The sequence below is a fragment of the Phyllobates terribilis genome, unplaced genomic scaffold (genome assembly GCF_046119375.1).
Source record: "Phyllobates terribilis strain yellow unplaced genomic scaffold, ASM4611937v1 Scaffold_5__5_contigs__length_657084704, whole genome shotgun sequence".
NCBI lineage: Eukaryota > Metazoa > Chordata > Amphibia > Anura > Dendrobatidae > Phyllobates > Phyllobates terribilis.
In genome coordinates, this window is record NW_027362765.1 from 253,237,058 (window position 1) to 253,309,146 (window position 72,089).

The 72,089-nt window shown below is 45.1% G+C and overlaps 1 protein-coding gene across 2 annotated transcripts; it reads left to right on the plus strand.

Moving 5' to 3' along the window:
- Positions 1-26,102: 26,102 nt before the first annotated feature.
- On the plus strand, positions 26,103-49,582 carry TSEN54 (tRNA splicing endonuclease subunit 54). 2 transcript variants are annotated; one of them, XM_073684051.1, is made up of 11 exons: positions 26,103-26,262; positions 28,927-29,091; positions 29,690-29,753; positions 36,181-36,264; positions 36,905-37,003; positions 37,401-37,453; positions 38,849-38,935; positions 39,444-40,039; positions 43,019-43,079; positions 46,737-46,853; positions 49,246-49,578. In XM_073684051.1, the coding sequence occupies exons 1-11, from the start codon at positions 26,252-26,254 to the stop codon at positions 49,394-49,396; spliced, it is 1,488 nt and encodes a 495-aa protein (XP_073540152.1). In that variant the 5' UTR covers positions 26,103-26,251; the 3' UTR covers positions 49,397-49,578. The 2 variants fall into 2 exon arrangements, with proteins under 2 accessions (XP_073540152.1, XP_073540153.1); XM_073684052.1 differs by lacking the exons at positions 26,103-26,262; positions 29,690-29,753 and having other exon boundaries at positions 49,246-49,582.
- The last annotated feature ends 22,507 nt before the right edge of the window (positions 49,583-72,089 follow it).

The following is a 72,089-nucleotide window of genomic DNA, read 5'->3' on the forward strand; positions in this document are numbered from 1 at the left end:
AAAGGGAGGTAAAGTCCTGGCCACCTGGGAGGAGGACTGTCGCAGGGATATTAACCCGGCTGAAGGACACCTTTGATACCCGCACCTCAGCCGAGATTAAGCTTAGATTCTACGGGTGCAAACAGCGAGCACATGAGAATATAAGGGACTATGCACTAAACCTACAAGAGGCCCTGAGAGCCATTAAGCAGACCGACCCTGACGGCGTGGGAAACGAGGACAGGCTGTTGACCGAACAATTTATAGAGGGACTATATTGCAATGCCCACTGAACCCAGTTGCAGGCAATGGCCTTACAGGATCCTCATCTGGACTTTGCACAGTTCAAGGACAGAGCCATCCGGGTGCTCCGAGAACCGGCACCGGGTGGCGTTGTGACCCACAGGCGCCCTACTACCGCTTACCACCAGGAGGCGGCGCCCTTGTCGGCAGGGCCTGTGGGAGCTGACGCGCAGGCTTTGAACAATGACCCGGCTCCAGACCTGCACCATCAGGTCCAAGAGCTAGCTAAAAGCGTTGCTGCGCTAACCCGAACTGTGCAGTCTTTACAGGTTTCTGCTCCAGGGAAGATCCAGCTGGCATCCGGACCGGAGGACATCCCGTGGCGTCGACCAAGGAGGACCCCACCGGCCAGAGGAAGACCCAGCGACCGATACAACGAGGACGGACAACCCATCTGCCGCCGCTGCAATCAACCCGGACATATGGCAAGGTACTGTCCTTTAAACTGGCACAACCTGGGGTAGAGGGCCAACCCCTAGGAATAAGATCACCAGGCCCATCGAACTGGCGTGACAAATACGTGGGAGGACGTCCAGTCTTGCCTGTGGTACTGGATGGCATTCCTATGAGTGCCCTACTTGACACCGGGTCACAGGTCACCACCATCCCGTACGTGCTCTTCAAGCAGTACCCGAATGACTCGGATATAACCCGCTACCCTGACGACGACTTGAGTATCATTGCCAGCAATGGTCAGCCCGTGCCGCAGATCGGATTTAAAGAGATGACCATTAAAATCGGTAGAGTCGAACTGGCAGCACAGGGACTGATCATTGTAGACATTGACAAGCGCGAGAGTCACCCAAAGATAACTCTAGGAACTAATGTGATTGAAAATTGTCTTGCAGAGGTGATTTTCATTTTACAGCAGGTTGCCAAGAACGCCAGCTCCGGCCAGCAGCGAGTGCTCCAAAAAGAGATCCGGGCACTGATGCGGCGGCAACAGGTGGAACTCTCCGGTGGTGAGATAGGAAGCGTGAGAATGTGTGACCCTTTCCCTATTGCCATGCCCCCGAAAAGTGAAATGATGATTTGGTGCCGGGCAGCTATTGGTCTGAGAGGTAGAGATTACCAGGCAATGGTAGAACCAGTCTACTCAGACAGTAGGCCCACCATTTTGACGGCACGGGGGGTGGTTGATGTACGCCATGGGAGGGTGCCCGTTCGCATAATAAATATCGGGAAGAGGGAAGTATACCTGCCCCGGTATGCCACGCTAGCCAAATTGTATACCATCGACCAAAATGCTGTACAGTCAGTGGAACCCTTGCCTCCATCTCACCCAGAGGAAGGTAACGGCTCTAAGAAACCAATGGAGGACTGGTGTCAGCAACTACATTTGGGAACTGACTCCACTCCCTCACACCAGAAACAGGGAGTCTATCGGGTGGTTCAAGAGTACGAGAGAGTGTTTAGTAAACACCCGTTAGACTTCGGGCGAGTAAAGGGGGTAGAACACCACATCCCCACGGGAGACCATCCTCCCATAAAGGAGAGATACCGACCCGTACCCCCTGCACACTACTCCAGCCTCCTTCATGTCTCTAAGCATCCCCTTGGCGTGTTGGTAATCAGGGATAGCTGTAGCCCCTGGGCAGCTCCACTAGTCTTGGTTAAAAAGAAGGACAACACCATGAGAATGTGTGTAGATTACCGGAAAATTAACCGTATCACACACAAAGATGCGTACCCCTTACCAAGGATAGAGGAGTCTTTGGCTGCTTTAAAATCTGCTAACTTCTTCTCCACTTTGGATCTCACTAGCGGGTACTGGCAGGTTCCTGTAGCAGAGGCGGACCGGGAGAAGACCGCATTCACCACCCCGATGGGACTTAGCGAGTTTACCTGCATGCCGTTCGGACTCTGCAACGCACCAGGAACCTTCCAACGATTGATGGAATGCTGTCTGGGACACCGAAACTTCGAGACGGTCCTGTTATACCTGGACGATGTCATCGTCTACTCCAAGACCTACGAGGACCACCTGAAACACCTGGCAGAAGTGTTCGAAGCCCTGGCAAACTACGGCCTAAAGGTGAAACCCTCCAAGTGTCACCTCCTGAAACCAAAGGTGCAGTACCTGGGACACGTGGTGAGTGCTGACGGAGTGGCTCCCGACCCTGATAAGATCACCGCAATTAAGGAATGGCCAAGCCCCTCCAGCGTAAAGGAAGTGCGGCAGTTCCTCGGGTTGGTAGGCTACTACCGAAGATTCATTCCCGGTTTCACCAAAAAGGCAGCTCCTATGCAGGACCTCCTGATAGGCCAGTCCAGGAAGGCCAAGAACCAGAAGCCACCCTTCAGATGGGAGAAGCTGGAAGAAGAGTCCTTCCGCCAGCTGAAGATGGCCCTCACGGGGGATGAAATCCTGGCGTACCCTGATTACAGCCAGCCCTTTATCCTCTACACCGACGCAAGTACCGTCGGGCTAGGAGCCGTACTGTCCCAGATCCAGCAGGGGAAAGAACGGGTAATTGCTTACGCCAGCCGAAAACTGCGACCCACCGAAAGAAACCCTGAGAATTACAGCTCATTCAAGCTAGAGTTCCTGGCAGTGGTGTGGGCAGTCACCGAACGCTTTAGGCACTACCTCGCCTCTTCCCGGTTCACCGTGTACACGGATAACAACCCGTTGACACACCTGGATACGGCAAGACTCGGTGCCCTGGAGCAGAGATGGATGGCCCGCCTGTCCAACTATGAGTTCACGATCAAATACCGGGCAGGACGCTCCAATACCAACGCGGATGCCTTGTCCAGAATGCCAAACCTACCGGACGTAGGGGAAGATCCAGAGGAACTGGAAGAAGTTGAACTCCCCGCGTTCCACCGTCATGGGACTATCCAGTATTCCCACCGTGTAAGGGGTAAGCAATCTGCTACGTTCAACCCCTTACCTCATTACAACTGGGCGGAAACGCAAGACAGTGACCCCGCCGTCCGACTGGTGAAGGAGATGCTGACTCAGCCAGATGCCCGCCTTGACCCAGACGCTCCGGAGGAGGCCAAGCAACTGTGGGTTGAGAAGAGTCGATTGTTCCTTTACAAGGGGAAGTTGTGCCGCAGAATGGTTAACTCCCGGACGCATGAACTGATCTGGCAAGTAGTGGTGCCAAGAAGAGACGCGGCTATGGTACTGGAGGCATACCACAACGGAGCTGGGCACTTCGGATGGAAGAAGCTGGAGTTCCTGCTGCGCGGGCGGTTCCATTGGGTAGGCATGAGAGGAACCATCGAGAGGTGGTGCAGAGACTGTGGCCCATGCAACCTAAGAAGGAAGGACCGTGCTAGCCAGAAGACTCCCCTACAGTCCATCGTCACCAAGCAGCCGTTGGAACTGGTAGCCTTGGATCATGTAAAACTGACCCCCAGCAGAAGTGGCTACGTCTATGCGTTAACCATCGTGGATCACTACTCCCGGTTCTTGGTTGTCGTCTTCGTCAAGGACTTAACGGCTCAAACAGCAGCTAGAGCCTTCCAGCAGCACTTCTGCCGTCCACACGGATACCCAGAGCAGGTGCTGACGGACCAGGGACCTGCCTTTGAAGCGGAGGTCTTCCAGGAGTTCTGCACTCTGTATGGCTGCCGGAAGATAAGAACAACACCCTATCATCCACAAACCAATGGACTCTGCGAGAAAATGAACCAGGTGGTGATAGACCTTTTGAAAACATTGCCCCTGGAAGAACGCAGTCTGTGGCCTGAGAAACTGCCTGATCTGGTGGACCTATACAACCACATCCCTGTAGGTTCTACCAACTGTACCCCGGCTTACCTAATGAGAGCAAGACCTGGTAAGCTGCCCGTTGACCTGGATATGGGAGTCCTGACACCCGAGGACACTTCACCAGAAGCAGACTGGGACACAGAGAGGCAGCAGCAGTACCGGAAAGTACAGGAGAGCGTGGAGCGAAGTCTCTGTCAAGCTAGAGAAAGACAGGAGAAGACTTACAACCAGTATGCTCCCGCTGTTCCCCTGGTACCTGGAGAGCAGGTCTTGAAGAGGAAGAGACGGCTCCACAAGTTGGACGACCAGTGGGAGAAGGACCCGTACACCGTACTGCCCTCAAGCCATGAGAACCCGAAAGTCTGCACAATCAGTAAGGATGGAGGAGAAACCACAGCCATTATATCCCGAGATCACCTGAAGAAGTGTCCCGAACAGCTACGGAACCCTGAAGAAGAACAGGAAGACCCTCGACCCGCAGAGGAAAGGGAAGATATGGTCAGTACTGTGCTCGGAGACTTCCCTCGGTCTTGGACTCAAGTCAATGGCGCTGTTGTGGTACCCGTCCTCACCTTCCTCCAACCAGCATCTCAAGTACCTACGGAGAAACAGGTAGAGCTGGAAGAGCAGCCGGTCCAGGAGGCAGAAGACCCCACACAAGCAGACCAGGAGGATCAACCCTCTGCTTATAGTGAGCCTGCCGTGCCCCTAGTGAGCCAAAGATCTCGTAGACAGCTGCCCAGTTTACCTTTGACAGCCCCTACACCCTGTAACTCAGGACCAGTCAGTCAGCTCCGTAGGTCTACTAGGGTCACTAGAGGCCAGTTGCCCGTACGTTGGAGGATTTAAAGTGCTCAAACTGTTTTATTTGTATTTACCTGTTTATTGTTGCTTGTGAATAATTGTGTATTTCTAGTTATTTTATAGGTGTCGTTTATGGATTATCCGGAATCCTTTGTACATACCCCTACCTGGTTACGGCTCCCTGTTCTTTGGTGGAATGGACACCCTTGTTTTCTTCAAAAAAACTGCACCCGGTTGCGGACACGCCGTGACCATCCTAATGTGTTTTTCTTTATTGTACTGTTTCTGTTTATAACTTGTTATGTTTACAAAAGTATGTTTAGTCCCGGAGTACTAAATTTCACTAGGGGGGAATGTGGCACCCCAGGGGTCTGGTTTCCACAGTAATAGCAATATTACGTCTGAGAGCAGGTGGGAGGTCTCCTGGTCAGGAATCCTATGCATTCCACACCTCCTGCCCAGTCCTGGGAGGGGAAGAACTTCCCCTATATAAGACTGGGGCTGAGGCAGGGTTAGAGAGAAAGAAGAGAAAGAGGAGAAGAGGAGTCCCAGACAGAGACATAGTCTGGTCTGGAGAGGAGCAGCTATAGGAAAGAAAGATCAGGAGCTCAGTGGGAGCAGTGCTAACAGGAGTCAGGGGCTGGAAGCTGTAGAGCTCACCCTGATTGAAGAGTTCTCACTGGACCCGGAGTCCGAGGCTGTGGGGACTAATCCTTACCCAGCAGCAGAAACCGACCGGCAGGGGATTTCAGGTCCTCTGGCCAAGAAACCCGAAGGCACGGTCACACGCAAGGGGCCAGCACCGCCGTCGTGGAGCGGGAGCTACCAGAAGGCCCCGAGTCACCGGCCATACGGGTGAGCACCACACGGTACACTCAGGGACGTGGGCTACTTTTACCCGCCTCTAGCAAGGTAGCCAGAAGAGTACAATTAGTTGGGGAGGCCTACAACTCCGCCTGGCCAGGGGAGATCGCATCTGCTCACGGACTGACCAGGCCCCGATCGCTAGCCAGTACTCCGGGAGGGTCTACCTTTGTCATCAGTAAAGACCCTGAACTACACCGCACCGTCTCTGAGTGGTTCCTGCTACCTGCATGCTATTCTGCTACCCCCTTCAAACACGTCGGCTGCCCTGAGGCCATACCCCTCCCGTTGGGGGTTATACCATCTACGCTGCACAATCGTACCACCGGCCTCAGCGGTCTGCCCTGCAGTGGCGGCCTCATAGCCGCATTCAACGGGTGGCGTAGTCAAACACCGTACCATCTTCTGCTAAACTCTGCCACTCAGCTTGACTCCCTGGGCACGGACCGGGTCACCGCCACGAGACTACTACCCCTATCAGATCCGGCTCCGGGTAGGCTCCCGCGTGCGCAACGCTGCGCGACTCAGGCCCAGGGGCGCGTCATTATCATGTACTCAAGGACATATGAAGACCATCTAAAACACCTGGCAGAGGTATTTGAGGCATTGTCCCAGTATGGGATGAAACTAAAACCTTCCAAGTGCCACCTGCTCAAACAGAAGGTTCAGTACCTGGGACACGTGGTCAGCTCAGAGGGAGTAGCACCAGACCCGGAGAAGGTCACTGCCATTCAGAAGTGGCCTGAACCAAAGAACATCAAAGAAGTACGTCAATTCCTGGGACTGGTCGGGTACTACAGGAGATTCATTAAGGACTACACCAAAAAGGCAGCACCTTTACAAGATCTCCTAGTAGGACAGTCCAAAAGAGGTAAAAGTCCCCCATTCCAGTGGGGCAAAGAAAGGGCTGAGTCCTTTGTGTTAATGAAGGAAGCCCTAACCGGTGAGGAGATCCTGGTTTACCCCGACTACAGCCAACCTTTCCTGTTATACACAGACGCCAGCAATGAGGGACTGGGAGCTGTGCTGTCCCAGAAGCAAAACGGCAGAGAAAAGGTAATTGCCTATGCCAGTAGAAAGCTTCACCTTACTGAGAGGAACCTGGAGAATTACAGTTCCTTCAAGCTGGAGTTCCTGGCCTTCGTCTGGGCTATAACCGAAACATTACCTAGCCTCAACTAAATTTACAGTCTTTACCGACAATAACCCCTTGACACACCTGGAGACAGCCAGGTTGGGAGCCATGGAACAGCGTTGGGTGGCAATTGTCGAATTACCAGTTCACAATCAAGTACCGGGCAGGTCACAAGAACACCAATGCTGATGCCCTGTCAAGAATGCTCCACCAGTCGGACACCGAGGATGAAGTGGATGACCTAGAAGAAATTGAATTACCTGCTTTCCACAGAAATGGAATGGTCCAAGAGCAACACATCTCCAGAAGACGTCATGGTAAGACACTAAACCCTCTACCTCATCACAGCTGGAAGGAGACCCAGGACAGTGACCCGGTTGTCAGCCTCATCAAAGGACTGATAACCCAAGAAGGTTCTCAACTGGAGAAGGATGCTCCTCCACAAGCCAAACACCTGTGGAATGAGAGAAGCCGGCTGTTCATCTACAGAGAAAAGCTGTGCAGAAGGTATGTCAACCCCAGAACCCATGAAATGGTGTGGCAGATTGTAGTACCCAGGAAAGATATCTGTAGCACCCCGAGGGCTCGGCTGCTACAGGGGTATTGCACCTCAAACCAGAGGTGTGATATTCCACTCCCGGGTAAGGATGGAGTGTGGACCAGGACTCGTTAGGCTGCATGCACCACACACACCCCATTTCCGAGGGACAGCTCAACGGCGTTCCCACAGAAGTGCAGGCACGACAGCTTCTGTCCCTGGCTGGAGTGGGGAGGGGGAGGAAAACCCAGTGGTGTAGGAGCGATAGGGGTGGGTCTCTGGGCATAGGTAGGAGCCCATTGGTTGCTAGTCACCTGGGCTCACACATAAGGGAGGTATATAAGGTGGGCACCATTTTAGATCTTGGTTCGGTTCAGTCAGAAGAGAGGAGTGAGAGAGGAGTTCAGCCAGAGAGGGCTGACAGGGAGCTGTGGCTCAGTCTGGGCCCAGCTCCAGAGGCAGGCCTGGAGTGGAGGCCAGAAACAGCAGAAAGAGAGAGGAGAAGGAACGGAAAGGAAAGTAAGAAAGGAACTGGAACAGAGGAGAAAGGAAGCAAGGAACACAGAGAAAGGCCCAGAGACGCGAGTAAAGAAGGAACCCCATATGCCCAGGAGATACAGGGTGAAGGGTTGGCAGAGCAGGGTACCGGAACCCAAATTGGTGGAGGCAACAGATTCCTCAGCCAAAGACCGGAGGTCGTCACCACATCTTGGTGCGACCCCCCACTACGTCCACCAGGAAAGCATACCGCATAGGGTCAGGGAAACCGGAGATAGGTTTCGCCAACAGAAGGCCCGAGGGAGCTGGACAAAGGTGGGTCACTGGTGGGGACGGACAGAGAAAGGAAAGGAAGGGAGCCCTGTGCCACGCTCTGGAATTGCCTGGGAGTCGACCGAGTCCCTCACCTGGTGGACGCAGCACGGCTTGGGCCGTCATCGCCTGCAGGATTGACTGAATAACAACTGTGAGTAAAGCATTGGAAACTGCAATTACAAGTCTCTGTGTTTCATCGCCGCACCAGCACCATTAGGACTGGGACGCTCACACCATTACTCCCATCATTCACATTAGCTGCCCAAAGGCAATACTTCTCGGCTGCGCAAACGACATCAGCCTCAGCGGTCTGCAGCGCAGCGGCGTTCCCCACTGACCGCAATCCACGGGTGGCGTAGTCGGACACTTGTTACAACATTAAGACTGCCACTGAATTGACCACCCTCGGCACGGACCGGGTCGCCGCCACACGGAGACTACAACCCCCAGCATCTTACAGAAGGCCCGGCTCCGGGTATCCCCTGCACAACACAGGCCCAGGGGGCGCGTCATATCCAGATGGTGCTAGAGGCCTACCATGACCAAGCAGGTCATTTTGGCTGGAAGAAGTTGGAAACCCTGCTGAAGGACCGGTTCTATTGGGTTGGAATGCGGAGTTCCATAGAAAGGTGGTGCCGGAATTGTGGACCCTGTAGCCTCAGAAGGAAAGACTACGGAAGTCAGAAAGCACCCTTGCAGTCCATCAAAACAACCCAACCCCTGGAGATTGTCGCTCTGGGTCACGTCAAACTGTCACCCAGCAGATCAGGCTATTCCTATGCCCTGACCATGGTGGATCACTATTCCCGGTTCCTGGTGGTAGCCCCTGTCAAGGACCTGACAGCAGAAACTGCAACAAGAACATTCCGCACCTACTTCTGCAGGCCCCATGGATACCCGGACAAGGTGCTAACAGATCAAGGCCCTGCCTTTGAAGCTGAACTATTCAAAGAATTCTGTCACCTGTATGGATGTAAGAAGATCCGGACTACACCATATCATCCTCAAACCAACGGTATGTGCGAGAAAATTAATAACATCGTCACTGACCTGTTAAAAACACTACCTTTGGAAGAGAGGAACCAGTGGCCAGACAAGCTACCTGACCTGGTGGACCTGTATAACCACATACCTGTGAGTTCTACTAATTGTACCCCAGCGTACCTCATGAGAGCAAGACCCGGAAAATTGCCCATGGACCTGGAACTCAGAGTGGTAGAACCTGCTGCAGATATGTCCACTGAAGACTGGGACACAAATCGGCAAGAGCAGTACAGGAAAGTACAGGCCTGTGTTGAAGAAAGCCTAAACAAAGTAAGAGGAAGACAAGAAGACCAGTATAACAAGCATGCATCAGCAGAACCCTTGGCACCCAGAGAAATAGTGCTAAAGCGGAAAAAAAGAGGTCACAAGCTCGATGACCAGTGGGAAAGAGAGCCCTACACCATGTTAAATTCTGGATTTTACAACACCAAAACCTGCCTGATCAGCAAGGAAGGAGGTAGGACAACCACAACAGTTTCAAGAGACCACTTGAAATTGTGCCCACGTCTACTGAAGACACAGGAGGAAGAAGTACCTCTTATAATACCGGAAAAACCCAAGGAAGATGTAGTTCAAACAGTTCTAGGAGACTTCCCCGTGGACTGGCCTCAACTCGATGGAGCAGTTATCATACCAGTGATACACTTCTGTCAGCCACCAGAAGAACCTCCACCACAAGAAGAACCTGTGAGCGCCCTGGAAGAACCTGCTCAGGAACAGGAAGAGTCCCCAGTAAGAGGAGGATCACCAGTTGAAGCAGAGCCTGGGGGTCCAGTAAACAGTGCACTTGTCAGCCCTATAGAGATGTTGAGGCAGTTCTATAACTTACCCGCACGTACACCTCATAGGTTAGCGGATAGTGCATGCACGTCAGAGACAGACACCAGTATCACCCCAGTGCTACGTAGATCCACACGCAGCACACAAGGCCAAATCCCTACCAGGTATAGGGAATAAAGTACAAAAGCCTAAAGGGTAAAAATGTGTCAGACTTGTACATAGTTACCCAGTTCGGGTATTGCCTATTGTTATTTATTGTGTGCCTTTGATATGTGTTTTATTTATAACATGCCTTTAATTATTGCCTGCATTTATTCCAAAAACCAGAGACTTGGAGGTCAACAACTGTGAGTGGCCCAGGACTGTCCAATGTAGAAAGTTACCCAGTTGTTTTTTGTTACATTTTTTAATTTTTCAAAGCTTGTACATATATTATCTATGTGTTATTGTTGTTATAATTGTAATTGTTGTTGTTACCTGGTTATAAAAATGCTTCAGTCCAGGAGTACTGAATTGTACTAGGGGGGAACGTGGCACCCTGCTACCCACAGGTACCACAGGACCCAAAAGGGTGCATGGACGGACTTCTCCACAAGAGGCCCTCAGTACACACGGACACCTCCACCCTTCCACCTCATACCGCCAGAGGGAGCCCTGTTAGGGATATATATACTGGAGGGTGGAGTTAGGTAGGCAGAGTGTGCTGACACTTTAGGGCAGCGAAGAAGCAGCACATGTTAGCTGCTGTGCTGAGGGCAAGTTAAGGCCTAAAGCACGTGCTGAAGCCTGAGGGCCTAGAGCGTGGCCGGAGGCAAGGAGAGAAGAGAGAAGTGTTGGGGGGCAGAGGAGCATCTTAGGCTCACCCCAGAACACAAGCCGGATACTGGGTCCGCACCTACAGGGTCCTCTACGCACAGTAGGAATAACCGGTATACCAAGGGGATTCTAGACCCCTGGTCAACCTGAAGCTGCAACCATCCAAAGAACTAGGAACCACGAAGGCCCTAGCGTCCAGGGATAGTGGTAGCCAGAGGAAAGTTCTTACCACCAAGCAAACAGGTGAGAGAGTGAGAAAGAGTACAGAAGCTAGGCCTAGTTCCAAGCAGGTCAGGAGCTTCAGAGAGAGAGAGAGAGAGAGAGGAAGAAACAGACAAGGAGGCCTTATACCCGCTCACTGGGGAGAGTCCAGAAGTGCACTCTTCCTACCAAGTACCCTGGACCGTACCTGCCGTCTACACCAGTAAAGGTACTGAAGCGAATCCCCTGTGTGCGTGTCTGTTATTCTCCCCTGACCCGGCTGGGCCACCTCTCACCTGCATCCCTTCCATCAACCCTGCCCCGGGGGCCTGCTCCACCTGTGGGGAGCAGAAACATCTCAGCTGCCATCCCATCACCCCCCGGAGGTCTGCAGCAGCGCTGGTACCCTTTACCAGGAACCACAGATGGGGTCACGAGACAAAACCGTTTATCATCCCTTCAAGCAACAACTCCTTTTAAGAGTGACCCAAGGGTACGGGCCCGGGAGCCGACCGCCGTGACATCCCAAGAAGGTAAAGGCCCGGGTACCGAGTCCCCCATATCCCTCTGGGCGAGACATCTCCATCTGCCTCATTATAGGGAATCTTCTGCAAGGGGTTCCATTTGAATTACATATTTCATAGATTTACGCTAATCGTAGATCGCATGATAAATGTGAGCAGAGCTATACTGCGATCTTTGGGAGGCAGAATGAACAAATAAATGGCAGGTGACGAATTGGTTTTATTTATTATTTACGCTGTTCCTCATGCGGTATAAGTGATTAGACGACTTTATTCTTTGGGTCAGTGCGATTAAAACAATACCAGATTTATATCAGTTTTTTATGTTTAGCTGCTGTCACAAACTAAAAGATGATTTTTTTGCAAAAACACGTTTTTGCATTGCCATATTTTGCTAGCTATTATTTTTTCATAACTCTGCTGAGTCATGTGAGGACTTCTTTTTTTTCAAGAAAAAGTTGACATTTTTATTGGTACCATTTTCTGGCATATACATTTTTGATCACTTTCTATTCCGATGTTTGGGAGGCAAAATGAACAAAAACCAACAATTCAGTTGGCCGTATGGTAAAAGTGATAAGGTTGCTTTATTCTTTGTAATCAGTACAATTACAGCAGTACCACATTTATATAATTTTTTTAATGTTTTGCAGCTTTTACACAATAAAAACTAATTTTATAGAAAAAGAATTGTTTTTGCATCGCTTTATTCCAAGATCTATAGCTTTTTTATTTCTCTGCTGATGGAGCTGTATGGCGGCTTGATTTTTGTCGGACAAGATGATGCTTTCAGCAATACCATTTCTATTTCCATTGAACTTTTTGATTGCGTTTTATTCCTTTTTTTTGTTCGGCAGTATGATGAAAAAGCATCGTTTTTGCCAAGTTTTTATTTTAATTTTTTGGGTGCTCACTGAAGGGGTTAATAGTGTGACAGTTTTATAGGGCGGGTCGTTCTGGATGCAGCAATGACAACTCTGTGTACTTTTTTTGTTTATTTTTGTTTTTACATAAATATATTTATTAGTATAATATTTTTCCATTATATATATATATATATATATATATATATATATATATATATAAAATGAAAAAATATTAAAATATTATACTATTATACTATAAAGCAATGAGAGTCCTTGCTTTCTTTTTTAATGTTGGGCGCAATAGAAGAAATTGAATGTATGACAGCATTCTTCGCAAAAGTTGGGATCCGCTACCACCGCCATTGTTTTATGTAGTCGAGAAGGTCAATTGACGAGAAAGTGGTCTGTCTTGCCACAATAAAAACACTAATTTTCCCAAAGTCTCCGTTCTTTTCTCTCAGCACTTTCACGTTTTAACAGGCTGTCGATCTGCATGGATTCAACTTCAGATACGTGAGGACTCTTTATCTCAAAGTCTCTGGGACTGGTGGTTGAAACAGGGGAATAACGATTACTGTTGCGGGACCAGTTTGAATTCCACTTTTCCAATCTTCTCTCTGACAATCGGTTGTCTATACGAATACAATGGGGAATGGAGTCGTCAAAATTTGTGGGAGCATCGGCCCGGGCTAGTTCATCTTTGAGTGTGCTGGAGAGTCCTTCTTAAAAAAATAATTTTGCAGCATTATCCATTCGGCATCCATCACCCACTGTCTGAATTCTGTGGCGTACTCTGCAACACAGCGTTTACCCTAACGTAGCGCCATCAGTGTAGCTGAAGCTGTTGCACAATGATTAGGGTCATCAAACACCTGGCTCATGGCTGCTAGGAAAGCCTCCAGATTATTAAGTCGATCATCATGAGTTTCAATAAGGGGGATGCCCAAGCCAAAGCTTTATGTGTCAGTAGCATAATGATACACAATACTTTTGATCTGTCAGTATGGAAGTGAGCAGGGTGTGCACCAAAGTACAATCTGTATTGGTTGATGAATCCACAAAATTTGTCACGGTCTCCACCAAACCTGAAAGGTGGGAGTGGAAGGATGGGTGGAGGGGTCGGAGCAATAGGTTGATTTTGTAATTGAAGGATCTGTTCAGACTACAGTGCAATCTTATTGCTTAGTTCTTGCACAATATTCTGTAGATCCTGTGGTGCTTGTCCAAAAATTTGAACTTTATGAGATGTCTGAGTTTCAAATGCCATGTATTTTGTTTTTAGTGTTTGCATATCTGCATAGATGTTGGTAAGCAAACAGTTCATCTTATTTACACGAACCTCCAAATTTCACTCGGCGACATCCGTGATGATGGCTTGAGTATCCTGTTACAATACTGGCGTAGTACTGATGGAAATCAGTGGCCAAAGGAACACGAGCAGGAACAGCAAGCGGTAGTAGAAGTTCTTGTAGTTAGCAAAAGGAGTTGTAGGAAACAATCTAAGTAAGAATGTTCAGGAGCTTGGAGGCTGGAAACTAGGCTAACAGCTAGACACAATACTCAAACAATGAGTGAGAGATTCATGCGGCTTTAATTAGGCGCAAAGAGGAAACAAGATGGATCCCCCAGGTTCAGAATCTGCCATCTTAGGAAAGAGCAATTGCAGAACACTACAGCAGCCTCCAGTGGTAAGGAGTTGGGACTGCAGCACAATTATTAAGGTGAACAATAGCAGCCACTAGTGGTCAAACTGTAGAAGGTACAGCAGTTACACCACCACCAGCAGCAACACGGCCACATCCCCTATTTGATACTCTCATTATTTTCAAACCAAAAAAGTGCAGAGTATTACACGGCCGGTATACAGACAGACATCCCGCATATTATTACACTGAATGTTTTCAGATCACTCCCCCCCCAAAAAAAGAAAGAAAAAGAAAACAAAAAAGCAAAACCAGTGTTGGCTACCTCCTCCTACTTCGCCTCTTCCACCTACGCCTCCACCTCAGCCTCCTCTACCACTTGGACCTCCTCTTCCTGCTTCTAGAGTGTTATTTTTTTTAATTCTATGTTCTTTTAAATCAGTTCCCTAACAATAAAAAACAACACACAAAACCAGTGTTGGATACCTCCTCCCCTGCTTCTTCCACCTACACCGCCACATCCACTTCCTCCACCACCTCCACTTGGACCTTCGCCTCCTGGTTCAAGATTATTATTTTTCCTTTTTTTTTCATTCTGTATTATTTTAAATCATTTCCCTATCCACATGTGTTTGCAAGGCAATTGTACTGCTCTTACCCCCATTTTACTTCCTTTTGCAGCCCCCTCACCCTGACTATGACCATTTTACAGCTATTTTAAAGCACCATAGTTTGGGTTCCCATTGACTTGTATTGGGTTCGGGTCCGGGGTCAAGTCTGAGATCAAGTTCATACCCAAACCAAACTTTTTATTGAATGTTCGTCGAACCCGAACATCCAACTTTGGGAATATGTAGAAGAGACCTGTGATCACATTTTGGTTGTGACATGCTTGAATCTGATCTAGAACATACCCAGAAGGATTCAGGCAGTGTGGAAAGCCAAAGGTGGATTTACAAAATACTAACAAACTAAAATTTAAAAAAAAAATAGATTTTTAGAAGCCAAACAGTAACAATGCAGTGACATGTCAAGAATCGGCATAACTAATCATATGCTAAATAGTTACAAGTCAAATTTATGTATGAGATAGCCAAGATGATTGTCTATAAAATGATGGTAGTCTCACGTTGGAAGCAGCAGTGGATGGTGAGATATGGAGCCTGAAAGTCAAAAGTTCAAAACATTTTTAACCTTTTGCTCGTCAGTGTGAATAACAAAAGACCGACCGTCACTTCCAAACAGAACACTGGTCTGAACAGGAGGATACTAAGAGTAACCATAACTAGCAAATAAAGTTGCACACTGAATTTTTTTTTTTTTTACAATAAAGCATGTAAATATGAAAATACCGCATTTTGCGGATTATAGGATGCACCAGACCGTAATATGCACCACAAAGTTTGGGGAGAAAAATAAGAAAAAAGTTTTTAATAAAACGGTGGTGCATCTTATAGTCCGCTTTTACAGTAGCTTACCAGGGGGTGGCGGCTGCGGTGGAGCGGGGTCCCAGGAGGCAGGGTCACTGCTGGCAGGAGGGGGTGTTCAGTGGTGCGAGGTTGCGGCAGGCTCCCGTCTTTCATAAGATGTGGGTGGAGTACCCGCATTTCCCATAGTTTTCCCTACAATGGCCTTCGGGAAAATGGCCGCCGGAGGGGGCACATGCGCAGCTTGAGATTGAGAGCACTTATGTGCTAAGTATCTTTGTTTTTTCCTATTTTCTAGAGCAGTAATGAAATTCAGATTTCATATATGTCATGTTTATATGCTTTAGCACAAAAAAAAAAAATATACAGAGTGCAACTTTGTTAGTTATTGCTCACTGTGAGCATTCTCCGGTGCTAGCGCCAGAAGTGTGACTGTAAGAATGGGATTTGCATACTTATGGCCACATTCTGACTAGACATGTCTGGCCTTGCTGTATACACTTGAATTGAGCAAGGCCATGCACATTTATGCAGCATGTGACCACATGTATGCAAATCACAAACTTGCGGTCACACGCCCGCTGCTCCTGGTGCCGGCACCGGAGAATCCTCACAGTGAGCAGTACACGTGACTCTGTAGTTACATTGAGTCACATAGAGTGACTGCGGACTTGTAACTTAAGGCCGGACAACACCTTAACCCTTAAAACAAACCAGTAACTTATTCAAATCAGTACAATGTTGTAATTTGCACACTGATGGCAGCTTTCTTGATCAGTAACCAGTAACCACTCCGTCAGCATTAAAAAAACTGATTTTGATGTGGGTCTTCTTGTTTTGTGCTGGTGCTGAAAGACCAGTGGCCCAAGGTCATTTAACAATTTAAAAACACCAGTTACTTATTCAAATCTTGGAAAATTTGCTATTTGCCCTCTTTGATACCAGTTATGATGCCCAGAACCCATTTGCGCCAGGCTAGAGTGACTGGAATTTGATGCTGGGCAGCACTATCTATGTAATGGTGGTGTGATATCATTGGCCAAAGTCATTTAACCCATTAAAAACACCAGTTAGTTAATAAAATCTGGAAACATTGCTATTTGCCCACTTTGATGCCAGCTCTGATGCCCAAAGCCTGTTAGGGCCAGGCTGGAGAGACCTGAATTTGATGTGTGGCATCACTATCTATGTAATGATGGTCAGGAGAATTTGTGGATGCCTCACGCGCTGCCGATTACTGAAGATGTCAATCCAAAGAAATTTATTAACTTGCAGTTTTTATTCAACGCGTTTCAAAGTGATAGTCACTTTTTCTTCAGGAAACAACCACATACCATGCCATGCCAGCTCAACAGATACCTAGAGGAGTGAGGGCCCTGATCACAAGCTTACAATCTATGAAGAAATAGGGGGGAGACAAAGGGTAAATGGTAAAAAGTGCTTATATTGTACGGTCCAGCCATCAGTATAATACAATATTTAACCGCTTCCCGACCGCCCACTGTAGATAAACGTCGGCGCTGCCTGGGCTCTGTGCAGCGCCGATGTTTAAAAATGGTGGGTGGTCCCGCAGCGCTCAGGACCCTCAGGGTCCTGCAAGTGCTGCGGGTGCGGTGCAGAGCGATAGCTCTGACAGGGAACATCATCGGGACCTGATTGGATCAGGTCCCAGTGATGTTAACCCTTTGCTATCTTCTATATGCCACGGTCTATAGTGATCGCGGCATATAGAAGATAGTAAGAGGAGAGGGGGTCGTCTACTTACCTCTTTGACGACCACTGATACCTTCTAGGACCTGGCGTTGTTATGGCAGCTGGAGGTCACATGACCGCCTCCAGATCTGCCATATATGGTGTCCTGCTAGGCTTAGCCTGTAAGCTGAGTCCAGCAGGAGACACAGTGTGAAACTGTCAGCAGTGGTCTCATACAATGTAATATATGTCTATTACATTACATGAGATCAGTGATCAGAAAAATAAAAATTAATGTCCCATACAGGGACTAAGTAAAAATGTAAAAAAAAAGCAAAAAAAATGTTTTCAAACTGTTAAAAAAATCACAAAATAAATAAATAAAATATTAAACCGATAAATCCGTATATTTATGCAAAAACAAAAAAAGTACACATATTTGGTATCGCCGCGTCCGAAACAACCCGAGCTATAAAACTGTCACACTAATTAACTCCTTCTGTGCACACCGTAATAAAAATAAATAAAAAACGGAACAAAAAAATATGCTTTTTCCTCATATCGCCAAATAAAAAGTGGAAAAAAATGCAATCAAAAAGCAAAATGGAAATAAAAATGGTACCGCTGAAAACGTTATCTTGTTCCGCAAAAAAAAAGCCGCCATACAGCTCCATCAGCTGAAGAATAAAAAAGTTATAGCTCAGAATAAAGCGATGCAAAAAAAATATTTTTTCGATAAAATTGTTTTATTGTGTAAAAGCGCCAAAACATAAAAAAATATACAGTAAGTGTAGTATCGCTGTAAACGTACTGACCTGAAGAATAATGCTGCCTTATCACTTTTACCACACGCAGAACGGCATAAAAAAAACCTCAAAAAACAATTCCTGAATTGTTGGTTTTTGTTAATTTTACCTCCCAAAAAACGGAATAGAAAGCGATTAAAAAATGTCACGTACCCAAAAATGGTACCAATAAAAATGTCAACTTGTCCCGCAAAAAACAAACCATCACATGACTGTCGGCTGAAATATGGAAAAATTATAGCTCTCAAAATATGGCGATGCAAAAACTAGATTTTGCAAAAAAAGCGTCTTTTAGTGTGTGACAGCTGTCAATCATAAAAACCCGATATAAATCTGGTATCTCTGTAATCGCACCGACCCGAAGAATAAAGTAATCTCATCACTTATACTGCACGATGAACGGCGTAAAAAATAAATAAAACCAATTTTTCACCTGCTACTGATTTGTTTATTATGTCTCCCAATGTGCTCACCACACATCTAGATAAGTTCCCTAAGGAGTCTAGTTTACAAAATGGTGTCACTCGTGGGGGGTTTCTACTGTTTAGGCACATTAGGGGCTCCCCAAATGCGACATGGCGTCCGCTAATTATTCAAACAAATTTTACATTCAAAAAGTCAAATGGCGCTCCTTCCCTTCCGAACCCTGCAGTGTACCCAAATAGTGGTTTTCCCCCATATATGGGTATCGGCATACTCAGGAGAAATTGCGCAGCAATTTTAATGGTGCAATTTCTCCTGTTAGCCTTATGATAATGAAAAATTAGGGGATGAAAAACATTTTTTGTGGGAAAAATCTGAAAATTTCATTTTTACGGCTCAATATTATAAACTTCTGTGAAGCACCTGGGGGTGCAAGGTGCTCACCACACATCTAGATAAGTTCCCTAAGGGGTCTAGTTTCCAAAATGGTGTCACTTGTGGTGGGGGGTTTCCACTGTTTAGGCACATCAGGGGCTCCCCAAATGCAACATGGCGTCCGCTAATTATTCTAGCAAATTTTACATTCAAAAAGTCAAATGGCGCTCCTTCCCTTCCGAACCCTGCAGTGCGCCCAAACAGTGGTTTTCCCCACATATGGGGTATCGGCGTGTTCAGGAGAAATTGCACAACAAATTTCATGGTGCAATTTATCCTATTACCCTTATAATAATGCAAAATTAGGGGATGAAAAACATTTTTGTGGGAAAAATGTGAAAATTTTATTTTTACAGCTCAATATTATAAACTTCTGTGAAGCACCTTGGGGTTCAAGGTGCTCACCACACATCTAGATAAGTTCCCTAAGGGGTCTAGTTTCCAAAATGGTGTCACTTGTGGGGGGTTTCCACTGTTTAGGCGCATCAGGAGCTCTCCAAACGCAACATGACGTCTGCTAATTATTCAAACAAATTTTACATTCAAAAAGTCTAATGGCGCTCCTTCCCTTCCGAACCCTGCAGTGCGCCCAAACAGTGGTTTTCCCTCACATGTGGGGCATCAGCGTGCTCAAGAGAAATTGCACAAAAAATTTTGGGGTCCATTTTTTCCTGTTACCCCTGCGAAAATAAAAAAAATTGGGTCTAAAGTAACATTTTTGTGAAAAAAGTTAAATGCTAATTTTTTTCTTCCACATTCCAAAAATTCCTGTGAAGCACCTGAAGGGTTAATAAAGTTCTTGAATGTGGTTTTGAGCACCGTGAGGGGTGCAGTTTTTAGAATGGTGTCACTTTTGGGTATTTTCTGTCATAAAGACCCCTCAAAGTGACTTCAAATATGATGTGGTCCCTAAAAAAATGTTTTTGTAAATTTTGTTGGAAAAATGAGAAATCGCTGGTCAACTTTTAACCCTTATAGCTCCCTAACAAAAGAAAAATTTGGTTCCAAAATTGTGCTGATGTAAAGTAGACATGTGGGAAATGTTATTTATTAACTATTTTGTGTGACATATCTCTCTGATTTAAGGGCATGAAAATTCAAAGTTTGAAAATTGCAAAATTTTCAACATTTTTGCCAAATTTCCGATTTTTTCACAAATAAAAGCAAGTGATATCGAAGAAATTTTACCACTATCATGAAGTACAATATGTCATGAAAAAACTTTCTCAGAATCAGGGGAATCAGTTGAAGCGTTCCAGAGTAATTACTTCATAAAGTGACAGTGGTCAGAATTGAAAAAATTGGCCAAGTCACGAAGGCAAAAACAGGCTCTGGCGCGAAGTGGTTAATACAACATGGCTCATTTTTAGTTGATAGGGTCCCCCCTCTGTCTGGACCCTGGGGTTAGCAAAAACCAGCTATATGTCTGCCCCTGGATTAATCCCATATCTGCAGGTAATAGCGTTTTCTTCACATGACAGGTTTCCTTTAAAAAATAAAAATTAGTGATGAGAAAAGCATGCTCGCCACTGCTCGGTACTCGCACGAGGATCTCAGTACTCGAGATGCTCGGAGCTCGCTGAGTACTTGCGCGATGCTCGGGCGGGAGCTCAGGTCCCCGTCCTGCATGTCTGGCGCTATTTAGAGCACCAATCATGCAGGGATTGTCTGCCACTCACTGTAATGTCACAGCCATGGTGGTTGTGGCATTACAGTGATTGCCCAAATCGATGGGAACAGTGCCAACAGTGAAACATGAAAAGCCGGCAATTCAGCAGCGGCATACACCGGTACCCGACAATTTAGAACCGAAAGAATAGAGCATCACACATAGATTAGATAGATAGAAACATGTCAGTCACATATATAATAAGTACAGTGACAGTGTTGGTTACTGTACTTGTCATTTAGTGTTAAAATAAAGGATTTATTAAAAAAAATTGGCGTGGAGTTCCCCATAATTTTAGTCTCTAGCGGAGGTTAAGCAGACGGCTGTGGCAGATGTTTGAAGCCTGGGAAGGGGGTAATACCCACGGAGCTTCCCAGGCTACTAATATCAGCCCCCAGCTGAATACCTAGCTATTAAAATGGGGGGACCCCCAAAAAAATGACGTGGGGTCCCCCCTATTTTAATAGCTAGCAAAGGCTAGGCAGACAGCTGGGGGCTGATATTAATAGCCCAGGAAGGGTGCCATGAATATTGGCCCCCTCCCAGGCTAGAAACACCAGCCGCCCCAGAAATGGAACATCCATAGGATGCGCCAATTCTGGCACTTAGCCTCGCTCTTCCCACTGCCCTGTAGCGGTGGCAGTGGGGTAATAGGGTTGAGGTTGATGTCAGCTTATAATGCCAGCTGACATCAAGCCCAGGTTAGTAATGGAGAGGCGTCTATAAGACACCCCCATTACTAACCCCATAGTGAAAGTTAGAAAAAAACACAAACACCGAGAATAAAGTCCTTTAACTGAAATAAAGACACAATTCTTTAATGTTCTAAATTAAACTCTACTTACCGTCATGCCCATTCCAGCTGAAGCCAACGATCTCCTGCAATAAAAGTAAAATAATAAACCAACCTCATCCTTACCTTTCCGTGGTTCCCAGGATGGCTTCAGCTATGCTACATTGACATGACAGGCTGGATCGCAGCAGAATGCTGCCATCCAGCTTGCCATGCCGCAGACACTGAGAAGCTCCTTAGTGAAGCTCCTCACTCAATTACAATGAATTGAGCGAGGCTGGACACGTCTAGTCAGAATGTGGCCAGAAGTATACTGTACAAATTGCATACTTGTGCTGACATGACCGTCCACTCTTGCCACCGGCAAGGAAGAATCCTAAAAGTGTACAGTGCATGCGCTGTTAGAATTCAGAAGCATGCAGTCACCTAGGGTGACTGCAGACTTTCATCTCAAACTTGGACAAGCCCTTTAATTATAAAATAAGGCCCTGTAGCAGAGCCGGCGTCAGCACCCGGCGTACCTGGGCAAGAGCCGGGGCCCTGGACCATCAGGGGGGCCCACTCGTTATCAGGGCCCGGGCCGCTTCCCGGCATCTGTGCAGGGCCGCCAGTGCTGTTCAAGCCCTGCTCTGCTCCATGCAGCAGCAGCAGTGTACGGTCAGTGTGCTGCTGCTCCACCAATCAGGCCCAGTGCTGTCACTCTCCAGACATGGCCGCGTGCTGTGCGCAGTGCGGCTGTGTCTGGTAGTAATGACACGCAGGGGCGACACTGCGCCTTTAATTTTGTTTGTGTGTCGCACCTGCCGCATCATTACTACCAGACACAGCCGCACAGCGCACAGCCATGTCTGGAAAGTGACATCACTGGGCCTGATTGGTGGAGCAGCAGCTCACTGACCGCACACTGCTGCTGCATGTAGCAGAGCAGGGCTTGAACAGCATCGGCGGTCCAGCACGGATGCCGGGGGAAGCGGCCCGGGCCCCGAAAACGAGTGGGCCCCCCCGATGGTCCAGGGCCATGTGACACGCCGGAGGCCCTGCACTGTCACATGACTGAGGAGCTGAACGGGACACAGGCCAGGGGGCAGGTGAGCGAGCTTCCCCGTACCCATATAAAAAATATTTCTAATGTGTGTGTGCTTGTATGATGTGAATATCTGTGTATGTCAGCGTGTATGACTGTGTAGATATATTTATGTCTGTTTTATATGTGTTTTTAAGAATGTGTTCAAATATGTATGTGTATGTATCTGTGCGTGTCTGCGTATTGTGTGTGTATATCTGTGTACCATGTTCATGTGTGTATGTGTGTGCATGCCTGCGTACCGTGTACATGCGCATATCTATGTACTGTGTGTGTGACGCGCCCCCTGGGCTGTGTGTGTGTGGGGATACCCGGAACGGGACCTTTTGTGGAAGCTGGGGTTTGTAGTCCTTGCGTGGCGGGGACCCGGTCCCGTGGCTCAGGGTGGTCAACCCAAATCGCAGTCTATATGCTGAATGTACGACTACGCCACCCGTGGATTGCGGTCAGAGTGAACCGCCGCTGCAGGGCAGACCGCTGAGGCTGGTGTTGTGGGTGCAGCAGAGGGTAGTATAACTCCCCACGGGAGGAGTATAGCCTCAGGGCAGTGAATAGGGATGTTGGGGGTGATGGTGCAGTAACGACACAGAGTCCTGTAATGCAGTCCAGGGTTTTTACTCACAGTTCTTTATCCACGTTACTACAGCTGGTCATAACGTCCCACGTCGCACCGTGTTCATCAGGTGAGGGGCTCGGCCTACTCCCAGATAACTTTGGAGCGTTTCACAGGACCCCCTTTGTGTGTCCTTTCTCTGGCCTGTCATACCCCGCCAGTGACCTCGCTTCTGTCCGGCTGCCTTGGGCCTTCTCTGGTAAAACTTGGTGCCGTTTCCCTGACCCTATGTGGTGCCTTCCTAGCGGGTGTAGCGAGGGGCTGCGCCACATAAAATGTCACAGCCTCCAGTTTCTAGCTGAGGGTAGTTCCCCGCCTCTACTAGCTTCGGGGACCGGTCTCCCCCTTTGGCCTAACTCCCCTACGCAGGTAGATTCGGGCGTGTGGTGGTGACTCGCCGGTCCACACCCCTGGGGTCCCTTAGTTCCTTGTTCCTGGAGACTCCTCCGCTCCTCTTCCTTCTCCCTCCTCCAGGCTCCGGCCGCTCTCTCAGGCCTGCCTGCGGAGCAGAGCTCGGTCTGAGCCTCTGCCCCCTGTCTCCTCCTCTGACTCTGACTGAACTGAACTCTCTTGAACTAAGATGGTGCCCACCTTTTATACCTCCTTCTAAGTGCACCCAGGAACTGCCCTCCCCCTACTATGCACTACAGGGTCCTCCCTTCCTCGGTGTTCCCTCCCCCCACTCCAGCCAGGGACAGGGACTGTCATGCTCTACTTGGAGCATATCGGTCGCCCTGCCCCCCAGAAATGTGGTGTAATGTATGCAGGTGTCGGGGTCCTGATCCACACTCCATCCTTACCTGGAAGTGAGATATCGCACATCTGGTTGAGATGCAATACCTCTGTAGCGGCCGAACCCTCGGGGCGCTACATGTGCGTGTCTGCGTATTGTGTGTGCGTGTCTGCGTATTGTGTGTGCGTGTCTGCGTATTGTGTGTGCGTGTCTGCGTATTGTGCGTGAGTGTCTGTGTATTGTGTGTGCGTGTCTGCGTATTGTGTGTGCGTATTGTGTGTGCGTGCGTGTCTGCGTATTGTGTGTGCGTGCGTGTCTGCGTACTGTGTGTGCGTACGTGTCTGCGTACTGTGTGTGCGTGCGTGTCTGCGTACTGTGTGTGTGTGCGTGTCGGTGTACTGTGTGTGTGTGCGTGTCTGCGTACTGTGTGTGTGTTTGCGTACTGTGTGTGTGTGCGTGTCTGCGTACTGTGTGTGTGTTTGCGTACTGTGTGTGTGTGCGTGTCTGCGTACTGTGTGTGTGCATGTCTGCGTAGTGTGTGTGTGTGCGGGCGTGCCTGCGTACTGTGTGTGTGTGTGTGTGCGCATGTTTGCATATGTGAAGGATGAGATGGCAGGCTGGGCCCTGTGTTGTATACCTATATTTCTCCGCCATATCTGTGCATCATGAATTGTGGTATGTGCTAAAGGGGCCCACTGAGACTCTTTCGCCCGGGGCCCACAAAAACCTGGAGCCGGCCCTGCCCTGTAGCATGCCGATCCTAACAGTGTGTAATATATTCACTGTAAGGGCAGAGACACACTGCCATATAACTTGTGTGATGATTGCATCGCACTGAACGGACTGGTCAGCACCTCTCCTGACCTGAGCATGACAGCAGACTGTCCTGTGCTGCCATGAACAATGAGTTTCTTTGTGCACAGAACAACTGTATTAATGATCATTCTGTGTGTGTGAAAGTGCGGTCTGACAGATCTACCCAGCCCTCTAAACGATTGCCGATGTGCTTGCAAGTAGCTAAAAAGTGATTAAGGCTGTGTGCCCACGATGCGTTTTTTAAGCGTTTCCGCAGCGGCAGAAACGCTGCAGAAACGCTTAAAAAACGCATGGTAGAAGGCCTGCCATGTTCCCCAATGATAATCCGCATGTGCTGTGCACATGCTGCGGAAATTTCCGCTGCGGATTATCATTGCGGAAAAAACGCAGCACTACCAATTATTTTGCGGAAGCGCTGCATTTTCACCGCCATTGACTTGCATTAGAACGCATGGAATCCGCATCACTGTATATGTAGATGCGCATTCCATGCATTCTAATATGCGGATGGTACCTGGGTACCATAGAAACTGTAAAAAAAAAGAATAAAATAAAAAATAAATATTATACTTACCTTCTGACGGCCCCCGGTGCGCTTGTCCTCCCATGCCGGCAGCTCGTGGAGGACTGAAGGACCTGTGCTGACGTCATAGTCAAGTGACGGGTCACGCAATGGTGACGTTGGCAGGTCCTCCAGTCTACAGCTGCCAGCAAGGGAGAACGGAGCGAAGCAAGACTGCGGGGGCCATCGGAAGGTAAGTATAGATTTATTTTTTAGCATTCTTTTACGTTCACACTATGTAAATCCATGCCGGTTGCATGGATTTATATAGTGTGACCAAGTTGACAGGCACTTTTCAAGTGATGCTAAAATCACTTGCCAACCCGCATGCGGAAATGCATGTGATGAACGCTTCACATCCGCATGTCCCCGGCAGGAAAACGCATGTACAATCCCCATGTACAATCCGCATGTACAATCTGCATGTACAATCCGCATGTACAATCCGCATGTACAATCCGCATGTACAATCCGCATGTACAATCCGCATGTACAATCCGCATTCGTTTTTTTCTGCCAGGGAGATGCAGAAACACTCAGGAAAAATCCGGAGTATTTCTGCATCGTGGGCACATAGCCTAAAACCCACAACTGCAGTGATAATGCCTCATGGAAAGACTGAGGGCATCCTCAGCAGAATTACGTGGGATAGGGCATCAATGTAAAAGTAGTGGCCAACTTCTTTAAGCATGTCACGGTGAGGAGACTTTTAAAGCCGCAATCCTCCTCTGGGAAATATGCAAATATTCTCATCAGTCTCCTCACTCCACTGAGACACATATGAAAAGAATGGGCCTGGTGTACAGCTGGTATTATTAGTGCAGAACTGACTGCAGGTGAAAGTAACTAATCGCTCTTGTCTCCTGCACGTGGAGCAGAGAAAGTCTCACGAGCCGCCAGCTCACGTGACCCTTTGTACAGTATTAGTGGGCAGCTGTGGTCCAAGAGCAGGCTGAGTTCTCCTCATACGTCAGAGAGGTTAGACTGGCATCCAATCAGAGTGAACGAGGTTCGTGCTGATTGGCTGCCGAGCTGTCCTTCATGTAGAGCGCATCCTGCTTGTCTCTCGCTGTTCCTGCCCGGATACATGTGCACTCCCGGAGTGTGACTAGTATGTGGGCTTAGAGCCGGACGGGTGAGCGGGCGTACAGCGCGTGGTGAATGATGCTGAGGTATGTGTGCTCGGTGCTGCACAGTGTGATTGTTGGGAGTGATCGGCCATGACAGCTGAGGCTATAACTGCCCCTCTCATCTGTGCACAGCTGCTGCTGCTGCTCTTGTCACTGCAGTAACAGAATATACACACACGGTTTTTGCTCTATAAGCTGTTGTATAATGTACTGTTCTGGTTAGCATTGCCTGACATGACTGAGCTGGGGTGGTCCGGGTCAGTAATGTCAGCGGAATAAGGGTGCAGTGTATGGCAGTCTGTATTCTGCTAATGTGGGGCCGAGACAGGGCGCAGGGGTGGGGGGGAGGTGGTGGGCAGGAACAGGGCGCAGGGGTGGGGGAAGAGGTGGTGGGCAGGAACAGGGCGCAGGGGTGGGGGGGAGGTGGCCCGCCGAGACAGGGCGCAGGGGTGGGGGGGAGGTGGTGGGCAGGAACAGGGCGCAGGGGTGGGGGGGAGGTGGCCCGCCGAGACAGGGCGCAGGGGTGGGGGGGAGGTGGTGGGCAGGAACAGGGCGCAGGGGTGGGGGGGAGGTGGCCCGCCGAGACAGGGCGCAGGGGTGGGGGAAGAGGTGGTGGGCAGGAACAGGGCGCAGGGGTGGGGGGGAGGTGGCCCGCCGAGACAGGGCGCAGGGGTGGGGGAAGAGGTGGTGGGCAGGAACAGGGCGCAGGGGTGGGGGGGAGGTGGCCCGCCGAGACAGGGCGCAGGGGTGGGGGAAGAGGTGGTGGGCAGGAACAGGGCGCAGGGGTGGGAGGGAGGTGGCCCGCCGAGACAGGGCGCAGGGGTGGGGGAAGAGGTGGTGGGCAGGAACAGGGCGCAGGGGTGGGGGGGAGGTGGCCCGCCGAGACAGGGCGCAGGGGTGGGGGGGAGGTGGCCCGCCGAGACAGGGCGCAGGGGTGGGGGAAGAGGTGGTGGGCAGGAACAGGGCGCAGGGGTGGGGGGGAGGTGGCCCGCTGAGACAGGGCGCAGGGGTGGGGGAAGAGGTGGTGGGCAGGAACAGGGCGCAGGGGTGGGAGGGAGGTGGCCCGCCGAGACAGGGCGCAGGGGTGGGGGAAGAGGTGGTGGGCAGGAACAGGGCGCAGGGGTGGGGGGGAGGTGGCCCGCCGAGACAGGGCGCAGGGGTGGGGGGGAGGTGGCGGGCAGGAACAGGGCGCAGGCGGGGGGGGAGGTGGCCCCCCGGGACAGGGCGCAGGCGGGGGCTGACTTATCATGTGTAATTCTTACACCAGATTTATCACAGGTTTATGTGATCAGATCTATTTTCTGCATCTTTATACACACTAGTCTGTTGCACCATCTATTAGGGTATGTTCACACTGTGTCTTCTCCAGGTAGCCAAAACTTTTTTTTTTTTTTTTTTTTAAAGAGCAGAATATACTTCAAGAATCGCAACTTTTCACTAGAGTTTTGCAAACCTAAAACCTGTTTTTGCATTTTCTGTGGTTGGTCTTTTTTTTTTATTCCTGAAGAATCAAGATGACACTAGCATTTATTAAAATAGTAAATGCTGTGAAAAAGCTTGAAAGAAAAAAAGAACAAAACACGACATGGCTTACAGGCATCTTCTTGATATTGTAAATCTAGAGCATCTTCCACGAGTAAACCACGGCTCAGTTATTTTAACAACTTGGCGTTTTTGGAAACCTGAAATAATGGCAGACATTTTCTACATAGAAATGAATGTTAATTACTGTATTTTGAGCATTTTCTCAGGTGGATTTTTCTCCAGCTCCACCTGAATAATATGCTGTGTGCACACACCACAGTTGTTAATTTGACTTTTTTTTTTTTCTGGACAGCTTATAAAAATCAGGGACAGACAATATTTTTTTATGGACACATTGGAAAACCATAATCATTATGATGATAAGTGATGGATGTCTACAGCCCATAATTCTGATATGAAGAAATCAGCTGATTTCACTGTAAACTGTAAAATGATGATAATTACAATCAAAATAATCTGTTTAAGTTTCTCCAGCCTCAAAAAATTAATGGACGCTTCAAATTTTTTTTTTTTTTTTTTTTTACAGACTGGGCAAAAATGTGCTCTAATTTTTTATGGACTTTTTTGGCATAATGGGCCAGACTCATGAAGACCCACATTAGTCATGCCAGTCTTGATGAGGTGTGCTGGACACAGATGCTCCTGATTCATGAAGAGGTGGGTACGTCTCTCCATGAATCTGGGGCGTCTGACGATTGGCATGCGCCTATCTAGAAATCTTACTCCAGTCAGGTACTGATGTGAAACAACAACAGCTTGTCATGAATTAGACCAGCCGTGGCATCCCGCCATGCCAACATCCCAGCTCTGTCCATTTTGTCAGAGTAGGGTGAACCGATGGCACTGAAAAAGTTAAGTCACAACATTTTTTTTTCTGATGTCATTTAGTTATACCTGATTATCCATACTTTACATTGGGAAAAATTTAGTTTAGGGCTCCATGGAGTTGTTGGTAATTTATGATGTTAGTTGTAGAGTCCCAGCCTTCTGAAAAGTTTAACAGTTGTCCATGGCAACATATTAAAAGTTTTTTTTTTGTTTGTTTGTTTTTTAAGTTTTGAAAAAAAGCTGCAGCTTGTTATGACCAATTTTTCGTTTTCCCTGTCACTCGCATTAATAAATTCTCCTGTGTTCACTTTGCTATGTGTTTATGCCTTTCAGCCCAGCAGAGTTGTTTGAAGTGCGGAGTCGGGAGCAGGGCCTTCCTCAGCGTTCACATGGACAGAAGGATTTTATGCCTGATGGGTCACAGATACAGAACGAGAAGCTGCAGATCTGTTGTGCTGAGCAATGGGAGCTGCTGGGAGAGGAGCGTGTGGAGCGACTGTGAGTAATGTCATAGGATTCTCCGCAAGGAGAAATGTTACCTCTTAGATACCGGTCTGACGCCACTCACACTTTGCACTGAGGAGGGGCAGTACCCCGAAACAGTGTCTGCAAATTGAGTTTCTGGTTCTGGCTTATATCCTAAGTCATGTGATAAGGCTCGTTAAAGGGTCACTATTTACTTTTAGGATTGCTACTTCCTGTAGGTGGCACTAGAGATCTGGTCCTCTTCCTCTCTGAAGAGACAATTTGCAGGATTAGAGCGGGCACGCATTAGTTTAGGCTTAGAAGAGGAGGTCCGTACTGGTTGCAAGGGGAGAGATTGAAGCTTAGCTTGTAAAGAGCTGTGGGGAAGTGATGGAGGTTGGGATGTCTTTGTGGATGTAGTATACTTGGCATGACTGCTGGCAGACTTTACTATACTTCAGTTGGCGCACTGTACTCTGCTTCTAGCTCCCGACTGCACATTTCCTCCATGGACTTACAAAGTTAGGCAATGCTAATGTTTGTATTAGAAACCTTACATCAGATTTCTGGTCCCACCTTTTGTGCATGTTGTATATGGGCTCATTTATATAGCTCAGGTTGTCTTTCACAGGGGAAGCTTGGGAAGAGGCATATGGAAACCAGAAGAAGAATTGGTGGAGCTGACAATACCTGCAGTATGTGTACTTTTGGCTGATAAATTGTGGATACAGCTCTTATAAGCGGTCTTTAAACTAAACCATTCCGAGATGCGTAACACACAGGGCTGCTTCTACCGTGAGTTGAGATGACTCTCTCGCCTCTGGCAACTGTCTGCTATGGATTTTGCTGCCCCTTGAAATGCCTGCCTGAAAGCCCAGCCTTGTTATTTCTGCATAGTGGGTCGGGGCGTGTGGAATGGGCTTAGAAGCAGAGCCCACTCCACATGCTATAGATGCTGGCGGTTTTACATAGCTGGCATCTGTCTCTAACACCAGTGTCAGGAGCTGAACTCTTCATGCTGATTTTAACCATCATTTAGGTGCCGTTATCAATTTCTGACAGCAGCATTTAACCCCTTTACCCCCAAGGGTGGTTTGCACGTTAATGACCAGGCCAATTTTTACAATTCTGACCACTGTCACTTTATGAGGTAATTACTCTGGAACGCTTCAACGGATCCCCCTGATTCTGAGAATGTTTTTTCGTGACATATTGTACTTCATGATAGTGGTAAAATTTCTTCGATATCACTTGCGTTTATTTGTGAAAAAAATGGAAATTTGGCAAAAATTTTGAAAATTTTGCAATTTTCAAAATTTGAATTTTCATGCCCTTAAATCAGAGAGATATGTCACACAAAGAAAGTTAATAAATAACATTTCCCACATGTCTACTTTACATCAGCACAATTTTGGAACCAAAATTTTTTTTTGCTAGGAAGTTATAAGTGTTAAAAGTTGATCAGCGATTTCTCATTTTTCCAACAAAATTTACAAAACCATTTTTTTAGTGACCACATCATATTTGATGTAACTTTGAGGGGTCTTTATGACAGAAAATACCCCAAAGTGACACCATTCTAAAAACTGCACCCCTCAAGGTGCTCAAAACCACATTCAAGAACTTTATTAACCCTTCAGGTGCTTCACAGGAATTTTTGGAATTTGGAAGAAAAAAAATGAACATTTAACTTTTTTCACAAAAATGTTACTTTAGACCCAATTTTTTTTATTTTCGCAGGGGTAACAGGAAAAAATGGACCACAAAATTTGTTGTGCAATTTCCCCTGGGCACGCAGATACCCCATATGTGGGGAAAAAACACTGTTTGGGCGCACAACAGGGCTCGGAAGGGAAGGAGCACTATTTGACTTTTTGATTGTAAAATTTGCTTGAATAATTAGCAGACGCCATGTTGTGTTTGGAGAGCCCCTGATATGCCTAAACAGTGGAAACCCCCCACAAGTGACCCCATTTTGGAAACTAGACCCCCCTGGGAACTTATCTAGATGGGTTGTGAGCATTTTGAACCCCGAGGTGCTTCACAAATTAATCCGTAAAAATGAAAAAGTATTTTTTTTTTTTTTCACTTTTTCATTTTTACGAATCAATTTGTGACGCACCTGCGGGTTCCAAGTGCTCGCTATGCATCTAGATGGGTGCCTTGGGGGGTCTAGTTTCCAAAATGGGGTCACTTGTGGGGGAGCTCCAATGTTTAGACACACAGGGTCTCTCCAAACACAACATGGTGTCCGCTAACAAATTGAATGGAAAATCCGCTCAAATTGTTAGCGGACACCATGTTGCGTTTGGAGAGCCCCTGTGTGCTTAAACATTGGAGCTCCCCCACAAGTGACCACATTTTGGAAACTAGACCCCCTCAAGGATTTTATCAAGGGGTATAGTGAACATTTTAAACCCAGAGATATGACACAGAATTTGATAACATTAGGTCATCATATTGAATAAGTTGTCATTAGTTTTGAGCGCAAGTGCTCGCTACTTGAGTTTGCATCGGGTACTCAGGTATGCACCATGTACTGCATGTGCTCGAGTGACATGCTCGAGTCCCTGCCCCACATGTTTCACGGTTATTAGACACCCAAAAAAAACATGCGGGGATCGCTCATGCATGGCAGGCAATCCCCGCAAAGTTTTTTTTGGCCGCGAAGCATATGGGGCGGAGACTCGAGCTTGTCACTCAAATACCCACGATACTCAATGCATACCAGAGCACCCGATGCAAACTCAAGTAGCGAGCACTTGCTCTCAACACTAGTTGCCATATCACCATCTTTTTTTCTTACTTTTGAAAAAAATCCCAACCCCATGACAACCCTAACACGAGAGTTTATTTTTTACGCCGTTCCTCGTGCAGTATAAGTGATTAGACGACTTTATTCTTCGGGTCGGTGCGATTACAGCGATACCAGAATCATATGGGGTTTTTATTATTGACCGCTGTCACACACTAAAAGACGCATTTTTTTGTAAAATCTAGTTTTTGCATCGCCATATTTTGAGAGCTATAATTTTTTCAGATTTTGGCAGACAGTCATGTGATGGCTTGTTTTTTGCGGGATGAGTTGATGTTTTTATTGGTGCCATTTTCAGGCACGTGACATTTTTTGATCGCTTTTTATTCCGATTTTTGGGAGGCAGAATAAACAAAATCCAACAATTCAGGAACTGTTTTTTTTATTCTGTTACGCGTGTGGTAAAATTGATAAGGCAGCTTTATTCTTTGGGTCAGTACGTTTATAGCGGTACCTCATTTATATAGTTTTTCTATGTTTTGGCTCTTTTACACAATAAAAGCTATTTTGTAGAAAAAAAATATTTTTTAGCATCGCTTTATTCTGAGAGCTATAACTTTTTTATTTTTCGGCTGATGGAGCTGTATGGCGGCTTGTTTTTTCCGGGACGAGATGACGTTTTCAGCGGTAGTATTTTTATTTATATTCGTCTTTTTGATCGCGTGTTATTCCATTTTTTGTTTGGCGGTATGGTGATAAAGCATGTGTTTTTTTTTTTTTTTTTTTTTTTTTTTTTTTACCGTATTCACTGAAGGGGTTAACTAGTGGGACAGTTTTTTATAGGTCAGGTCGTTCCGGACGCGGCGATACCAAATGTGTACTTTTATTGTTTGTTTTTTTTTCATAATATTTATTGATGGGTACATTAGATTTTTATTTTTGGTGAATTATTTTTTTTTTTTCACTTTCTGACAGTTTTTTAACTTGTTTACTTTGTCTCACTCTGGGACTTTAACTTTTTTTTTTTCTCTGATCGCCTGCATGGCACAGGAATGAAGCACCATCCCTGTGCCGTGCAGGCTGTCAGCACTGGACAGGGAGAAGATAATTTGGAAATGCACTGCGCATGTCCAAAAAATCTTCCTGCTGTCTGGTGACCCGGATGTTGTCATGCCGACATCGGGTCGTCATGGCAACATCCTGGAAGCCGCAGCAGACAGCGCTGGAGGCCGGAAGAGGAGGTGAGTATACGATCACCTCCCCTTAGCCACCGCAGTGCTGCGATCGACTTCGATCGCAGCATTGCGGGGGTTAATGTGCTGGGAGCGGTGCGGGACTGCTCCCTGCACATAGCACCGGGTGTCAGCTGTGACAATCAGCTGACACCCGGCGGCGATCGCGATCGCGATGACGTACTAATATGGCACAGGCTTTTAAAGCCCAGTGCACAAACGCGTATTAGTACGTCATAGGTTGTAAAGGGGTTAAATAGAGCAGTTTCAGTTGCCTGTGCATCAGTCCCCTCCACGCCTATCCATAATACAATCGGGATACCGAAGGGTTACATTGGCCATTGGGATCCTGCTGACAGCGCCCTTCACTACCATTTTGCCTTTACCATGAATCTCGGCCACAATACTGTGATATTGAAGTATAAAATATAAGTAATCAAACTAAAAAATACATTTTAAAAAATATAAAATAAAAAAAAAAAATGTAATGACCCTCCATCTTTATTAAATTAACCCGAATGGTAACTGCTGTAACCATGGAAAAAAAAATTGAAAAGCCAGAATTGCATTTTTTTTTCTTTGGACCACCTCATCTCTTTGAAAAAGAAATGCAATAAAAGTGATCAAAGTCTTATGTGTTCCATATTGTTATCAATTAAGACGTCAGCCTACTACACAAGAAACAACTCCTTACAAAAATCTGCAAGTTTTATATCCCCAAAATCACACGGATCTGGAGAATCATGCTGTCAAGTTATATTTATTATACAAAGAAGGCTGTAAAATCCAAACCCAAAAGCAGCATTGGGATTGCATTTATTCGTTGTAAGTTTATATTGCACTGCTGTTAGGAGTGCCATATCAATATTCTCTGGTCGCAGGTAAGCTAGAATCATCCCTGATATAATAATTTTTTTCTATCGTGCCAATATATTCTGCAGCACTTTGCAATTCAGAGGGGACTAGTACAAAGAAAATAAGACATTTCAGAGTAATACATAATTCAACACATACCAAGAGGAGTGTGGGTGCTGCTCGCGAGAGCTTACAATCTATCCGGAAATAGGGGTGACACAGAAAGGTAAAGTGCTTGTCATGTATGGTCCAGCCATCAATATAATAGAGGCAGTCAAATAATGCTGTATGGGTACACAGTGATGTTGAGTTCGTGGAGGTAGAACAGGGAATAGTTGGTTAGATTAGTGAGGTAAGGTGAAAGGCCAGTCTAAAGAAATGTGTTTTGAGGAAATGCTTGAAACTGGGAATTAACAGGATGGCCGGGTTAGTGCATACCAGAAAACTGGCGCAGCACAAGAGAAGTCTTGGAGAATGGAGTGGGAGATTCGGATTATAAAAGATGTTAGTCTTCGGTCATTAGCCAATTCTGCTGATGGGTTGTCCAATAGCCGAGGAATACAGAGGAAAGGGGAGGACCCCAGGACTAAACCCCATTACTAAGAGTTTAACAAGAGCCGTCAATTGTTTGTTAAACTGAAGGAGAAGCATGAGAGAGTGGTATCCTTGAGATAGAGCAAAATGAGGTGAGCTCCAAGAGAATCAGCAGGGAGTATGGACCAACAAAGACAAAAGATAACTCTATGCAAAATACAATTTAAAAAGAGGTAAGTGTATTGATTCTTCATTAAGGCTATGTGCCCACGATGCCGAAATGCTCAGGATTTTTTCCTGAGTGTTTCTGCATCTCCCTGGCAGAAAAAAACGCGTGCGGATTGTACATGCGTTCTTCACTGACATTTCCGCATGTGGATTGACAAGCGCTTTCCAAGCGATTAGCATCACTTGGAAAGTGCTTGTGACAACTAGGTCACACTGTATAAATCCATGCAACCAGCATGGATTTATATAGTGTGACCCGAGAGAGTGGTAAAAATAAATGTATACTTGCCCCCCGGTGTCCTGCTCACTCCGTTCTCCCTTGCCAGCAACAGTGAATTGAAAGACCTGCCTACGTCAGCGTCGCGTGACCCGTCACATGACTCTGACGTCAGCGCAGGTCCTTCAATTCATTGCAAAGTGCCGGGAAGCAAGTAGGAGCGCAGCGCGGGCCGACAGAAGGTAAGTATACATTTATTTTTTATTTTATTCTTGTTTTACAGATTTTTTTAATGGTACCTGGGTGTGGATGAGAGTCTCCTCTCCTCCACACCCGGGTACCATCCGCACATAAGAACGCTTGGATTACGTATCTACATATACAGTGATGCGTAATCCATGCGATCTAATGCAAGTCAATGGCGGCGAAGACGCAGCACTTCCGCAAAATAATTGGTAGTGCTGCGTTTTTTTCCGCAATGATAATCCGCAGCGGAAATTTCCGCAGCATGGGCACAGCACATGTGGATTATCATTGGGGAACATGGCAGACCTTCTACCATGCCTTTTTAATGCGTTTCCGCAGCTGCAAAAACGCTGCGGAACCGCATTAAAAACGCATCGTGTGCACAGCCTTAAAATACATATAATCAAGTTAAACGGAGGAAAAACAAATCAGTTAGCAACTTTGTACAAGAAAATATATAGTAATATATATATTATGAATGCAACAATCTAATAAAACAGGAAGCATGAATCATGTCAACCATGGAGAACAGATGTTAAAGGAAACCTGTCTCCAGGTTTTTCCCATATAAAGTAGGGCCACCACCTGTAAGCTCTGTCTATATGTCCCCTATCCGTTCTCCATAATACTAAAAAAAACAACAAAAAAAAAAACAAACATTCGTTATACTCACCAACGGGGTGTTGCTGTTCTTGCTTCGTGTGGGTGACGTGTCCTATGTCCTCCACAGTGTGTCCTCATCATCACGCTCCTGTGCAGGTGCACTATCCTGCCGTGGCAGAGCAAAGTATTGTCGTGCGCATGTGCTGGTGCTTTTTTGTCTTTCCTCAGCATGTGACAGATTCCATTCAATCTAGTTGCAGAAGTATGTAAGTAATTGCATGTAGAGTAAACAAGTGGGGGGGGGGGGAACAAAACTGTAATAAGGCAGTGGAAAGCCACTGTACCCCACGCCATGCATAATTCGAAAGCTACAACAAATGCTTGTGGCAATCGCTCCTTGTAAATGTTCTACTTGTCACCAGGAGTGCTAATCTGTAACTCTTTATGTGCAGGGCAAGTTTTGGCAGACCATGGGTTTTGTAGAGGGAGGAAGGCAGTGTCTCCTGCCTGAGGAAGCAGTCTACCTACTCGAGTGTGTAAGTCTTACCTTCTTCCCCATAGAAATCAGGCACAGGACAAAGAAATTAATGCTGAGCTCTGGTTGCTGTATCCAATATTGCCTGCTTTTTTGGTTGTTTTTGTTCTGATAAAATAGGCCCATTGATCATATCATGATATACTGTACTATAATGATCTGTTTGGGACCATTATTAGTATCCTTCTTACAGTATATTCATGTCTCACCTTATTAGTTTGTAGCTTACAATATAACTGCACTGTGCCTCGTTCACCATTAAGTTCACATGGGCACTTAAAGTCCAGATTTCATCCAGAAAATTCAGACTATTTTTCTTTCTCATCTGTCTGTGTCTAATAAGTTTTTATACAGTAGCAATTATATAATATGTAGAAGACAAAATACAGTTTCCATGTATCCATAAAAACTGAATGTTTTATGGTGGCTCTCTATGGAATCCATTTTTTTTTTTTTTTTAAACCCATTGGCTTGAATGGGTGATTCTCAACCAACACACAGAAAAAAAATTCTTTAGGCACAGACTGTTTGTCAAAAATAAAAATCATTGAATAACATTGGTCTGAGTGCTTTTCGTGACGGTTTTTTCAACTGAAAATACGGTAGTGTGCACTTGTCCTATAAATGATTTCTCTGTTTAGGGAACGATTCAGCTGTTTTACAGGGAGCTTCCACTATCTGTCCAAGAGGCTTATGAGAGACTGCTCTCTCATGGTCCAGTCTGTCTCCTACACTATCAGGTAAAATAAGATTTCTTTTTTTGTCACTAAGGATGTATTCACATTGCTATTGCAGTGTGCATTTGATGTATTGGAAACTCAATGACTATATGTAAAACATATCTTCTGATGAAGGCCAAAAGGTTGTTCTGTTGGTGTCTGTCAGGCTGATATTCTTTATCTACTGTTAAGGTACAGAGTAGTATTGACTATTCTATACAGAAGCATTAAGTAAAGTAACATGGCTGCCTATAGGCTGCATATGCCATTTATCTGTACAGTGGTATATATTGAAGGCAACTGTCGGACGCATACACTGGGACGTCCTCTTATATACAGTGCAAACCAAATGTGAATGCGTCCATAGGAGTAGTCCGCTTCTCTACTAGTTAATCTTTCTTTCTGGCTTTTCATACAGGTGTATAGCCACTTGAAAAGACTGGGCTACATTGTCACCCGTTTTGACCCAAGGTGCGAACACTTAGCTTTTATTGAATTTCTCTGGTTAGCGTTAACTATTTTTATTGGTGTTTGGCAATTTTCGGGCTATATTCATTCTGCTTGAGTTACTGTTTGGGTTGCTATAAAGCGAATATATTTCTCAGTGAATCGTCTTTTTTTTTCAAGAAGATAATTTTTTAATGTGAAAGATATGAAGATACATTCACAATTTAATTTGATTTTAGAAACAATCAAAACTAAATAGAAACACACAAATAAAAAAAACATAAGTTAACCAAATACAAACTGGTTCAGTGAATCGTCTTTGCATCTATTGAATTACTTGCAAATTTCTGCCTATACTAGGTATTCATGTATTAGATAAATAAATAAATCTGACACCTAATAAATAGTTACCATAATAAACAGTCATAAAGTTGTCTCTTTTAGATTAAATCATGCATAGACCACCTTGATAATGCATGCCCCGCTCCATTCATTGTCTAGGGCCCTGTAGGGCTAAATACAGCGCATTGCGATCTCCAGCAGTCCCATAGACAATAAATGGAGCGGCAGTGATCTGGAGATCTCAGGGACGTATGCTGTAGATACGTGATGGCTTTCTCCTACCAGAATATCACTTTAAATGGACTGTTGTGGCAGCACACTTCTGCATCAGGAGGTGACCGGTGCATGATTCTTATGAGTATTTCAATGAATAAGGCAGGTTGCACTGATCATGCATGTAATCCTGGCAGATCTCGGGAAATGCAGCATCAGCACTGCTTCCTATGATGCAGAAGTTAGCAAGTCACTTCTGCCAGAACACGAGCAGTTCTGTGTAAGGACCTCTCTCATCTTGCTAATGGACAGGACTTTTTCTTTGATGTACACATCTTTTCAAGGCTGGTTTCACATCTTTGTCCTTTTTAAAGTCTTTTATTAGAGCAAAAAAGTGTGTCAGATCACTCATGACGGATGACACTTGATGGACCTTATTGACTTCTATTGAAGCCAGTCTGGTTGCGTCATAGCGTCCTTCGTTTTTTTTTTTTAAAAATGGTGTTACATGCTGCACTAATATATATTTTTTGAAGCTAATTTTTAAAAAACGTGTCCGACTCGAATGTGAACTCTTCCTAGACCCATTCATTATCTGATTCGTTGTACTTGGGATGGAATCACATCCATTACCCAGCCTGATAGCTCAGGTCAGGAGACCCACCAAACTGCTTCACGTATTCCTGTTGGGCAGGTAGCTCAGGGGTGGGCTGGGTATTGTGATTTACCATGGTCTACATTACATGAACGTGTGAATTTAGCCTTACTAATATTGCTTTATAGTTGTGAGTGATATTCTGGAATCTGATGTCCTTCCACTGAAACATTAATTTCTCTGCTTCCTTTTTTTTTTTTTAAATTTAGCTCAATTCCGTTGCCTTACGAAAGACAAATAAATTTGGAGATCCCTTCAGTATCAAATGGGAAGCGTAAGAGGAGTTCAAGAACAGGGTAATGATCCATGTCTCATACAGTATAGTTATTGAGTTGGATTGGGAATAATATCTTGGATTGGACTGACATTCAACAATTGTCTGCGTGCATTATGTAACACCTCCATTCTCAGATTAGCTGTGTAGTCACTGTAGTCACTCTGTGATGGACAATCGTGTTGGTCCAGCTATACTGCTCAACTTGATCACACATTGAATGACTGAGTGTTTCGGTGCCTGTAGCGACGTGGTTGCTTTATTGTTTTGTGCTCCTGATTAGTACGGGTCCTGGGTTCTGCAGTTGTAATGCCCCAAAAAATTCCTTTAATAGTTTTGAGCAAAAAAGATTCTCGGGACCCTGGTCCAGCAGCCATGTCTGTAGTTGGACCAAAGCACCCAAGCTTCTTAATTCTTGCAGCATAGCAAGGCTGTGCAGGCCACAAACTCAGAAAAAGTACAAATAATGGAATTGTTGAAGCCAAAATAATCTGATTTTTGTGCTTCTGCTTTTTGTTTTAAATTTGCAGTTTAGGAACTCAAAATGAGCTGGAGACATCAGGAAGCAATAGCAGAGAAAAAAATAAGTCTTCAAAACAGAAGATTAGTCATTGCCCAGGAACAGTTGATTCCTTTACTCCAGAACCAATAGCGTCTGTGCCTGCTGTAGTAAAAAACATGAAAATTGATGAAGCCAGAAATCAGCTGGAAAGCAAAGAAACTTCTCATGACCTTGAAGAAGCGGCTCCCATGTACAGATGGGATTTCTCAAAATTCTGCTTTCCTAACTGTGCATATGATCAGCCGTATGTTCAGCTGCCAGATCCTGAGCCTGCCTTTCTTCCTGATAATGTGGTTGGCCGCCAAGTGAATATATCTCCTTGGTTAGAGAAACTAAACTTGCGAGCAGAAAAGTTCTCCAGAAAAGAACAAGAGCAATTGGACTGGGAATGGAAGTACAAAACCAGCCTCAATGCTGACCCTAAAATAAAGAAATGCAGAAACTGGAGTGAATATAAGAAACTCCTACAAGAGAGAGAATATCAAAGTCGTAGGGAGAGGCCAGCACATCTTTGGTCAAGTACAGTCAGACCCCTGCTGACACCTGGACATGTGAAATCTACAGGTGAATTTTTGTTATATGTTTATCTTCTTAATTTTTTAATAGTTAAAAACTACCCAAACATTATAAATCGTACCTGAGGATGGTGTATATTGTGTTGAGTTTATATTGCTCAAAATCTCGTTAAGTAAATGTTACTACCACTCTATTCAATGTGTACAAGCAAACGTTAATCATTCAGTCTTAAGCCTCAAATCGGACCACCGTGATGCTGGCACATTTTCATATCTGTACTAATACGTTACCAGGAATGAGGTCTAAACAAGCATTATATTCCCAGAGTCAGGCCCAGATTTGCCACTGTTATATAGATGATTAAGTTACGTTAAACTTGTATATGCAAATTGCCTCTTCAGAGAGAAAGAGAACTAGAACTCTCTAGCATCACCTTTTGGAAGCAGCAATCCTACAAGTCACTATTGACCCTTTAACGAGCCTTGCAATCAGGGCTGTGGAGTCGGTATCGGTGCCCATTTTGGTGGAGTCGGCGTAGACTCCTAAAATATATAATACATTGGGTACAGTAGTTCAATGCAGTTTGTGGGGAATATTTTTCATAAGAATTTGGGAAAGTTCTGAAATGTCCTATTCCTGATCTAAGGGTCTAGACTTTTAGCTGAGATGAATCTGTGCTACAGTAAATTTATCACTTAACCATGAGCCATGTATGAGGGAGTCGGTGTCATGGAAATTGAGGAGTCGGAGGTTTGGCTTACTGACTCCACAGCACTGCTTGCAATATGATTTAGGATTGAAGCCAAATCAGAATCTCAGTTTGCAGACATAGTATTTTGTGGTATTGCCCCTCATCAGCAGGGCTTTGGAGTCTGTAAGCCAAACCTCCGACTCCTCAATTTCCATGACACCGACTCCCTCATACATGGCTCATATTTAAGTGATAAATTTAAAAAAGTCTAGACCCTTAGATCAGGAAAAGGACAGACCTTTATAGGACATTTCATAACTTTCCCAAATTCTTATGAAAATATTTCCCATAAACTGCTTTTAACTACTGTACCCAATTTATTATATATTTTAGGAGTTGGAGTCGGTCCATTTTATACCGGCTCTGACTCCACAGCCTTGCTCGTCAGTGCAAAGTATGTTCTAGTAGTCGTCCTCTCTGAAGAGGCAATTTGCATTTTTAATATCCCTGAGGAGTATTGCACTGTGAATAAGCCTCCTTACATTGGCATGCCAGGACCGGTATGTCACTCTCCACAAAGAGAAATGATGCCCCTTAGACCTCAGTCCAGAGTCTCTCACCTAGCCAAATGAGATCTCATACTTTGCACTGACAAGGGGCAATACCCTGAAACAGTGTCTGCAAATTGATATCTGATTTGGCTTTTCTCCTAAGTCACATTGCAAGGTTCATTAACCCCTTTTACAGCCTGTGCTGTATTTGTAAGCACAGGCTGTAACCCCACAGTTCAGTGAGGGCTCCGGTGCTGAGCCTGCACTGAACTGGGCACATGTCAGCTGATTATTACAGCTGACATGTGCTCGCAACAGCCGCGGGTGGAATCGCGATCCACCCGCAGCTGTTAACATGTTAAATGCCTCTGTCAATATCTGACAGCGGCATTTAACATCGCCGAGCCGGAAGCGCGTCACTTACCCCGCCCATCGGTGACCCCGTCACGTGATCGCGGGTCACCGATGGATGGGTATGACAACCCTGGGTCTGCAGCAGACTCCAGTGGTTGTCATGAGCTGGTCACTATGAGCGCCACCTAGTGGTCGGCGCTCGTAGCACAGGACCATTTCTGCTACATACAGGTGATCTGTTGATCACCTGTATGTAGCAGAGGCGATCAGACAAGTGCTGCTTCTAGTCTCCTATGGAGACTATAGAAGCAAGCAAAAAGTGAAAAAAAAAGTTCTTAAAAATATTTAAAAAATTAAAAAAATATATAAAAGTTTAAATCACCCCCCTTTCGCCCCATTCAAAATAAAAAAAAACAAAAAACATACACATATTTGGTATCGCCGTGTTCAGAATCGCCCGATCTATCAATATAAAAAGAGTTAAACCCATCGGTAAACGGCGTAACGAGAAAAAAATTCTAAACGCCAGAATTACGTTTTTTGGTCACCGCAACATTGCAATAAAATGCAATAACGGGTGATCAAAACATCGGATCTACCCCAAAATGGTATCAATAAAAACGTCAGCTCTTTGCACAGAAAATAAGCCCTCACCCGGCCCCAGATCCCGAATAATGGAGACGTAGAGACACTACGGGTCTTGGAAAATGGTGGCTTTTTTTTTTTTTTTTTTTTTTTAACAAACTTTGGAATTTTTTTTCACCACTTAAAAAAGAACCTTTACATGTTTGGTATCTACGAACTCGTAATGATCTGGAGAATAAGAATGGCAGGTCAGTTTTAGCATTCAGTGAACGTGGTAAAAAAAAAAAAAAAAAAAAACATCTGTCGTATTGCACTTTTTTTGCAATTTCACCGCACTTGAATTTTTTCCCCGTACATGATATGGTAAAACCAGTAATGTCGTTGAAAAGTACAACTCGTCCCGCAAAAAATAAGCCCTCACACGGCCATATTGACCAAAAAATAAAAAACGCTATGGTAACAAGGAGAGCAAAAAACGAAAATGCAAAAAACGGAAAATCCCAGGGTTGCGAAAGGGTTAAAGGGTCGATAGCAACTTGTAGAATTGCTGCTTCCAACAGGTGGCGCTATAAAGTTCTAGTCGTCCTCTCTGAAGAGGCAATTTGCATATTTAATTAATGAAATTTCCCAGAGGAGCATTGCACAGTGAATAAACCCCCTTACATTGGCATGCCAGGGCCAGTATGTCACTCTCCATAAGGAGAAACGTTAAATTTATAGCCATTTTTAGAAAGTAACAGACAACGAAGAGCAGAGTTGCAGGTTTTATGAACTGATTTTCTTCCGATCATTGATAATGTTGATAATGATACATTTGATATATTAACTTCTTATTGTTGCTTCCAGCTTCTGTTTTAGAGCAAGTAACGATCATCAGTCAATCTACTTTACTAGAAGATGGTAAGAGGTAAGTGCAATAAGGAACAGAAGACATGTCCCTGGCAGAACAATTAATGTGGATGTTTTTTTTTTTTTAAACTTTATGCCACAATATTATAGTACCTGAAAAAAAATCTCCAGATTTGTCTTACACAGTTAATTCTAGGCACAGAGATCTTAAAGGGGTTGTCCCATGAACAAAGTACATTTTAATTAATAGATCTTTGAATAATAAGTTTCACAATTGGATGTGTTTAAATCTTATAACGGTGCCTGTGCTGAGATAATCTTATAAATGTGCCCCTGCTGTGTACTGTGTAATGGCCGTGTCTGACTGTACAGGAACATGGTCTGATCATACCACAGCTCCTGGGCAGGGAAGGACGCAAAAGAATATACAGACAGGACAGCATGGGATCACAGCTGATTCTTTTTGTGAGGTAAAACATTTTCCTGCCTGTTTTCAAACTTGTTTTACTTCACAGAAACCAGCAGCTGTGATCCCATGCTGTAATGCCTGTACTCTCTTGCTCCCTCCCCTGCCCAGGAGCTGTGGTATGATCAGACCATGTTCCTGCACAGTCAGACACAACCATTACACAGTACACAGCAGGGGCACATTTATAAGATTATCTCAGACAGGAAAAAAAATTTAAACGCACCCAATTGTGTAGCTTATTATTCAAAGATCGATTGATTTAAAATGTTGATTAAAATTAACTTTGTTCATGGGAAAACCGCTTTAAGTAATATGTAGGATGCCTGACATGCCCACTAGATGAGAACATGAAAGCTTACTGTGTAATCATGTAGTTTCTCATTAAAGCTACATGACCCACAGCTATCATGAGTGAGGTTTACTATGTGCTCTTTGGTGAACATATCTGTTATATTGATCTTGTGAGTATTCTTTCAGAATAAACGTCAGGAGAATGGTGTTATGTAAGCACCTGCCAGGGAAAAAAAAAATAAAAAATCCTACACATAATTGGTATCGCAACATCTGTTATTACCTCAACTATAAAATTACCCGGTAAAAATAAATTAAACCCTAATCCCAAAAAAATGGAATCCTGCACCCAAAAAAATGGAATAAGAAGTAATGAAGATTAATTTATACCCCAATTAGTGCCAATAAAAACTTTAAAAAAAATAAATAAAATAAAAATTCCAAGTATTTTGTCCAAAAGTAGGTCTTTAAGGTTAAAGTTTTTCCTTGTGGAGAGCACCAAGTCTGCATAGAGAGACTTATAAGCCATGCAATTAGTTCCTGGGAATTTTAAATATGCAAATAGCCTCTTCAAAGAGTAAGAAGACTAGAACTCTAGTGTAACCTATTGGATGTAGTTATCTTAAAGGGAATAGTCACCCCCTGGGACTTGCAGGCCCGGGGACTGGAAGAAATCACTCCTCCTGTGGTAAATATAATGTTTGTCCCCTCCCCTGCATGTCACAGTGCTCTGTGACATGCAGTTGCAGCAGCCAAATTCAGGCACTGTGCCATGCAGCGGAGGGGGGGAAACATTATAATTCACACAGGAGGCGGGGATTTCTTCCAGTCCCCAGGCCTGCAAGCATCAGAAACTTGTAGGAATAATAAACAATTTCACAGCAACAAGACCTCTAATATGAGGCATACAGGTATAAATTGAATTACATTTCTATCACCTGTATTAGAGGTCCGATAAGTGCCAGCGGGTGACAGATTCCCTTTAAAAGTCAATATCGACCCTTTAATGAGTCTTGCCACATAAGTAAGAAGCCAAACTAAAAACTACATTTGAAGACACATGTCTCAGGGTGTTTGCATCTCATGTGTGCAAAATTAGTAAAACGTAAAAAGAAGAAAAAAAAGTACTACAGGATAAAAGGTATCATTAAAAATATATAAATGTTAAAGGGAACCTGACAGCTGATACATGCAGGTCAATCCATGGGCCACATGTATCAATTGTCAGGTTCCCTTTAACTCCTTCATGACCTTCTGTTTGCAGTTTCGCTTTTTCCTCCCCTTTATCCAAGAGTCATAACATTTTTATTTTTTTGTTCCCATAGCTGTATGAGGGCTTGTTTTTTGCGGGACATGTACTTTTAAATAACACCATCCATTTTATTATGTGATGCACTGGAAAATGGGAAAAACAATCCAAGTGCGCTCAAATTGCAAAAAAGTTAAATTCCACAATTGTCTTTTGGGTTTCAGTACCATTTACCACGATAAAATTTAACCTGACAATGTTATTCTTCAGGTCTGTACGAGTACTCGGATATTAAGCATGTATAGGTTGTTTGTAATTTGTAAGAGATTTTTTTCGCTTATGTCGTCTTTTTTTTTTTGAGACCTTTAACATTTTAATTTTCTGGGATCTGGGGCAGGATGAGGGCTTCTTTTATATGCCCTGAGCTGGCGTTTTTATTGATACCATTTTGGGGTAGATACAATGATTTGATCGCCTTTTATTGCAATGTTGCAGCGACCAAAAAACCATAATTCTGGCGTTTTAATTTTTTTCGTTATGCAGTTTACTGATCGGATTAATTTATTTTAGATTTTCATAGATTGGACTTTTGCGAACCCAGCAATGTCAAATATGTGTATCTTTTTTTTAATGGGGCAAAAGTGGGGTGATTGGAAGTTTTGTGGGTTTTTTTTTTTTTGTTTGTTTTTTTATTACTGTCTTCAATAGTCCTTTTAGGAGACTTTTAAAGCTGCGACTGTCCGATCTCCTGTGCTATAGATAGTAGAAATCACGATCTCCTAAAGAGTATCTTAATGACAGGCACGGTGGTCTTCTGCAGACCCCCGGCTGTCATGACAATCCATCCGCACCCCACGATCACCTGACAGGCGCCGATGGGCAGGATTTGTGATGCGCTTCTGTCTGCCGCGTGTTAAATCCCACTGTCACCCACAGCTGTTAAAGGCACCTGATGGCTGATCAAATCAGCCCTCAAGTGTGAGGAAAGATGTGAGCTCTGCGTGCGACCCCACATCAAAGGGGTTAAAGAGATTGTTTAGGATCAACAGAAAAACAGGCCATGGATCATAAAATAATGAAATAGGATTTAATAGGCAAGTAATGCTTTTCTATTTAAGAATTGGTGCTGCAATACTTTCCATGTGGTGATGGAGTGACGATGCATTTAGTTAATATGTACGTGCTGCTCTATTGCCGTTAAATTAAAAAAATAACTCTCAGAGTATAGTGATATAAAGACAATTTTTTTTAAAGTCTTTTTATTGTGCAAAAGTAGTAAAAATATAACTCCTTGTTGGCATCCCTATAGTCATATCAACCCACAGGTTAAAGGTAATATATTAAAAAAAAAAACAAAAAAAAAAAAACACCTTTTCATCCATGCTCCCACAAAAAGTATTCTTTTTATACATTATATGTGCCATGAAATGAAGGCATTAAAGAAAAAATACAACTTGTCCCACAAAAAATAGCCGTTTTATGGCATTGTCAACAAAAAAAAAAACAAGAAGGTGAAACTCTTAGAATGGAGTAATGGTCTGTTCTCAAGAGTCAAAATATCTGCATTTTCAATGCAGAACCGCACTTGTGATTGTCTTTTGTGTAAATATAGCCTCAGATTTATACTTTTTGTATTGAATTCATAATTTCTGAAGGTTTTGAGAAATAAAATGTGTGAAATTTAATGATGGATTTCCTGTTTACAGACTTCAAGACAAGCGGAATATTCTGCAGATACACTTTAATTTGTATCAAGCTGATGGTAACTCTGAGTTTAGGAAATCCAAACCAGGCAAACCATATGCTTATTTGTGTGTGCGCAGGTAGGTGGCTAGTTATGAGAGCAATAGTGTGTATGAAGGCAGAATGCACTTTTAGATATGGGCTACATGGGACTTGATGTTTACTATTGAGCTAGACCTGTGATTCAGAAGAATACATTGTGCTCAAATCAATCTTTTGTACTGCAGTTATAGGTGTTGTCTGCTGCAAAATGATAACTCTGCAGTCACTTGGTGTGACTGCAGACTTATGAATCCCCTCCCTGCTGCGAGGATTCATCGGTTTCTGAACCGGGACCAGCGGGTACGTATGTTATACATACTCTGGGCCAGAGCCTGACTAATGGACGTGGCCTCGCTTCACACACTTGTGTTGAGCAAGGCCGCGCCTACTAGTCGTGCTGTGGCCGGGAGTATGTATAACACATGCCCGCCCGCTCAAAAACCGGCGAATCCTCGCAGCGCACTGTGCGTGCGCTAGGGGGATTCGTAAGTTTGCAGTCACCCAGAGTAACTGCAGACTTGTTAATTTAGACTGAACAACCCCTTTAAAATCAGTCAGTAGCGCATACAAGTTCAAGGGGTCTCTGTATATCCCAGACCTAAATATTTTTGGCTGATCAGACGAGTTTCAACGCGGAAGGTATCTGGGATGACACTATGTCAAACTATAGTGACATTTATTTGAGCTGTACTGGATCCAAAGTTGTCATACGGTTGTATTATAAAATGTCACTTTTTGTAGATTCATTTTTTTATTCTTTGCCTCCTTACTTTCTAATTTCTTGTTCCAAAGTCTACTTTGTATTAGCATTTCTGCTTTCAGAGTGGTTGTCTCATGATGGATGATGGTAAAGTCCTGGAAATACTTAGTGACTTGACTGTATTGGCTCCTAGTAGGAAGAGTGGCTCCCACTTTAGCATGCCTGGCACATCCACATGGTCAATTTATTGTTTGACATTTAGTGGTATATTTCCTTTACAACATCTGCAATAAGTTTGTATGATCTTCTCTTGTTTTGCGTGGATTTCCTCCCACACTCCAAAGACATACTGAGAGAGAATTTAGAATGTGAGCCCCAATGGGGACAGTGATAATATCTGAAAAGTGCTGTGGGATATGATGCTATGTAAGTGAGCTTGACAATACAACAGTCATTGCAGAGGAAATGTATGGCTGAAATGTAATCTGTCAGTAGGATCACCCCCCCCCCCCCTAATAAAATAATACCTTGATATCTGCGATTTGATGTCTTATTCCAGAGAAATCCACATTTCCTTAACATGTAAATGAGCTTGTAATGAGCTCATGCAGATAAGTTTCCGGCCCACAGTTCTGAACAGCTTATTTACATATTAAGAAAATGTGCATTTCTCTAGGATTAAAATATCAGATTTCGGATAACAAGGTATAATTTTATTCAGCTTATAGACAGATTGGGAGAATTGAGCCTACTGACACATTCCCTTGAAGCTTTAGTTGAAAATAGTAACTAATGGTTGCATGTTTCTTGCACTGTCCTCTCCACCTGTATCACCTGTTGCTGAGCGAAGTAGCATTGCACAATTCCCAATTGCCTAAATAGGACCTGAGTCAGAAGGAAGGCTACAATCTGCATTATCTCTTGGCTGAGGCTAAAGCCCCCGTCTCACATAGTGAGATCGCTAGCGAGATCGCTGCTGTGTCACGGTTTTGGTGACGCAACAGCGACCTCACCAGCGATGTCGCTATGTGTGACACTTTGCAGCGATCAGGCCCCTGCTGTGAGATCGCTGAAAAGTGTCCTGGACCATTTTTTTGGTCGTTGCCCTCCCGCTGGTCAGCACACATCGCTGTGTGTGACCAGTGGGAGCAGCGATCTGGCTGGTAACCATGATAAACATCTGGTTACTAGGGGCACACGCGCACCTAGTAACCCGATGTTTATCATGGTTACGAGCCTGCTAAAGTGAGCGGTAACCTCTCGCTCACCGTAGCAGAGTGGTAACCATGATAAACAACAGGTTACTAGGTGTGCGTGTGCCCCTAGTAACCCGATGTTTATCATGGTTACCAGCCTGCTCCTGCTTCAGCAGGCTCGTAACCAGGAGCAGGACATCGTGGAAAGATTCTTTCCACGATGTCGCTGCTCCCCTGATCGTTGGTGAGCCTGCCTGTTTGACAGCTCACCAGCGACCACATAGCGACGCAGCAACGATCCCTGACAGGTCGTATTGTTGTCGGGATCGTTGCAGCGTCGCTAAGTGTGACGGGGCCTTAATAAAGGGGATCTATATCTGGGAGGTGTCCCTTCTATTACATCCAGTTGCCTAAAGGTTGAGCAAACATCAAGGGCACTTACAGTTGTTTTGGTCATTATAGCATTAGCTTTTATACATTTTTAACCTTGCTCATTGACATTAAACCAATGAATTTCTATTTTGTTTCCTGTAGCTTTGATGAGCATATCCCGTCCCTGCGAACTATAAAGAGCCTGGCATACCAGAGTGGAGACATACCAGTTGTGTTTGCTCTGGTGGACTGTGGAGAAGTAGCCTTTTACACCTTTAAAGATTTGCAACTACCAGTGGACGTTTACCCATGAGGATGTATAATCCTTGAACAGTTTGTGTATGGAAAATGTACTGCTATTTTTATTTTGAAGATTATTCTTTATATATATATATATTTATTTTGAACAAAAAATATTCTTATAGTAATTTAATAAGAAAAACCAAAAAACTACAAATAAATCAAACAAGGACAATGCCTATTAGCAATGGGAAATCTGCTTTGTGCTCTGTTACTATTCCACTTTTCAGTAAGCCATGTTCACGACACAATCTTAGGACTTCTTTACATTGGCTCATGTTTACACAGGATGAAGGTGCTGCTGAGAACATTGATTTTTCAGTAAGCTTAAAAATCATTTCACTTTTCTGAACTTCACCATGTGCACTGTTTGGGGATCTTTGAGTCTTTAGGGGTCTTAAGGCACCAGGAAAATACTCGCGCTCCTTCTTGCCCAGTCACAGATTTGCTGTTCTAGTGTGGAAGGCCACCAAAAAGACTTTCCAATTCAGGGACTCGGTAACTGAGTCCCCCTTATGGTATTAAACTACTCTTCCTGAATTCCTACTTTCCTGAGATGCTCAGTTTTGGTCAAACTTGGGTGTCAAGACACTGACACAGATATATATCCAGGGTGCTCTTGTTTCTATTGAGCAATGTCAACAGCTCTATCAAGTCCCCAGACACGCTTACTATAGTTATCTGCAATTAAGACATACACTAAATTCCCAGTTCCCAGACATTGGAAATTCGCTCATATTCTCGTACCCCACGATTGGGATTCTAAGGAACCAGGGACCCAAGGGGTTAATTTAAAAACTAATATATATATTTAATATATTTAGACTTTATTATTGCTCAGAAAGCTGTACTTACAAAAAGCAAAGATTCTTGTGCCCATCAACCGTGGTAAGGTGACCTCCCGTCTGATGAGTCCCTGTTCTACTTACCATGCCACTTTTGGGCTACAAGCCTACATCTTTGGACAAGCTTTCTGAGCAATAATATAGACTAAATTCAATGTCCACACTGATTTTGTGTATCTTAGCCATAGTGGAGTGCTGCTGTTTTTTTTTTTTTTTTTTTTTTTATTTGTATTATGCATTTCATACAGCTGGCACCAATTCATACTTGGGAGGTGCTGGTAAGGTTTTTTTTTTTACTAATTATCTATACAGGAGGTTGAAATGCCTTCTACCTGACACTGCACTCCTCCCATTGACCAGCAGGTGATTTATTGTTTTACCTGCCCATTTAAATTGTAGGCGTGTGGCACCCTGCTGTGCACAGGTACCACAGGACCCGGGGTGCATGGATGGACTTCTCCACAAGAGGCCCTCATTGCATACAAACACCTCCACCCTTCCACCTCATACCACCAGAGGGAGCCCGTTAGGGATCTATATATGGAGGGTGGAGCCAGGCAGTCAGTCAGAAGAGAGAGTCAGTCAGAGTCTGAGAGCGTGCTGGCACTTAGACCAGTGAAGGTGCAGCTCATCTGCTGCTGAGTATTGAGGGCCCCGAGTGTGGCCGACGGCAAAGAGGAAAGAAGAGAGGAGCATCATAGGCTCACCCCAGTATACAAACCGGACACCGGGTCCGCACCTAAAGGGTCCCTTTATACCTAGTAGGGATCACTGGCTTTCCAGGAGGACTACAAGTCCCTGGACAACCTGAAGCTAGACCCATTACAGGACCAGCAACCACAAGGCCCCAGCGTCCAGGGTTACCAGCAGAAGGTCCTACTACCGAGCAACAGGTGAAGGAACAGCACGACACATAAGATAGGCCCAGTTGCAGGCTGGCCAGGAGCATACAGAGAGGCAGACACGGACCAGGAGGCCTTATACCTGCTCACTGGGGAGAAGTCCTGAAGTGCACCCATCCTACTGAGTACCCTGGACCGTACCTGACATCAGCACCAGTAAAGGTATTGAAGCGAATCCCCTGTCTGTCAGTTACTCCTGCTGCGCCATCCGCCTGCACTACAAGCCCCAGCATCACCACCCACCATCAAACTCCACACTGCCCCGGGGGCCCGCTCCACCTGTGGGGAGCAGAAACACCTCAGCTGTCATTCCATCACCCACCGGAGGTCTGCAGCAGCGCTGGTAATCCTTACCAGGTACCACAGGTGCTGTCACAAACTTTTTATTTATTTTTATCCAAGTTACAATTCCCCCTTTTTAGTTGACCGCCCTGGGCCACGGACAGCGCCAGCCACTGCGACGTATCCCCCACCAGCATCCATAGACCCGGCTGCCAAGTACCCCCTAGCCCTGGGGGCGCGTCAACTTCTGGCGTCACGAACAGGATTCTGTGCCCGTTGCTACCGGGTACTGTGCGCCTTAAAAGACTGTAACACTTACTGTGGTGAAGATTTCCCGCCATTCCCCAGGTTTCCCGCCATTATCCGCCATTTTTCTGTCGCTGCGCGGTAATCAAAGAGGCGTAACCGCTGGAAGCGCGTGAAGCCCAGGCCGCGCCTTGACGCCGAACCAGGAAGCGTCAGGTCCTAGAAGGAAACCGTTGTCAAGCACACGCTCTGACGTCAGCCGCGAGGGAGACGCAAGGTCCTGGAAGGAGACTGTCGCCTGCAGAGCTGCGGCCTACCCGATCCAAGTAAAGAAGGTAGGCTACGGTTTACTAGGGAGGGCGCAACCATGGCCGACGACCAGCAAGCTGCCGGAGCACCGGTTAACGCTCCTGATGCCCAACTTGCGCCCGGCGCTGCACAGGCCGGAGCGGCCGCCCCACCAGCAGGGGTCGTGACTCCGTTGATACCCATGGCCCTGCCGTATATCCCTGGAGCGAAATGGCTTCCCCAGTATGATGGCAAACCAGACACCCTGTCTGGGTTCAAGAGAAAAATATGCGGTGTACTGGACATGTATTCTATGACTGGTAAGCAGAGAGCCGCTGTTGTGCTGGGACAATTGACTGGTGCCGCAGAGCGGAAAGTTGAAACCTGGCCAGCTGCAGACCAGGAATCAGTATCCATTATCTTTAAGAGACTGCAAACTGTCTTTGAAAACCGCACTGAGACAATCTCCGGATGAGGTTCTACCACTGTACCCAGAAACCTGAGGACAGTATCCGGGACTATGCCTGGCGCTTACAGGAAGCCTTGCGGGCCCTGAAACAGGTTAGTCCAGCCAGCATACAAGATGAGAATAAATGCTGACGGAACAGTTCATCCGGGGGTTGAGGTCCCAGGAGGAGAGCAGAACTGTACGGTGGTGGGCTTTAGATCATCCAGACGCCACCTTTGACACCCTGAAGGACATGGCTATTAAGGGTCTACAGCCCCTGGAAACATCAGGGACTGCTATCCAGCATTACCAGGGTGGGGCCACCCCAGTGCCCGCAGCACCCACTGCTCCTTCATTGACGGCTGAAACAAAGATGCAAACAGTGCCCCCTAGCGAGCTGGACAACCTGCGCTCTGAAGTGCGTCAGCTGACTAAAACCCTGGCCACTGTCCTGAGCACTCTGCAGCTACAGGCGGAGCCCGAGCCGGAAGGAAAGATCCTACTTGGCGACAGTCCTGAGGATGTCCCCTGGATGAGGAGAAGGAGGACAACGCCACCCCTTGGGAGGACCAACGTCGCCCTCCAGGAGACTTCATCTGCTACCACTGCCGCAAGGCAGGCCACACCGTGCGGAACTGTCCTTTAAACGGGAAACCCTGGGGCCGAGGGCCGACGCCCAGGAGTAAATCAACCAGGCCCATCAAGCTGGTACCACCGGTTTGTAGGAAGGCCTTTCCTGTCCATTGTGCTGGACGACATAGCAACACCTGCGTTACTGGACACCGGCTCACAGGTAACCATCATACCTGATGTCCTGTACAAAAGGTACTGGTCCATAGATGAACTCCACCCGCCAGCCCCGAACCTTTCTGTGTATGCCTCTACCTTCCTCTTAACCTAGTAGGGGTTAAGGACGTGACAGTGAAGGTGGGGAGAGTGGAACTAAAGGACCAAGGACTAATTGTTATAGAATCTAACCCTGGTGATACCAATCCGTATATGATACTTGGTACAAATATTGTTGGTAACTGTTTGGGAGAAGTGTTGTTTTTACTCCAACAGATTGCTTACACTGCCAAACCAGGGCAGAGGAAGGTGCTCCAGAAAGAAATTCGAGCCCTCCTGTACCAGCAACAGGTAAAGCTAACAGGTGGTGAGATTGGTAATGTACGGGTGACAGACCCGATACCCATTGTGATTCCCCCAATGAGTGAGATGCTGATTTGGTGTAGGGCAGCAATAGGTCTCAAGGGACAGAACTACCAGGCGGTAGTGGAGCCCATTAGCTCAGAGCACAGACCTACACTCTTAACTGCTAGAGGGGTAGTTGACGTACGCAATGGGAGGGTGCCCGTACGACTCCTAAATTGTGGGGAGGAGGAAGTTAAATTGCCAAGATACGCCACTGTTGCTAGATTGTATACTGTGAATGATGATGCCATTAACACAGTGGAATCCTTGACTCCACCAGATGCAGTGGAGGACAACGACTCCGAAGCTCAGCTGGAGGATTGGTGTCAACAGCTCCATGTTGGGACTGACGCCACTCCTGTCCATCAGAAACACGGTGTTTACAGAGTGGTTCAGGAATATGAACAAGTGTTTAGTAAACACCCACTTGACTTTGGAAGGGTTAAAGGGGTACAACACCACATACCCACCGGTAACCATCCACCCATTAAGGAGCGTTACCGACCCATACCACCAGCACATTATTAGAAAGCCAAGGAAATGTTACACGACATGAAAAAGGCAGGGGTAGTAAGGGATAGCTGTAGCCCTTGGGCAGCTCCCCTGGTCCTGGTCAGAAAAAAGGGCGGAAGCATGAGGATGTGTGTAGATTATAGACAGATTAATATGTGTTATGCGAAAGATGCATACCCTTTGCCCCGTATAGAGGAATCCCTGGCTGCACTAAAATCTGCCAATTACTTCTCTACATTGGATCTCACTAGCAGGTACTGGCAAGTCTCTGTTGCTGAGGAAGACCGGGAGAAGACGGCCTTCACCACCCCGATGGGACTGTGCGAGTTCAACAGTATGCCGTTTGGACTCTGCAATGCACCCGGAACGTTCCAGAGGCTGATGGAGTGTTGCTTGGGACATCGGAACTTCGAGACAGTACTGCTGTACCTGGATGACGTTATCGTGTACTCGAGGACATATGAGGACCATCTGAAGCACCTGGCGGAGGTATTTGAAGCATTGTCCTGGTATGGGATGAAACTAAAGCCTTCTAAATGCCACTTGCTCAAGCAGAAGGTTCAGTACCTGGGACACGTGGTCAGCTCAGAGGGAGTAGCACCAGACCCGGAGAAGGTCACTGCCATCCAGAAGTGGCCTGAACCGAGAAGCATCAAAGAAGTACGGCAATTCCTGGGACTGGTCGGGTACTGCAGGAGGCTCATAGAGGACTATACCAAAAAGGTAGCACCTCTACAAGACCTCCTGGTAGGACAGTCCAAAAGAGGAAAGAGTCCCCCATTCCAGTGGGGCAAAGAACAGGCTGAATTCTTTGCAGTAATGAAGGAAATCCTGACTGGTGAAGAAATCCTGGCTTACCCGGACTACAGCCAGCCTTTCCTGCTGTACACCGACGCCAGCAACGAGGGACTGGGAGCCGTGTTGTCCCAGAAGCAAAATGGAAGAGAGAAGGTAATTGCGTATGTCAGCAGGAAGCTGCGCCCTACCGAGAGGAACCCGGAGAACTACAGTTCCTTCAAGCTGGAGTTCCTGGCCTTGGTCTGGGCTATCACTGAAAGGTTTAAGCATTACCTAGCCTCAACGAAATTCACAGCCTTTACTGACAACAATCCCTTGACACACCTGGAGACAGCCAGGTTGGGAGCCATGGAACAGCGTTGGGTGGTCAGACTGTCAAATTATCAGTTCACCATCAAGTACCGGGCAGGTCACAAGAACACCAATGCTGATGCCCTGTCAAGGATGCCCCACCAGTCAGACACCGAGGATGAAGTGGATGATTTAGAGGAAGTTGAGTTACCTGCTTTCCACCGAAGCGGAGTGGTCCATGAGCAACACGTCACCAGAAGACGTCAGGGAAGGATGCTGAATCCTCTACTCCATCACAGTTAGGAGACTCAAGACAGTGACCCGGTTGTCAGCCTCATCAAAAGACTGATCACACAGGAAGGTTCTCACCTGGAGAAGGATGCTCCTCCACAAGCCAAGCAACTGTAGAATGAGAGAAGCCGGCTGTTCATCTATAGAGAGAAGCTGTGCAGAAGATATGTCAACCCCAAGACCAATGAAATGGTGTGGCAGATTGTTGTATCCAGGACCCCTATCCAGATGGTGTTGGAAGCCTACCACGATCAAGCAGGTCACTTTGGTTGGAAGAAGCTGGAAACCCTGCTGAAGGACCGGTTCTATTGGGTTGGAATGCGGAGCTCCATAGAGAGGTGCCGCCAGAATTGTAGTCCCAGACTCCTCAGAAGGAAAGACTACGGCAGCCAGAAAGCACCCTTGCAGTCCATCAAAACAACCTAGCCCCTGGAGATCGTCGCTCTGGATCATGTCAAGTTGTCACCCAGCAGGTCAGGCTATTCCTATGCCCTGACCATGGTGGATCACTATTCCCGGTTCCTGGTGGTAGCCACTGTCAAGGACCTGACAGCAGAGACTGCAGCAAGAGCGTTCCAAGCATACTTCTGCAGGCCCCATGGATACCCGGACAAAGTGCTGACGGATCAAGGCCCTGCCTTTGAAACCGAGCTGTTTAAAGAATTCTGTCATCTGTATGGGTGCAAGAAGATCCGGACTACGCCGTATTACCCTCAGACTAATGGTTTGTGTGAGAAAATGAACAACATCATCATAGACCTGCTAGGTCCACACGCAGCACACAAGGACAAATCCCTGCCAGGTCTAGGGAATAAGCACAAGGTGCCTAAATTGTAAATAGTTACCCAGTAGGGTATTGCATATTGTTTATTATGTAAACTGAAATTAAATATATGTGCCTTTAGTTACCCGTAAGGGTATAAAGACTTGTAGGCTGAGGACTGTGAGCAGCCAAAAACTTTACTTGTATATAGTTTGCACTTATCAAAGTGCCCCCTTTATTTGACCACAGAACAAAAACCCTTTTGGCGTGGCCGAAGACGTGGTCCAGCACCTGGATCACTTATGCCCTGTAGCCACGCCCAGGGCCTACGTTGAAGGTTTTCAGGCGGGTCCCTCATGTTCTTTCATCGGTGAAAAGGACACCAGGTTACAGGACTTACTGTAACTTTATTAATGATATTATAATTACTGTTATTGTTGTAACCTGTTTTGCAAAAATGCTTCAGTCCAGGAGTACTGAATTGTACTAGGGGGGAATGTGGCACCCTGCTGTGCACAGGTACCACAGACCCAGGGTGCATGGATGGACTTCTCCACAAGAGGCCCTCATTACATACAAACACCTCCACCCTTCCACCTCATACCACCAGAGGGAGCCCGTTAGGGATATATATATGGAGGGTGGAGCCAGGCAGCTCAGTCAGAGTTCAGTTAGTTGTTGGAGAGTGTGCTGGCACTTAGACCAGTGAAGGCGCAGCTCGTCTGCTGCTGAGTATTGAGGGCCCCGAGTGTGGCCGACGGCAAAGAGGAAAGAAGAGAGGAGTTGAAGGGGGCAGAGGAGCATCATAGGCTCACCCCAGTATACAAACCGGACACCGGGTCCCTTTATACCCAGTAGGGATCACCGGCATTCCAGGAGGACTACAAGTCCCTGGACAACCTGAAGCTAGACCCATTACAGGACCAGCAACCACAAGGCCCCAGCGTCCAGGGAGAGTGGTTACCAGCAGAAGGTCCTACTACCGAGCGACAGGTGAAGGAACAGCACGACACATAAGATAGGCCCAGTTGCAGGCTGGCCAGGAGCATACAGAGAGGCAGACACGGACCAGGAGGCCTTATACCCGCTCACTGGGGAGAAGTCCTGAAGTGCACCCATCCTACTGAGTACCCTGGACCGTACCTGACATCAGCACCAGTAAAGGTATTGAAGCGAATCCCCTGTCTGTCAGTTACTCCTGCTGCGCCATCCGCCTGCACTACAAGCCCCAGCATCACCACCCACCATCAAACTCCACACTGCCCCGGGGGCCCGCTCCACCTGTGGGGAGCAGAAACACCTCAGCTGCCATTCCATCACCCCCCGGAGGTCTGCAGCAGCGCTGGTAATCCTTACCAGGTACCACAGGTGGCGTCACAAACTATTTATTTTTATCCAAGTAACAATTCCCCCATTTTAGTTAACCGCCCTGGGCCACGGACCGGGCCAGCAGCCACTGTGACATATCCCCACCAGCATCCATAGGCCTGGCTGCCGAGTACCCCATAGCCCTGGGGGCGCGTCAGGCGTTTTAGCGCAGAAGTTGTAGTGTGATGTCCAACGATGTAGGCTTGTAGCCCATCAGACAGGAGGTCAACTTGTCGAGATTGATGGGCACACATGAATTGGCCAATTTATGCGCTAAGAACTAGTGATGAGCAAGCATGCTTGTTTCTCGAGATTTACGAGCATGCTCGGGTGTTTTCCGAGTATCTGCAGCGTGCTCGGGTGTTGTGCTCCATGCGCATGATTTGCGACTGTTTGACACCTTTAATACATGTGAGGGAATGCTTGTTTCTTTGACAGCTTTAATACATGTGATGAATGCCTAACAGCATAGTGGAGTGCTGCTGCGCTTTTTATATGTCTGTGTGTGTCCTGAAACAAATAAGTTTTGGAAGCTAGAAAAGTGTGCTCTACATAATAATGTAAACATAGTAAATACTAACTCAAATTACCCATGTCTATTCACTTTCAGCCTTTGTACACGATAAACAACAACACTGTCATAATTAATAAATTGGTAAATGGCATTGAGGAAAACAAAAATAAAATGTAGAATTTGAAAAAAACAAGAGTTTATTTGCTCTTTGCCAGATTTGTTTTGAAAAAAAAAAAAAAACAGTTGGTGTTTCTTTACTCTGACTTTAATAAATGCAAGGGCAAATAGGTGCAGTGTATAATCTACAAAGCACCCTAGCATAAAACACGTATACAATTTTTTTTCATTCGTGTGTGGCCAAAGAATTAATTCGGCCGCTAGGATTTCTAGCACATGCATTATTATACGATGGAAATCCCTTAATAAAACTTCATATTTCTGGAACCACTTACAATTTAAAAAAAAAAAACGAATTACATTTCTGGATTCCCCGCATTTAAATACGTATTTTATAAGCAGGTTGATTCTGTGTTGTAGCATTAACTCAAAAATTAATCAGAAAAAAACAGATCAGTAGAAGCTGTGTTGTTAAGGTTATGTATGTATGTATGTATATAACTTTGCAAGACAACGAAGAGTACCAAAACTATAACAAAACTGACTCATCTCAACATTAAGCTCTTTATGTAGTAAGATGGTGTGAGCGAAATACGCTCTCTACTTTGCCTTCCGAACTCCAAATTAATAAGATTTGTTTTGAGCGCCCGGGAAATCAATACAGCACAGCCATGTATGGCGTACTAGAAAAGACTTCTGCTTTATTAACACATGTGGCACTTTAAATAGCGTCAGAGACAAAGGAATAGTTCCCTCTGACCTATGAACCAATAGTAACCTTAGGGGAGTGAATAGAAATATGAAACTTCCCCGCCCATCAGTATTACTTGATGACCATTACTCAGAAGTTACAAGACAAGATGGATACCACATACTCAAAGTGGATTATGTTCTCTCACAATTCCTCCCTTTTGTGACAAATTATGGGTATTTCAGTAGGTATATTGGAGCGCGCTATTCGTGTCCTCGGGACTTTCCTACCTGCTTCACCTTAGTTCCCTAGCTGAAGACCTATAATTGTAACACAACACTGGATCTCTTCTTGTCTGAGGTCGATAATATACACCTAGGGGATCTTTTGACAAGGTTTCTCTTACCCATGAACGCGATTATTTTTGCATTACACAGATTAGATCTTTTACGGCTACATATAGCAAAACAAAATAATAGTGGTTGCATACATGTATGATCCCCAAGAGCTCTCCCGCTTATACCCTTGAAGTATTATAACTCACAGGACTGAGTACAAGTCCAGCAGTCCCTAGATGACGTACTCGTGTCCATGTCTTTTAAGAGCACCTGGTGATGTCTGATGAACTTGTTATGTTTCATTATTGAGAACCTCATTTAAGGTCCTTGTTATGGGCAATGACGCCGCTACCCCCATTAGAACAGGTAATAAGATAGGTAATATGGAAGAATGGGAAGCATTTAAGGAAACCAGGATGGATGAACACAGAACTTAAACATTTCTTTCTTTCTTTTTAGCATGTGTTTATCAAATGGAAAGAGGGAGGCATATCTAAAGAAGAATATAATGCAGTCTGCAGAACCTGTAGGGCACGTATCAGGTTAGCTAAAGCTGACAATGAATTAAGGCTTGCAAGAGATGTCAAAAGCAATAAAAAAGGATTTTCGGGGTATGTCAAAAGTCAAAGATGCTATAGGATTTTTACAGGATGAAAATGGGGAAATGGTAAGAAAGGATGTTGAGAAGGCCGAACTTTTTAATTCCTATTTTGCATCAGTTTTCACTCAGAAAGAAAATGTAACATCAACTGATCTTCACTGTCCTATTAAAGGAATAGAAGAATCCAGGTTTTCTGTAAACTGAAAGGTTGTGAGGGAATATTTAGCTAACATAAATGAGTTCAAGTCTCCAGGTCCAGATGAATTACACCCCAGAGTACTGAAGGAGATCGTAGAAGAAATTTTAGAACCACTCTCCATAATCTTTGAAAATTCTTGGAGAACAGGACAAGTCCCAGAAGACTGGAGAAGAGCAAATTTTGTACCTATCTTCGAAAAGGGGAAGAAGGTGGACCCAGGGAACTATAGGCCGGTGAGTCTGACTTCTATACCAGGAAAGATCTTTGAACAAATTATTAAACAACATGTATGTAAGTACCTGGATAAGAATGAAGTGATTAACCAGAGTCAGCATGCGTTTGTAACTAGCAAGTCATGTCAGACCAACTTAATTTCCTTCTATGACAGAATCACTGACTGGGTGGATCAGAGAAATGCTGTAGATATAGTATATCTTGAGTTCAGCAAAGCATTTGACAAAGTATCTCACACCATCCTTATTGAAAAAATGACCAAGTATGCAATGGACAAGGCAACTGTTAGGTGGATTCATAACTGGCTTAGTGATCAGACTCAAAGAGTAAATGGCTTCACATCCAGTTGGATGAATGTCTCAAGTGGGGTACCACAGAGCTGTGTCCTGGGACCTGTATTTGTTATGATCTGCTACAAGAACTAAGGAAAGAAAGGGAATCTGTCCCTACAATAAGACTGAGCTGATTCCCTACGTTGCAGCGGGCGACCTGTTCCTTGTGAACAGACCCGCCTTCGTCCTCAGATAGTCTGAACGCAGACCTGTAGAATAAAGGGAGGGGTCCCTAAAAGAACTAAGGACTGGGACAAAATTGGACACCTCCTAGCAGATGTTGTAGCGGAGCAAAAAGACAAACAGACAAAAAGTACTTAGAGGTCCAAAGGACCAAACGAACTAGAGAGATGGGTACAAAAGCACCTGGCTAGATAGAGAGTCAAATAACACTGAAGTCCAGCAAAGTCGGAAGGGCGGAGCTGGAATAAATAGGCAGCAGGTCACGTGACCAAAATAGTTTTTTTTTAACAGGAGAGTTCTAACAGTACCCCCTCTTCTTTGAGGATCCTCCAGGCCCAGGTCTATCAGGAAACCTCCTGTGGAATGCTCTGACAAGTCTAGGGGCAGAGACATCTTCCGCCCCTACCCAGGAGTTATCCTCGGGACTGAAACCTTTCCAAGCGACGAGATACTGCAATCTCCCTCTATGTCTTCTGGAATTCAGGATACGAGAAATTTCATATTCGCCGTCTTCCACCACCGGAGGAACTCTGACAGTAGCATCCCTATCCGATACATCAGCCTTTTTCAACAAGGAAACATGAAACACAGGATTAATCTTCCAGGAAGTGGGGACCTCCAACCTAACAGCAGACTGATTAACCACCTGAAGCACCTTAAATGGCCCCACAAACTTCAGACCCAATTTTTTACAGGGAATCCTCAACCGCAGATTCTTTGAAGACAACCAAACCATGTCACCCACTGTAAACAAAACGTCTTTACGTTTCCTGTTAAAATACATCTTGGACTTTTTGTTAGCCTCTTGAAGGTTACCACGTACGTCAGTCCAAACTCTCTCCAAATCACCGGAAAAATTCTCCTTCTCCGGCACAGCCGACACCAATTTGGAGAACGAACCAAACGACGGATGTCTCCCAGTACAACAAAAAAGGGAGAACACCCAGCAGAAGAGGATGTATGGTTGTTGAGAGCAAATTCAGCGAGTGGCAGAAACTCAGACCACCCCTCTTGATTGTCTGCCACAAAACAACGCAAAAACTGTTCAACATCCTGGTTCTTTCTTTCTTTCTGTCTGTCCATTAGACTAAGGATGATACCCAGATGAAAATGACAAATGGACTCCCAACCTGTCATAAAAAGCACGCCAAAAACTGAGGTCCCCTATCCGCAACAATGTCGTTGGGAACGCCATGGAGTCTGACAATTTCCTTAACAAACGCCTTAGCGAGTGTCTTAGCGCAGGGTAGTTTAATGAATGGAACCAAACGGCACATCTTGCTAAAACGGTCCACGACCACCCAGATGACAGTGAAACCCTCGGACACAGGAAGGTCAGTAATAAAATCCATTGCCAGATGCGTCCAAGGTGCACTAGGAACCTCCAGAGGGCAAAGCAAGCCCGCAGTAGGGGTATGCGAAGCCTTTGACCTAGCACACACCGTACATTGACGCACCCACTTGATGACCTCCTTCTGCCACCCAGGCCACCAAAAACTGCGACTTATGAGTCTCTGAGTCCTCAGAAATTCCTGGATGACCTGCCAACCGAGACTCATGATATTCCACAAACAAATCTTTCCTAAAGGTTTTAGGCACAAACAACCTCCCATGGGGAGTGTTAGATGGGGCATCTCTTGGGCTTTCAGAATCCCATCTTCCAAAACTGAGTCCAATGCTGCTACCACAACTCCTTCCTGTAAAATGCTCTCCTCCTCCTCCTCGGTACCAACCATGGGAGAAAAACTGCGAGATAAATCATCGGCTTTAACATTCTTGGTACCAGGGATGTAAGTAACAGAAAAATTAAACCGAGAAAAAAAAGTGCCCACCTAGCTTGACGGGCATTCAAGCGCTTGGCAGCATCCAGATAAATCAAATTTTTATGATCAGTGAAAACCTGAACCGGAAATTTAGCACCTTCCAAGAAATGCCGCCAATGTTCAAACGCGAGTTTAATAGCCAGCAATTCCCGATTACCAACATCGTAATAGAGTTCGGTTTCTGAAAATTTTTTCGAAAAAAAAGCACAGGGATGTACTCCATCCTTGTTCTCCTGAGACAAAACCGCACCGACCCCCACCGAAGAAGCATCAACCTCGACCAAAAAAGGCTTGGTCTCATCAGGCTGCATAAGGATAGGGGCAGAACTGAACCTCTCCTTGAGATACACAAAAGCTTCAATGGCCTCAGTAGTCCACTGGACAGTATTCGCACCTTTCCTGGTGAGATCGGTCAGCGGCTTAACAATTATAGAGAAATTCTTAATGAATTTTCTGTAATAATTGGCGAAACCCAAAAATCTCTGTATCGATTTCAAACCAATAGGCCTAGGCCATTCCTGCACAGCCTGAACCTTCACCGGGTCCATCTCAAAGCCCTCGCTGGAGATAATGTAGCCCAAAAAACTAATTCTCTACACAGCGAACTCACATTTCTCCAGCTTAGCAAAAAGTGAATTGTCACTTAATAACTGCAATACCTCACGTACGCTCTGCCAATGAGACTCCAGATCTGGCGAATAAATCAAAATGTCATCCAAATACACAACCACATTCTTACCAATCAAAGGTCTCAGGATGTCATTAATAAGGTTCTGAAAAAACGTGGGTGCATTGGTAAGACCAAAAGGCATCACCAGATTCTCAAAATTACCTACCGGAGTGTTAAAAGCAGTTTTCCATTCATCACCCTCCTTTATTCGTAACAAATTATATGCCACCCGGAGATCAATTTTAGAGAACCACTTGGCCCCCACTAACTGGTTAAACAAGTCAGGAACTAACGGCAATGGGTAGGAATTGCGTACGGTAATTTTATTAATTTCGTGTAAGTCCAGACATGGATGTAAACCGCCGTCCTTTTTTTTTTACAAAAAAAAATCCAACAGCCACAGGTGACTTAGAAGGTCTAATGTGACCAGCAGCCAAGCTCGTCTGTATGCATTCCTCCAAGGCCTTTCACTCAGGGATAGTCAGATTAAATAAGCGACTCTTGGGAAGAGTAGCTCCAGGAACAAACTCAATGGTGCAATCATAGTCCCTATGAGGAGGTAAAACTTGCGACTCCTCCTCTGAAAAAAACTTCCAAAAATCCTGAATAGGTACAGGTAATTCCCCTTTTTCCACAGCCGCAATGCGACCGTTACAACACTTATCATAGCACTTAGGACTCCATGACTTAATCTCATTAGTAGACCAGTCCAGTAAAGGATTGTGCAGTTTTAACCAAGGCAAACCTAAAACTACTGGAGAAGGTAAATTATTTAATACCACCAAATCCAAATTTTCCTGGTGAATACCATTGATAGTGAGGGGAAATTCAGCAACCTTGTGAGTAATACATTTCAAAGGAGTGTTGTCAATAGCAATCACAGAAATAGGTGATGACAAAGGTTTGGATTCCAATTTAAGTTTTTCCAAAAACCCCTTATCAATCACATTAAGTGTTGAACCACAATCCACAAATACCTGAAATTCAATCAAATCTTCCTACAATAAGGTACTCCCTTAGAATTCAAACAAGCAATACGGGCGTAACTGACCTTTTTTTTTTTCTTTGCTTAAACGAAGCTTACAGTTCTTAATTAAATGGTCAGATTTACCACAGTAAGAACACAATCCCTTGGAAAACCTGCGGTCTCTTTCCTGAGAGCGGAATAACATCGCCCCAACCTCCATCGGTTCTCCGCCGTCCGAGCAGACCCTCTGAGGACTAGGAGCTGCCATTGCAGGAATTTGCTCATGATTAATCCTTGCACGCAGTCTCCTGTCCACACGTATAGCTAATTGCATGGCCTCTTGCAATGTCACAGGTGCAGGAAATGCAATCAGCAGATCTTTCACCCTTTCACTTAGACCGTCAAGAAACGAACATTTTAACGCCGAATCATTCCATTTCACTTCTGCAGACCACCTTCTGAAGTGTGTACAATAATTTTCAACATCACCTGACCCCTGCTTCAAACGTCTCAGTTCTGTCTCAGCAGATGAGACTCGATCAGGATCGTCATACAATAACTCCATAGCAGAAAAAAAATCCTCCACTGATCTAAAACACGGATCATTAGGTTGGAGAGAAAAGGCCCACCCCTGTGGTTCCTTGCGCAAAAGTGACATGATAAACCCAATGCCCTGTGATTCATTCCCAGAGGACCTGGGTCTCAAACGAAAATATAATAAACAAGCATTTTTAAAGGAAAAAAAATCTTGTTGTTTACCATCAAAAATATCAGGAAGTCCTACCTTTGGTTCCACAAAATGCGCTCCAGGACAGCTACTCACGTGTTGCTGGAGATCGGCCACCTCTAGAGACAATCCCTGCAGGCGTTGAGCCAACTCTTGAACAGACACCATACTGATCCCAGGATTTCTTTCCAAGTTTAGTTTGGGCTGGACTTACTGTTATGATCTGCTACAAGAACTAAGGAAAGAAAGGGAATCTGTCCCTACAATAAGACTGAGCTGATTCCCTACGTTGCAGCGGGCGACCTGTTCCTTGTGAACAGACCCGCCTTCATCCTCAGCTAGTCTGAACGCAGACCTGTAGAATAAAGGGAGGGGTCCCTAAAAGAACTAAGGACTAGGACAAAATTGGACACCTCCTAGCAGATGTTGTAGCGGAGCAAAAAGACAAACAGACAAAAAGTACTTAGAGGTCCAAAGGACCAAACGAACTAGAGAGATAGGTACAAAAGCACCTGGCTAGATAGAGAGTCAAATAACACTGAAGTCCAGCAAAGTCAGAAGGGCGGAGCTGGAATAAATAGTCAGCAGGTCACGTGACCAAAATAGAAAAAAAACTAACAGGAGAGTTCTAACAGTATTGTTCAATATCTTTATCAATGATTTAGATGAAGGAATTGAGGGTAAACTGATTAAATTTGCTGATGACACAAAGCTAGGAGGGATAGCTAACACTAGAGAAAAGAAAGAGAGGCTTCAAAAAGACCTAAATAAATTGGAGCAGTGGGCAGCAACTAACAGAATGGTTTTTAATGGAAAAATGCAAAGTACTACATCTGGGCAATAACAATGAAAAAAGCATATACAGAATGGGTGTGATAGAGCTAAGCAACAGTACATGTGAAAAAGACAGGTATACTAATAGATCATAGACTGAACATGAGTCAACAGTGTGATGCAGCAGCAAAAAAGGCAAATACAATTCTGGGATGTATTAACAGAAGCATACAGTCTAGATCACGTGAAGTCATTATCGCACTTTACTCCTCTTTGGTCAGACCTCATCTGGAATACTGTGTCCAGTTTTGGGCACCACATTTTAAAAAAGACATTGACAAACTGGAGCATATCGCAAGGGCTGTCACATTGTAGAAGGATCATCTTTATTCTCATTTGCACAAGGAAAGACTAGAAGCAATGGGATGAAACTGAATGGGAGGAGACACAGATTAGATATTATAAAAAACTTTTTGACAGTTAGGGTGATCAATGAGTGGAACAGGCTGCCACGAGAGGTTGTGAATTCTCCTTCAATGGACGTCTTCAAACAGAGGCTGGACAGACATCTGTCTGAAATGATTTAGTGAATCCTGCTTTGAGCAGGGGGTTGGACCAGATGACCCAGGAGGTCCCTTCCAACTCTACTATTCTATAATTCTATAAGATCATCATTCTGCTGGTGGTGACTCTTATCAGGAGCTGCTTGTATCCAGGTGGGTTTTCCCTCAAGTTTCACTGAAGTTGCTGTGGTTAGGAGAACCTGGAATGGCATCAAATCCTGACTCTCGGCTCTTTGTCATGTATCATCTATCAGAAGCACCCAGTCTCCTGTCTTGAGATCATGTACTCCTGACACTGATTTAGGGTCTGGAATGGAAGAATACACCTGTTTATCACACTGTTTAGGCCATTATGAAAGGCTTGTACATCGCTAGTCAAACTATCATCCTGCATCTGAAGTCACTGTAGAAAGTATAAGTCTGTCTTAGGTGCTGAACCAAAAAGTATCTCGTGGACAGAGACCTATTTTTCTACCTGGAGTGTATCTCATTGAGAAAAGATCTAAAAGCAAGTGATTGGACCATGACATTCCGATTTCCTCTTTTTCCTTGTGGATATTTACCTTTTAATATCCTATTCAGCCTTTCCACCTTCCCACTACTTTGTGGATGAAAAACCAGGCAATGTGAACTGAGGTCTAAGATGGTAGACATGCAAGAAATAGGAGCATGTTCACACTAGCAAAAAAGAAACAAAACCTACAAAAGACAAAAGACAAAAATATATCTCATACCCTACCATCATTATATATAAATGTAAAGCAAAGTTGCATAATAAATATAGGGTACTTAGTGAACCACTTTTGATCAAAAAAAGTATACAAGCCGTCCCACCAGCGGCAAGGTGACCCTAAATTGGGACGGCACCTATACTGCCTATATTAAAAACCTTACTGTATATCAAAGTTGAAGTAATGCATATAAAAGGGTAGACAAATAGGACCGGGTCCCAACTCCAGACCACCCAGGCCCGTGGTAAGCTACATATATACCAGTCAGCTCAACAAAGGGGATGCCACACCCTTAAATTGCACAGAATGCAAACAAGACAAAAAACCAGGCAATGTGAACTGAGGTCTAAGATGGTAGACATGCAAGAAATAGGATCATGTTCACACTAGCAAAAAAGAAACAAAACCTACAAAAGACAAAAGACAAAAATATATTTCATACCCTACCATCATTATATATAAATGTAAAGCAAAGTTGCATAATAAATATAGGGTACTTAGTGAACCACTTTTGATCAAAAAAAGTATACAAGCCGTCCCACCAGCGGCAAGGTGACCCTAAATTGGGACGGCACCTATACTGCCTATATTAAAAACCTTACTGTATATCAAAGTTGAAGTAATGCATATAAAAGGGTAGACAAATAGGACCGGGTCCCAACTCCAGACCACCCAGGCCCGTGGTAAGCTACATATATACCAGTCAGCTCAACAAAGGGGATGCCACACCCTTAAAATGCACAGAATGCAAACAAGACAAAAAAACAGGCAATGTGAACTGAGGTCTAAGATGGTAGACATGCAAGAAATAGGAGCATGTTCACACTAGCAAAAAAGAAACAAAACCTTTGATATTTATTATGCAACTTTGCTTTACATTTATATATAATGATGGTAGGGTATGAGACATATTTTTGTCTTTTGTAGGTTTTGTTTCTTTTTTGCTAGTGTGAACATGCTCCTATTTCTTGCATGTCTACCATCTTAGACCTCAGTTCACATTGCCTGGTTTTTTGTCTTGTTTGCATTCTGTGCAATTTAAGGGTGTGGCATCCCCTTTGTTGAGCTGACTGGTATATATGTAGCTTACCACGGGCCTGGGTGGTCTGGAGTTGGGACCCGGTCCTATTTGTCTACCCTTTTATATGCATTACTTCAACTTTGATATACAGTAAGGTTTTTAATATAGGCAGTATAGGTGCCGTCCCAATTTAGGGTCACCTTGCCGCTGGTGGGACGGCTTGTATACTTTTTTTGATCAAAAGTGGTTCACTAAGTACCCTATATTTATTATGCAACTTTGCTTTACATTTATATATAATGATGGTAGGGTATGAGATATATTTTTGTCTTTTGTCTTTTGTAGGTTTTGTTTCTACTTTGTGGATGGTAAGAGTGTGTAAAGTCTGCTAATTCCCAGAGAATGCATAGATCTGCCTCATGACCTCTCCTGTAAAATGTTAACCTGTATCACTTGCAATCACGTCAGGAACCCCATATATACATATCACCTCATTCATGAGTTTTTGAGCAGTAACCTTCTTTATTTCTGCAGCGGATATGCCTCAGGCCATCCTGAAAAGAGATCAACACACACAAGCACAAACTCATATTCCCCTACTCGTGGTAGTTTTATATAGTCAATCTGCAATCTCTGGAACGGTAGAGCGGACGAGGGGTGTGTTTCTGCGGGGTCTTTACAGCTTTCCCTACGTTGTTGTGCACACATCATAAGACTGTGTGTACTTGGCCACCTGGATACTGGACACTGGTGCCACCCATACCTTGTCTACCAAAGCACACAGCTGTTTTTCACAAATGTGTTAGTCCATGGGTTACCTGGGCCGTCATTGAGTAAAGAGCTTGCAGCAGACAGAGCTTACTGCCCTTTTTCCACAAACCTTCCTCAGTCAGCTGTTTCTGCAGGGATTTAAGAATATCAGGAGTGACAGGTGCCACTGAGGTCACGGTCTGTACCACTGCTAGACTCTTGGCCTCCTTGCTGCTTCCTTGGCGGCGGCGTTCGCACGAGCATTTCCTCTGGCTTCATTGGGGTCAGCTCGAGTGTGAGCTTTATTTTCGCTATGCCAAGGTTAGTTGGTAACAGGAGAGCCTTCATCAGGGCCCTTACACTCTCTGTGGTTTTATAGGTTTTTCATGTGACTTTAGGCAAGATCTACTATCTACACACATTTTTTGCCGTCTTACCTTTTGCCTCTCTACACGCCTCAGTGAGTGCCTTCAGCTCTGCCTCCTCTGCCAATAGGTGAGGAGGGAGTAGTTCAGCTTTTATTACCTCATGTTGTGTGATCACAGCGTATCCAGTATAGAACCAACCAACATCTTGGCATTTGGATCCATCTACAAAAATCTCAAAATCTGCATTACCAATGGGTTCATCTGAGACATGTTCAACCCCTACCGTCTCTTGCTACATCAGAGCTACACAATCATGGGGCGTATGTATGTCGGCTATTTCCTCCTCTGTCAGAGAATGTAAAAATAGTTCATTTTCCCCACCTTTCCCCCCCTTTTGAATCCAGTGGCAGAAGCGTAACTGGATTCAAAACTGTACGTCGTTTTGAGTTCTACATTTGGGGGATTGAGGAGGGCACATTAAAGTCGAAGTTGCTGGGTCATTGAACTGTACCTACTATGTACCTGACTGAGGACACCATGAATGTCATGTAGAGTGTAAAGTGTGACCTTGTAATCAATAACTATTTTTGTGGCCTTTTCAAGCATGGCTTGAACCGCAGAAATGGCTCTAACACAAGAGGGTGCACCTCTGGCAACAGGATCCAGCCTAGCTGAGTAGTAGGCGAATGGTCTTTGTAGTTGTCTCTGTTTTTGCGTAATGCAAGCTGCTGTATTGTGACCTTTCTTTCTTCTCTGAAATGTCTGGTGCATTGTGACATGCCATGTCCTAAGATGACTACCTTCTGGTGATAAACCTGTGGTTTGTTTTTATAGGCCTTACATGCATGTTCTGCTAGTGAGCACAAAAGTGAGATAGACGAATCTTGACATGAGACTTGATCAGGACAAAGTAATAAATCGTCCAGATACTCTAAAGCATCACAACCTCCAAATATGGAGGAGTCAACAAATTTTCAAAATGAGAAAACATTGCAAAAGTAGACATTATCGGTGAATTCTGAACACCTTGTGATAGCATCATCCATGTAAATTGTTTATGACCAAGGAAAAATAAATACATAAAAACAAATAAATACCGTCAGTCTGGATGCAGAGGCACGGAAAATAATACATTGTCTAAGTAAATCACCATAAAATACTTTGATGATTTCTCAAAGAAAATCAGTAATTGCATACATTACAGACCTGGCTGCCCAGTGTCTATTAAGGTAAAAAAAAAATAATTTAAAAATGTGCCTGGAGTTCATTTTAATCATTGAAATAGAACCTGTAAAATTTGAATTTCTGTCATTATAGTTTTTATCTAGTGGTTTTCAATTATTAGGATGAAGGGGAAAAAGTCATTCACAGCTATCTGCTATGTGAGTGGGGGCTGCTGCATTCCTGTCTCCCCCTCCTCCTTTTTCTATGGTAAGGAAAAAACCTACTCTTTGTTCTGCGAGTTTGGATTAACTCTTACTCCACCCCTTTGGCTACTTGTAACAAATCCTTTGAGTCCTTCCCCCTCCAATCTGGGTGCATCTTTACAAGTCCCTATCTAATTGATTTCTTTAACCCCTTTACAGCCCATGACGTATTAATACGCGTCTGTGCCCTGGGCTTTAAGAGCCTGACCTGTATTAATACGTCATGGCGATCTCGCGTGCACACAGGCTGTGCGGGCGCGATCGCCGCCGTGTGTCAGCTGATTGTCACAGCTGACACCCGGTACTATGTGCAGGGAGCGGTCCTGCACCGCTCCTGGCACATTAACCCCGGCAATGCTGCAATCGAAGTCGATCGCAGCATTGCGGTGGCTAAGGGGAGGTGACCGCAATACTCACCTCCTCTTCCGGCCTCCAGCGCTGTCTACCGCGGCTTCCCGGGTGTTGCCACGACGACCCGATGTCGTCATGACAACATCCGGGTCACCAGACAGCAGGAAGATTGTTTGCTCATGCGCAGTGCAGGAGCAAACAATCGTCTCGCTGTGCAGCACTGACTGCCTGCATAGCACAGGGATGGTGCTCCATCCCTATGCTATGCAGGCGATCAGAATAAAAAAGTGAAAGTCCCAGAGTGGGACAAAGTAAAAAAGTGTAAAAACTCTCAGAAAGTGAAAAAAAAAAAAAAATTGTAAAAATATAAAAAAAAAAAAAAAAAAATAATCCACCAAAAATAAAAATATTATGTACCCATCAATAAATATTCTGAAAAAAAAAACAATAAAAGTACACATATTTGGTATCGCCGCGTCCGGAACGACCCGACCTATAAAACTGTCCCACTAGTTAACCCCTTCAGTGAACACGGTAAAAAAATAAAATAAAAAACGAAGCAAAAAAACAATGCTTTATCATCATTCCGCCAAACAAAAAATGGAATAACACACGATCAAAAAGACGAATATAAATAAAAATGGTACCGCTGAAAACGTCATCTAGTCCCGCAAAAAACAAGCCACCATACAGCTCCATTATCCGAAAAATCAAAAAGTTATAGCTCTCAGAATAAAGCGATGCAAAAAAATTATTTTTTCTATAAAATGGCTTTTATTGTGTAAAAGAGCCAAAACATAGAAAAACGATATAAATGTGGTACCGCTGTAAACGTACTGACCTGAAGAATAAAGCTACCTTATCAATTTTACCACACGCGGAGTAGAATAAAAAAAAAATAAAAAAACAATTCCTGAATTGTTGGTTTTTGTTTATTCTGCCTCCCAAAAGCTGGAATAGAAAGCGATCAAAAAATGTCACGTGCCTGAAAATGGCACCAATAAAAACGTCAACTTGTCCCGCAAAAAACAAGCTGTCACATGACTCTGTCGGCCAAAATATGGAAAAATTATAGCTCTCAGAAATATGGCGATGCAAA

Excerpts from the sequence above, each read along its gene's own strand:
- TSEN54 (XM_073684051.1), top strand. Across the intron at positions 38,936-39,443 it reads AAGAGGAGTTCAAGAACAGG|TTTAGGAACTCAAAATGAGC; the intron begins GTAATGATCCAT and ends TTAAATTTGCAG. Across the intron at positions 46,854-49,245 it reads GCTTATTTGTGTGTGCGCAG|CTTTGATGAGCATATCCCGT; the intron begins GTAGGTGGCTAG and ends TGTTTCCTGTAG.